We start from the raw sequence: 72,089 nt of genomic DNA on the forward strand, positions 1-72,089 counted from the left end.
CAAAGAAGGCAAATGGCAGGGCTGGAATTAGAACCCAGCTCTCTTCCCTTCCAGATCTATGAGCTTTCCACTAGTTCATCCTCCCTCTCTACCTTCATTTAACATCCAGAAATGCACTGTACTTCTGTCTCATTTTTATTTGTTCCCAAAGATAATTGGGATCCTCATTGAGCTATATTCCCCTAAGGCATTTATTTGCATTGATCCCTTGGTGCTAGTTAAGTATATATTCATACTTATGTATACACAGGTATACCTTCATTCAATCGTATTTATTGAGCACATACAGTTTGTAGAACAATGTAATTAAGAGCTTATAAGTGATGTACATATGTTAGAGAAGCAGTGTGGCTCAATCGAAAAAGCACGGGCTTGGAAGTCAGAAGTCATGGGTTCTAATTCCGACTTCACCAATTGTCAGCTGTGTGACCTTGGGCAAGTCACTTAGCTTCTCTGTGCCTCAGTTGCCTCATCTGTAAAATGGAGATTGACTGTGAGCCCCACGTGGGACAACCTGATTCATTCATTCATTCATTCAATCGTACTTATTGAGTGCTTACTGTGTGCAAAACACTGTACTAAGCGCTTGGGAAGTATAAGTTGGCAACATACCCTGATCACCTTGTACCCTCTCCAGCGTTTAGAACAGTACTTAGCACATAGTAAGTGCTTAACATATGCCATCATCATTATTATTATTATAAGTGATGTAGACACAAACCACCCATAGTTTTTCCTTGCCCTGTGATTTTTCTATCCTCTTTTCTACATGTAGGCTGTAGATTAGGCATTTGTAAATTTTGTGGAAAGTGAGATATATAATATCTAAATGACTGACCAAATTTCTCATTTGGAATTTCATTCGGAGAAAAGGATGATTAGCATTTTAGAGTATTTGCATGTATGTCTCTATATGAAGAGTTTCTTATTCTTATTGATAGCTACTTACCCAAAATCTCAACTGGAATTGAAAGCATGATGTTGTCAATCTGGGCTCCCTGAATTGTTGCTTTATGTTGCACGATGGATAGGATAAGTGGAAAGCGTTTGGAAGCCTGTTTTTCCATGAGTAAAGTTCACTGGAGATAGTTTGGGGAGCATGATGCTTTAGGGCAAATTCAGCAACGGGAGAGATTCTAGATATAAGGGACAAATTCACTGGATAATGGATTGATCTTCTATTTTGCACTGTCGATGAAGACATGGCCATAAAGTCTTGACTCTGAGCACCAAGAATGCTGAGGAGAACTTCATGGATCAAATCAAAATTATCAACAAGAAGATGGCAAAATAACAACAATAATTGTGGTATGTGTTAAATGCATACTTTCTCCCAAGCACTGTTTTAAGCTCTGGGATAGATACAAAGTAATTGGGTTGGACACAGTCCCTGTCCCACATGGGGCTCATGGTCTCAATCCCCATTTTATAGATGAGGTACCTGGGGCTCAGAGAAGTCATCATCATCATCAATCGTATTTATTGAGCGCTTACTATGTGCAGAGCACTGTACTAAGCACTTGGGAAGTACAAATTGGCAACATATAGGGACAGTCCCTACCCAACAGTGGGCTCACAGTCTAAAAGGGGGAGACAGAGAACAAAAACCAAACATACTAACAAAATAAAATAAATAGAATAGATATGTACAAGTAGAATAAATAAATAAATGGAGTAATAAATATGTACAAACATATATACATATATACAGGTGCTGTGGGGAAGGGAAGGAGGTAAGATGGGGGGATGGAGAGGGGGACGAGGGGGAGAGGAAGGAAGGGGCTCAGTCTGGGAAGGCCTCCTGGAGAAGGTGAGCTCTCAGCAGGGCCTTGAAGGGAAGTGAAATGACTTGTGCAAGGTATTCATAAGGACCTTGGTTCTAATCCCAGGTACGTCACCTGTCTACTGTGTGACCTTGGGCAAGTCAACGAGAAGCAGCGTGGCTTAGTGGAAAGACCATGGGCTTGGGAGTCTGAGGTCATGGGTTCTAAACCTGGCTCTGCCACTTGTCAGCTGTGTGACTTTGGCCAAATCATTTAACTTATCTATGCCTTAGTTACCTCATCTGTAAAATGGGGATTAAGAATGTGAGCCCCACGTGGGACAACCTGATTACTTTGTATATACCCCAGTGCTTAGAGCATTGCTTGGCACATAGTAAGTGCTTAACAAATGTCATTATTATTATTATTATTATTTAACTTCCCGGTGACTCAATATCCTCATCTGTAAAATGGTAATTAAGACTGTCAACTTCATGTGGGACATGGACTTGTCCAACATAATTAGAATGTATCTACCCTAGCGCTTAGTACAGGGCCTAGCACATAGTAGGTTCTTAACAAATACCATTAAAAAAAACCCTAAAAAAGGGAATCAGCTCTTTACCATTTTGCCTGGTGCTCTGGGCAGCTGGTTTCTTGCAGTTTGGACATCATTCCAATATATCATTTTAAAAATTATTTTCCTCCAGGTAATCAATGCTGAAATGGTGAGGGACAATCACACTGCAATGACAGGCTTCGTACTTGTGGGATTGACTGAGAACCCATCGCTTTGGGCTGTCCTGTTGGTGCTATTCCTACAGATTTTTGTCTTTATGGGAAACCTGGGGATGGTGTTATTAATCTGAATTGATACCCACCTCCACACTCCAATGTACTTATTTTTCAGCAATTTGTTCTTCTTAAATATTTGCTATTCCACTGTGACCCCACTCAAAATGCTAACAAATCTTTTAGGAGAGAAGACGGTCATTTCTTTTGCTGGATGTGCAGCCCAGATGTATTTCTTTATAGCTCTGGGAACTACTGAATGTTTCCTTCTGGCAGCCATGTCCTACAACTGCTTCGTGGCCACCTGTAATCCATTAATGTATCTAATTATAATGTCCCCAAAAGCGTGTGTATCCTTGGTCATTGGTTCCTACATAGGTGGCTTTCTTCATTCAGCCCTACAGATTTCAACTTTTTCATTTACCTTCTGTGGCTCTAATGAAATCAATCATTTCTTCTGCGACATCACCCCTCTGTTGTCACTGTCTTGTTCAGATACATCCCTTACCAAACTGCTACTTTTCAACTCTATCCTTTTCATTGAGATCATCACAGTGATGGCTGTCCTGACCCCCTACAATATATTGAACCGAGAAAACAGACCTGAACTATTGCCAATATTAATTCAAGGCACTACTGGTAGGGTAATTACACACCATAATTACTTGAATTGCCCCTGGTGCAACTAAAAAATCTTTAATAATGCCTGCTGTTGCACAGAGACTGCTCTTGAGGCACATACAGAGCAAAACAGGTCATTATTGATCACTTCAGCAAAGAGCTATGGGCTGACAATAAAACTGAGAAAAAGCAATATTATGTATCCTCCTACCCTGGAAAATCTTTCACAGCAGCAAAGATTTTGAATGACCACATGAAACCTAATATGGCCACTACATCTTGCTCACCCACGTAGTACTTAATGCAATGATGCACAGCTAGATAAAGAGTTAGAGAACAGAATACAAAACATTGCACAGTTGGGTGGAGAGTGACAGAACTTAGAGGAAGTGGATCATATAGCTTAGAATACTGAAGGTCTCTACGACTGTTGCGATATTCAGTCTTCCATATAACTCTAAGACCTGGACCTACTACAATAGACTTATTCAGCATCTTAGGGAGTTTCATCAGCCCAACCTGTGAGCCACTCATAACAGCAAATGGCAGGACTAGATCACCAACAGTGAGGTCCTTTATTGAAATGAGCTCACACACATTGTAAGCCATCTTAGTGTGAGGAGAGCAAACAATATCAGAAGACCAAAGCAGCTGCTAAATGGAAACTTTAAGTGGGGCACCAATGAGTGGGGTAAGCAGAACAAGAGTTTCACAAACAAGGAAGCAGTCTTGAACAAAATAATACATCTATATCTTAACACTTAAGAACTTTATCCCTATTCGTTGCACTTATATACCTATCATCATATTCATATTTTTATTTGTTTCTATGTGTGTATTCAATTGTGTATTCTGCTATCTCACCCTGATATTGTTGAACTACTTCCGGTTACATCCTCCTATCACAGAACTAGTAAATAAATTCTGTCTGCCTCTTTCAGAGTGTAAAGCTCCTTGAGGGCAGAGACAGTGTATCTTGCTTTAGTTGTATTTCCACAGGTACTTAATATGGCTTCACAATCAGTGGATGCTCAATCCATATCACTGATTGATTAATTAATCTACATGTTCTATCCACAATTTCCATTATTTACATGTTTTATACATTTGGTATTAATAATAATAATGATAATAATAATAATGACATTTGTTAATAGCTTACTATGTGCAGAGCACTTTTCTAAGCGCTGGGGAGGGGAATACAAGGTGATCAAGTTGTCCTACGTGGGGCTCACAGTCTTAATCCCCATTTTCCAGATAAGGTAACTGAGGCTCAGAGAAGTGAAGTGACTTGCTCAAGGTCACACAGCAGACATGTGGCGGGGCTGGGATTCAAACCTATGATCTCTGACTCCAAAGCCCGTGCTCTTTCCACTGAGCCACGCTGCTTCTCTGGGTTCGCTGCTTTCACTGAGAAACGCTGGGTTATTCCAACCCAGCTCCACCACTTGTCGGCTGTGTGACCATGGGCAAGTCACTTCACTTCTCTGGGCCTCAGTGTCCTCATTTGTAAAATGGGGATTGAGACTGTGAGCCCCATGTCAGGGAATGTGTACAACTCTGTTCTGCTTCTATCCACCCCAGTGTTTAGTACAGTGCCTGGAACACAGTAAGTGCTTAATAACTACCAGAATTATTATTATTATCAGACTCCTCACTGATGTTCCAGCCTTCATTATCTCCCCTCCCCCGTTCATACTTTTCTTCACTGTCTTGTTCATTTTTTAAAAACATTGTTTTGGCCCATAGTAAGCACTTAACAAATACTATTACTACTACTACTACTACTACTACTACTACTACTACTACTACTACTACTACTACTACTACTACTACTATTATTTTTATCACACTATAACAGAATAGGTAGACACCTTTCTTGCCTAGAAGGAGCTTATATAGTGTAAAGGTATATACATAAATGCCATGGGAGATGTGATTGCTTCACCGTTTATGTGGAGAGGGTGGATCTGATGAAAGGTGGAGACACTAGAAATTAATCACATCAAACCGCTTGAGGAGATATGATTTCAGAAGGGCTTCCAAGATACGGAGAGCAGTGGTTTGTTAGATGTGAGGGGAAAGAATTACAAACATGAGGAAGGGCCTGAGCAGGAGAAGCAAGAGGGAGGTGCAGAGAGGAGGGTGCTTGATAAAAATGAAGAGTTAGAGTTCCAATGCAGTGAGATAAGAGAGTGAATGAGAAAGATAGAGTTGAGTGAGTGGAAGTTTCTTCTAGGTACAAAGAGAAATGAGCAACGTTTGTGAGGTTTTTGAGAAGAGGGGAGATATGTAATAATAATAATAATAATAATAATAATGGTATTTTTAAGTGCTAACTATGTGTCAAGCACTGTTCTAAACACTGGAGTAGATACAAGATAATCAGGTTGTCCCATGTGGGGCTCATAGTCTTTAATCTCCATTTCACAGGTGAGGTAACTGAGGCGCAGAGAAGTTGTGACTTGCCCAAAGTCACACAGCAGACAAGTGAGGGAGAAGGATTAGAACCCATGACCTCTGGCTCCCAATCCTGTGCTCTTTCCACTAAGACAGGCTGCTTTGCTCCCAAGTATACTCTCCTTAGCACTTAGTACAATTCGCAGCACACAACAGGTGTTTAATAAATATGATTAATTGATTGATAGATATTTTTCTTCTTATATTAATTTTAGTGTCTGTGTTTCTTCTACATTATAAACTCCTTGAGGGCATGGATCATATTTGCTACTCTATTATACTCTCCCAAATGCACAGAGTAGTTCTATGCATGCAGCAGGTGCTCAATAAATACTACTGATTTATTGATTGTTTGCCTCTTTTTGTATCTTTCTATTGAAAATATAAATTAATGAAGAAATACTTTGCAAACGATGCAAAAAATAACTTAACTACACAAAGTAAGCCTAACCCTATATACCAAACTCATGAGTCACAGTTGCCTAGGATGGATTAAAACAAGTTTTGGAGCTACGTACTACTAGTATTGCCTCAGAGTCTGTCTTAAAAACTAGCATGCTAACTCAGAGATTTCACAATGCATTCTCTATTCCAGATCATTTATGAAATGATAGTAATGATAGTAATAATAATAATGCTAACAAAATTTGGTATTTGTTAATTGCTTACTATGTACTAAGCAGTGGAAGGGTATATATCAGTTAATCAGGTTGGACACAGTCCCTGTCCCACATGGGGCTCATAGTCTAAGTAGAAGAGATGTACCATATTTTTCAGATGAAATTGATAAATTGAACAGGTCCTAACCATAATCCCTAGTAACTCTTTGTCTAGGAAAATGATCATTAAGAGCAGCATGGTATAGTGGATAAAGTGCGGGCAAATCGCAAATGTGTGATGTCGGGCAAATCACTTAAATCCTCTAAATCTCAGTTTCCTCATCTGTAAAATGGGGATTGAGACTGTGAGCAACACATGTGACAGAGACTGCATCCACCCCGATTTGCTTGTATCCACCCCATCACTTAGTACAGTGCCTGGCATATAGTAAGCACTTAACAAATACCAGAATTATCATTGTTATTATGAATATTTATCTCCCCTATTCTTTTTTTCCCATCTCTACTAAGTTTCCCATTCATGACAGGTTGTCATCACCAATCCTAGAATCACAATACGTAATAAGATACATGGTCTTCTTCAAGCATGCAGGAGTGACTATATTAATATATATATATATATTGCCATGATAATCGGGGCCTAAAATGACACCTTGAGGTGAATCTTCCAGAGCAAATAAATCCATCCACTCAAAATATCTGAATGTTATAGGGATAATTCAAATCCAAATGCAATTTGAGGTGAGATTTCTTGAGGTAATGTGGGTCTGGATGGACACATACAGAAGACTAGCCCTCAATCAATATAAATATTGAATATTCCTTCCACGCTGGACTAGTAATGTATAGAGTTAGTTCCCAGGACTACCTGGCCCAAACTATATCACACTATTTGTCCAAATTCGTCAAGCAATTCTCCTCACTCAGTTTAAATTTGCATAGGCTGACAATGATAATAATACCTTATTATTAAGCACTTACCATGTGCTAATCACTGTACTAAACACTAAGATAAGATAAAAGAAAATTAGATTGAGCACTTGGGGCTCACAGTCTATGTATCTTGGATATTTGTTTTATTTTGCTCTGGGGACATTTAAGTTACTGAGAGCAATAAATTCCCTGGTTCTCAAAGAGGAAAGTCCTAGAACATTGATTATTTAAGGATTACAGAGTAGGATGCTGTCTAATTAGGAGACAACATCATTCTTCTGCTCCCAGGCACCTGGCATTCCCTTTGTGATTCCACTGTACCCTGGGAACAGGGGGCGAGACTGAGGTCCTTAGAGGGAAGCAGAAACAAATAAGATGCTCCAGCAGCTTCAAGCAAGAACCGAGTGAGGAAAAACAACGCCTTCCACTCAGGTCAGTCAGATTGCCAGGTTTCGTTCTGCATTTTTTTTTAATGTTCAGAACCAAACCAAATGTTTACTTGACAAGATAAGTTATTTAACTCACTTTAAAGAAAATATTTAGGGGTTACTTCATTCAGGACAAAATGCTGCTGTCACTATTGAATTACTTTTCCATTAATTAAGAGAGCTAATTCATGTTTTTCAGAATTGCAAATAGGTGGTGGGCAGGTAAGTTTTCTGTCTTTATGAGCTGACTTGCTGCTGCTGCTGCTGCTGCTGCTGCTGCTGCTGCCATCTTGTCTTCTGCTCCAGTACTTCCTGCTGCAGGAATTTCCTTAAGGGTGAACACAACTAAATTCTCCTTTAAAATAAACATTTAACATAAATGACAACACATAATATCATTATAGCTATATACATTCTTCATACGAATATTTTAAATTAATAATTAATTATTAATGCTTGAGTATCAGCGTGGCTCAGAGAAAAGAGTGCGGGCTTGGGAGTCAGAGGGCACTGATTCTAATACCAGCTCCACCACCAGTCTGCTGTGTGGCCTTGGACAAGTCACATCACTTCTCTGGGCCTCAGTTACCTCATCGGGAAAATGGGGATAAAGACTGTGAGCCCCACGTGGGACAACCTGATTACCTTGTTTCTAACCTAGTGCTTTGAACACTGCTTGGCACATAGTAGGTGCTTAGCAAATACCATTATTATTAATACTTTATATTGCCTTCTTGTTCTAATTGACCTTAACATATGTTGTCTCTCCCAGTCTTATCCTCTAATATTGTCATTAGATCCTCATATTTTCACCACCTTCTTAAGTCCTGATAGGATAATCTTATCTTCCTTTTGTGCAGAGCACTGTTCTAATGACTTGAAAGCACAAAAGAGTTTGAAGACCCAATCCCTGTGGCTTATGGAATTGCTTTTCTGCTTATGGATTTTATTTTATCTATGAATCTCACTGGGTATTTATTGAGATGCTCCCAAAGTCAGTTGGAAACCCCTGATTTTATTTGGGACTGAAATGATGCAAAGGCAAATCAAGATATCTAAGATCAGGGTCAGCTCTAGGGCAGGGAAGTAGCATGGCTTAATGGCAAGAGCACATGGCTGGGAATCAGGAAACCTGGGTTCTAATCCCAGCTCCACCACTTACCGGATTTGTGACAATGGGCTTAACTTCACTTACCTTCTCTGTGTCTCAGTTTCCTCATCTATAAAATGGGAATAAAATGCCTATTTTCCCTCCTCCTTTCATAGACTGTGAGACCCATATGGGAAAGAGATTGTTTATGATCTGACTGTACAGTACCTACCACAATGCTTAGCAAAGTGCTAGAACACAACTGCTTAATAAAACTAATAAGTATTTTTCTTGAGTGACTGCTGTATGCACAACATTTTACTAAGTGCTTGGGAGTGTTCAGTATAACAGAGTCGATAGGCATGTTTCTTATCCAGATATGTATGGGTTGAGGAAAGGTGAACATAGGCCAGCATGAAGGCTATGTTTGCTAGATAATAATAATAATAATAATAATAATAATAATAATTGTGGTATCTGTTAAGTGCTTACAATGTTCCAAGAATTGGTCTAAACACTGGGGTAGATACAAGATACTCAAGTTGGACACGGTCCCTGGCCTACATTCTAAATCCTCATTTTACAGATAAGGTAACTGAGGCACAGAGAAGTTAAGTGACTTGACCAAGGTCATACGCAGGCAAGTGGTGGAGCCAGATATAGAATCCACATTCTCTGACTTCCAGGCCCGTTCTCTTTCCACTAGGGCATGACAATAAAAAGGAACCCTGTTCTTGGGGCTCAACAATCTCTGGCAAGCTTTTCTGGGCAGCCACTGTTGCCCCCTTTCTTGATGCCACCTATTTCTTTAAAGAGGTATGTGGTCACTAACTTCACTCCCCTCCATCCCCCCAAGAATCTCTAAAGGGCAACTCTTGTCTGTATCCCAATGAGGAAACAGATTGCCAAAGAGGCTGGCCAGCACTATGCCTATACCAAACTTCTGTGCTCTCCCCACATATTAACACTAATGCTAGCTAAATGGACTGGCCTATGCATGTGCTTTATATACAATCATCTAAGGATCTAATTCTCTTGAGACTCGAGTTTGTCAGTCAGTCAACCATATTGATAAATGCTTACACTGTGCAGAGCACTGTACTAAGCACTTAGGATAGTACAATGTAATGATAAACCATCACATCCCCTACTCACAGTGAGCCTAGAGTCTAGAGGGGGAGACGGACATTAATACAAGGGAATTAATAACAATAATAATAATAATAATAATAATGGCATTTAAGTGCTTAGTGCAGTGTTCTGCACACAGTAAGAGCTCAATAAATATAATTGAATGAATGTGCCAAGCACTGTTCTAAGCAGTGGGGTAGATACAAGGTAATGAGGTTATCCCATGTGGGTCTCGCATTCTTAATCCCCATTTTACAGATGAAGTAACTGAGGCACAGAGAAGTTAAGTGACTTGCCCGAAGTCACACTGCTGATAGGTGGCAAGCCTAGGATTAGAACCCACAATCTCTGACTCCTGAACCCGTGCTCTTTCCACTGAACCACGGCTGTTTCTCAACTACGGAATTACAGATATGTACATAAGTGTTGTGGGGTTAGGAAGGGCGATGAATAAAGGGAATAAGGGTGATGCAGAAGGGACTGGGAGAAGAGGAAAGGAGGGTTTATTCAGGGAAGGCCCCTTGGAGGAGATATGCCTTCAATAATAATAATAATGTTGGTATTTGTTAAGCGCTTACTATGTGCCAAGCACTGTTCTAAGCGCTGGTGTAAATACGAGGTAATCAGGTTGTCCCTCGCGGGGCTCAGTCTTAATCCCCATTTTACAGATGAGTTAACTGAGGCACAGAGAAGTTAAGTTACTTGCCCAAAATCACACAACAGGCAAGTGGCAGAACTGGGATTAGAACCCACGACCTCTGACTCCAATGCCCGGGCTCTTTCCACTGAGCCACGCTGCTTCTCTGAGGCTTTGAAGCAGGGCAGAGTCACTGTTGGACAGGAGAAGGGAGTTGAATCTCAGCTTCTTGGTGAATTTTCTTCTAAGAACTCACACAAGCATGTTCATTCTGTTATGAACTTCGCATTTATTCAATACCAAGGTCATTACTTAGAGTCTTGATTATCTGATGTGTTGAAGTTTTTCACCAAGAAAGTCTCTGTTTATTTGGAGGACCACCTATTAGGTATATGAAGTAACTGCCCCAATCAAAGTAGAAAGGAAATGCTCTCTTTTGAATAAATTTAAACTGCAGACAAAATTATAAAAAATATTCTGTGCTTATTTTTATATTTTTATGTTTGTTTCCCCCGGTAGGATGTAAGCTTTTTGTGGGCAGGGAACAAGTCACTTTGATAGTCTGTACTTCCCAAGCACTTAGTACACTGAACCACACCAAATGGGTGCTCAATGACTGCTACCACTGATACTTTTTGACCACAGGTCCCTAATCTTTTCTGTATCAAATGCCAGAGTGGGGATAGCTCTTCATTAATTTTTTCTATACTTGTTTTATGTTAACAGTAACCTGCTAAAGAACTGGGAAAATAAAAAGGTGCGGAACCTCTAACTGTTCAAGACCCAAGAAGGACTGTTCAATCTTTCAATCATATTTATTGAGTTCCTACTGTGTGCAAAGCAATCTACTAAGCAGTTGGGAGAGTTCAATACAAAAACAAACGGACACGTTTCCTGTCCACAATGAGCTCACAGTCAATCCCCATTTTTACAGGTGAGGTAATTCATGAGGTAACAGAGAAGTTAAGTGACTTGTCCAAAGTTACACAGCAGACAGGTGGTGGAGCCAGGATTAGAACCCATGATCTCTGACTCTCAAGCCCATGCTCTTTCCACTGAGTCACACTGCTTCTCTGTATCAATAAATGGTACTACTGCTTCTACTACTACTACTACAAATAGATGCTTTTGAGGTTGACTGTCTACAAATATATTGGGAGGGGGAAGTTTACTTTAAACTAAATGCTATTCCCTTATTCCATTATGTTATGCTAAATGTTATCCCGAATGGCCTGAGAGAATCACACACCTCCTTACTCTTGCTTCGTTAATAAAATACCACCTCTTGGGTTAAAGTCTGGGAAATCTGGAGGATCTCATGGGGAAAGGTAATAAAAATAATAATAATAACAATAATAATAATAATAATGGCATTTTTAAGTGCTTACTATGTGCAAAGCTGCAATGCAGTTCATTCCGGTGGGGCTCACAGGTAGCATACAGATGCGGGCCATCCTTTTTGTGCTTTTTCTATTGATCTATGCCTTCAGTGTCATGGTGAATCTAGGACCGATTGGATTAATTGGGCTCAGACCTCGACTTCACACTCCTATGTACTTTTTCCTAAGCCATTTAGCCCTTGTTGACTTCTGTTACGCCTCCTCCATCACTCCCAACATGCTGGTGGATTTGCTTGTAGAGTTGAAAAGCATTTCCTTCGTGGCCTGTGCTATTCAGCTATGTTGCTTCATCACTTTTATAGGTGTAGAACTTTTTCTCCTGGCATGGATGGCATATGACCGTTATGTGGCAATATGCCAAACTCTTCTTTATAGCACTGTGATGTCTTGGAAACTGTGTACCCAACTGGAGGCTGGTACTTACCTATACTGATTTTGGGTTGGATTTTTTCACACATTTCTGACATTTCATTTCTCCTACTGTGACTCCAATGTCATTAATCATTTCTATTGTGATGAGGGTTCCTTGTTGGCATTGTCTTACTCTGTCACCCACATCAAAGAGAGGCTGACTTTTTCATTTGCTGGTTTTAATATGCTCAGCTCACTTCTGATTGTCTTCATCTCTTACATTTTTGTTCTCTTGGCCATCTTAAGGATCCACGCTTCTGAAGGGAGACATAAAACCTTTTCCACCTGCATCTCCCACTTAACATCTGTTACCATATTCTATGGGCCCATCATCTTCATGTATTTACAGCCCAAATCAAATTATTCACTGGAGACTGATAAAATTGCTTCTATGTTCTACACCACTGTGATCCATGCTTATCCCTTGACCTATACATTGAGAAATCAGGAGGTGAAAGGTGACTTAAAGAAGAAAATAGGAATAATAAGTTGTATGACACCACAAGTGCAATTCATTAAATAAGAAGTGTGGCCTAATGGAAAGAGCCTGTGCCTGAAAGTCAGCACACCCAGGTTCTAATGACAGCTCCACCCACTGTCTCTCTTTGGCCTTGGGCAAGTCACTTAACTTCTCGATGCCTCAGTCACCTCATCCATAAATGGGGATTAAATCCTCCTCCTTCCTGTGTCAGACTTGGAGCCCCATGTGGGACAGGAGCTGTGTCCAAACCAATAACCTTGTATCCAGCTTAGTGCTTAGTGCAGTGCCTGCAACATAGTGAGAACTTAGCAAAGTCTCATAAACAATAAAGACTAAGGTGACCATTTGTCCCATGGTAGATGGGATGGTCACACAGTTTTGAGTCCTAGTCTCCTGAGCCCAAAGTGATAGTATGGACTACTTGATACCTCTCTCTGAGCTCAAACTCAGGAGAGGGGGCACGAAAACAACATCAGTGTAGACAGCAACAGTAGCAGGTAAGTAAAGAAGAGACAGCCAATATTATTCACCCACTTCGTCTCCTCCTTCCTACCTTTCCTCTTTCCTTTCATTGTCATGGCATTGCCTTACTCTTCCTTTCCTGTTCCTGCCATAGCTGCCCCAACCAATCAATCAATTGGACTTATTCAATCAATCAATCGTATTTATTGAACGCTTACTGTGTGCAGAGCACTGTACTAAGCGCTTGGGAAGTATAAGTTGGCAACATATAGAGACAGTCCCTACCCAACAGTGGGCTCACAGTCTAGAAGAGTGGGTTTACAGTCTAGAAGAGTGGGCTCACAGTCTAGACTTATTGGGTACTTACTGTGTGCAGAGCGTTGTGCTAGGCACTTGGGAGAGTGCAATATAACGATATAATAGACACTTTATTTGTGCCCCAAGCACATCTATCATGACCACATCTGCCAGCTGTTTTCTAGAAGTTTCTGAACGGCCTTTTCTGTGTGCAAAGCAGCCATGCCTGGGACCTAGAGGGAGCAAGCAGCCCCAGCAACTATCGCCATGACCGATGGGGCAACGGAAATGGAAGACAGCTGATGACAGTAATGGAAGAAGGTTGATGTCAACTATTGAAGAGTGTCTAGATGAGAGTTGGTGACTGTCTATCGCTATGTGTGCTTTTATAGGCAACTTTGTGTATGTATGTGACTGTGCCAGTAATCACTTCACTGTCCTTCTCTGTCCCTCTCTGCTGATTTTTCAATTTCGTTTTCTTCTAGTTCTTTCTCAATTACTGTTTCCAAGTGTTTTTATCTATTCCTGTCTCATTTTAGTTCTTCCTCCCTAACTTTAATATATTCCAGTGACTGTCTCCTCATCTAGACTGTAAGATCCTTGAGAGCAAGAATCATGTCTACTAATTCTATTCTATTCTTCCTTGTGCTGAGAACAGTACTTTGCATGTAATAGGCACTCAATAAATACTTGGATTGATTAATAATAATGATGGTGTTTGTTAAGCGCTTACTATGTGCAAAGCACTGTTCTAAGCACTGGGGGATACAGGGTGATCAGGTTGTCCCACGTGGGGCTCATAATCTTAATCCCCATTTTGCATATTAGGTAATTTAGGCACAGAGAATTTAAGTGACTTGCCCAAAGTCACACAGCCGATAAGTGGCATAGCTGAGATTAGAACACATGACCTCTGACTCCCAAGCCCGGGCCTTTTCCACTGAGCCACACTGCTTCTCAGATTAATAGATTTACTCTGTTCCTTTATCCACCTCTATTTCTTTGGCTTCCTCAATCTCTCTATTTATTGGTTGATTGATTGATTCTCTCCTGATTCTTTCTGTCTTTATAATAATAATGACAATAATAATAATAATGGAATATGTTAAGTGTTTACTATGTGCTAGAAACTATACTAAGCACTGGGGTGGATACAAGCAAATTGTGTTGGACACGTCCCTGTCCCATATGGGGTATTTATGTCTTGTAGTTTCTTGACCTCTCCCTGAGAAGCCCTATTCCCTACCCAGCTTTGAACTCCACAAATATTCACATTAAGACCTGTAAAAAATCAGTATTGCTTCCAATTTCTGTTTCAAATTTACGAGTGCTATAGGTTTTGTAGCAAACTGATTGTAAACTCCCATCAGATTTTGAAAGCTATAAGGCAGTGACCCCTCATTTCGTTTAGATGCCATGCACCATATCATTCACACATTCATTCTTTCAATCATATTTATTGAGCGCTTACTATGTGCTTACTAGTACAGTGCTCTGCATTGAGCGCTTACTATGTGCAGAGCACTGTACTAAGCACTTGGGAAGTACAAGGCGACAACATATAGAGATGGTCCCTGCCATTTCAATTCCTAGTAGGGAAGCAACTAAATTCAACCATATTTACTGAGCACTTACTGTGTGAAGAGCACTGTCTTCTGGAAGGAGTACTATGTGTGAAAGAGGCTTTGATAAAAGTGTTTTCTAGGAAACAAAATAGGTGTGTTGCAGCAATTATTGATTAAATGTTCTCTTGATAGTTAATGCACCTTCCTAAGTCCCCAAAACAGAATCATTAGGCCACAAAATCGTCTTTATCCCATCAAATCTTTGTCCTACCCAAGCTGCTCTATCCTCTAGGGTAACCTCTGCTCCCTCTCCTCTGTAATCCTTTCTTTCTATTGTTCACTATATTACCAGGTTAAGCATAGGCAAGTTTCTGCTGCAAGTTCTTTGACGAGTTTGCAACTAAAAATTATCCCTAAAACAAAGGAAATCAATTGATAAGGAGAGGTAAGTGTGCTTTCTTTTAGGTTCTCTGTCTTATTTTCTGTATATCAGGTATCCTAGTGACATTTTATTTCCTTATTGTAAGACACTGATCATATTTTAATGTTTTTTCCTATCAACATTCAAATCATTTCCTAAGGCTTATTTGCAGATGCAGCAGACTGTAACACCGTCTTTGACAACTCACCAGTGTTCCCCTGTAAAAACAGTCACTTGGGGAATATTTTAAAGTCAAAGTTGGCAAATCAATAAGTGTGTTAATTGAACAACACATAACTATGAAAATCCGTTCCCACGGGAATTATTAAAAGTGGCTCAGGATTGTAATCCCTTTTGTGTACATAGAAAATTATTTTTAAAGACAGTTGAAGTCAGTTATTCCATATGGTTTCTAATGAAAAATCAGTATATTGCCTAACACCTTTATCAGCTATGGACTTGAAGATGGTGACTGGACTCATATTGATGGTCAGGCAATTAATTTACCAATAAGCTATTCCAATTTCAGCCATTTGTTATATGACCTGTAAGGAAAACATGGTCCCAAATGAAAGACAAAGTGATGATTAAGCCATCAAACTATCATTGAAGGTTGAATAGAAGTAGCATTACCTAATTGAAAGAGCATGGTCTTAGCAGTCAGAGGACTTGTGTTCTGATCCCAGCTCCACCACTTGTCTGCTGCATGACCTTGGGAAAGTCACCTCACCTCTCTGTGTCTCAGTTATCTCCACTGTAAAATGGGGATTTAATATCTGTTCTCCTTCCATAGGAACTGTGTCTGACCTGATTACCCTATATCTAACCCAGGGCTTAGAACACTGCTGGACACATAGTAAGCACTTTTTAAAATGCCATAAAAAGAATCTATAAATTGAGAAAAGTCAAATGAAGTTTTACTTGAATGGAGGGGGAGATAAAGTAATCAGTCAATAGCATTTATTGCCTTAGGCTCATGCCTGGAGAGTTTCCAGTACTGTACCAGTCTCGACTATGGGAGGGAGAGTCAAGCAGTAGCATATCCCTTCCATTTCTAGCTTGGGTAGTAGCTCGTGAGTGCAAGACAATCCCCTATGAGTCAAAACTCACCTTTGCTGGGCAACAGCAGCATGGGAGAGAATCAAGTGTGGAGAATCAGATTTACTGCATGGAAGGAAGTAATAGTAAACCACTTCCATATTTTTACCAAGAAAACTCTATGGATAATCTACCAGAACAATTGCAGGTGGAGGTGGGGTGTTCTGTGAGAAATATTCATTCATTAATTCATTCATTCAATTGTATTTATTGAGCTCTTACTGTGTGCAGAGCACTGTACTAAGCACTTGGAGGAAGTACAAGTTGGCAACATATACAGACGGTCCCTACCCAACAGTGGACTCACCGTCTAGAAGGGGGAGACAGAGAACAAAACAAAACATATTAACAAAATAAAATAAATAGAATAAATATGTACAAATAAAATAAATAGAGTAATAAATGCATTCAAACATATATATATATATATATATATATATATACGTATATATATATATATATATACAGGTGCTGTGGGGAGGGGAAGAAGGTAAGGCGGGGGGGATGGAAAAGGGGAGGTGGGGGAGAGGAAGGAGAGGAAGACCTCCTGGAGGAGGTGAGCTCTCAGAAGGGCTTTGAAGGGAGGAAGAGAGCTAGCTTGGCAGATGTGCAGAGGGAGGGCATTCCAGGACAGGGGGATGACATGGGCCGGGGGTCGATGGCGGGACAGGTGAGAACGAGACACAGTGAGAGATTAGCAGCAGAGTGGAGATTGTGGGCTGGGGTGTAGAAGGAGAGAAGGGAGGTGAGGTAGGAGGAGGCGATGGAGAGCCTTGAGGCCGAGGGTGAGGATTCATTCAATCATATTTATTGAGTGCTTACTGTGTGCAGAGCACTGTACTAAGCGCTTGGGAAGTACATGTTGGCAACATATAGAGATGGTCCCTACCCAACAGCGGTCTCACAGTCTAGAAGGGGGGAGACAGACAACAAAACAAAACCTATTAACAAAATAAAATAAATAGAATAAATATGTACAAGTAAAATACATAAATAGAGTAATAAATACGAACAAACATATATATATACAGGTGCTGTGGGGAGGGGAAGGAGGTAAGGCGGGGGGGATGGAAAGGGGGAGGTGGGGGAGAGAAAGGAGGGGAAGGCCTCCTGGAGGAGGTGAGCTCTCAGAAGGGCTTTGAAGGGAGGAAGAGAGGTAGCTTGGCGGATGTACAGAGGGACGGCATTCCAGGCCAGGAGAATGACGTGGGGTGGAGGTCGATGGCGGTACAGGTGAGAACGAGGCACAGTGAGGAGGCTAGTGGCAGGAGTGCAGAGGGTGTGGGCTGGGCTGTAGAAGGAAAGAAGGGAGGTGAGGTAGGCGGGGGCGAGGTGATGGAGAGCCTTGAAGCCGAGGGTGAGGAGTTTTTGCCTGATGCGTAGGTTGATTGGTAACCACTGGAGATATTTGAGGAGGGGAGTAACATGCCCAGAGCGTTTCTGCAAAAAGACGATCCGGGCAGCGGCGTGAAGTATGGATTGAAGTGGGGAGAGACGGGAGGATGGGAGATCGGAGAGGAGGCTGATGCAGTAATCCAGTCGGGATAGGATGAGAGATTGAACGAGCAGGGTAGCGGTTTGGATGGAGAGGAAAGGGCGGATCTTGGCGACGTTGCAGAGGTGAGACCGGCAGGTTTTGGTGACGGATTGGATGTGAGGGGTGAACGAGAGAACGGGGTCAAGGATGACACCAAGTTTCCGGGCTTGTGAGACGGGAAGGATGGTAGTGTCATCAACAGTGATAGGAAAGTTAGGGAGAGGGCAGGGTTTGGGAGGGAAGATAAGGAGTTCAGTCTTGGACATGTTGAGTTTTAGATGGCGGGCAGACATCCAGATGGAGATGTCCTGAAGGCAGGAGGAGATACGAGCCTGGAGGGAGGGAGAGAGAGCTTGGGCAGAGATGTAGATTTGGGTGTCATCAGCATAGAGATGACAGTTGAAGCCGTGGGAGCAAATGAGTTCACCAAGGGAGTGAGTGTAGATAGAGAACAGAAAGGGACCAAGAACTGACCCTTGAGGAACCCCTACATTAAGGGATTCCTCAAGAATCTTACATCTAGCAGGGGATACAAACAGTAAAGTAATTTATAGATAGGAATAAAGAGAGAAGAGAGATTTGTCATGTGTTACTACTCAAGAAATAAGGAATGTAAAATATATGAAGGGAGAGGGAGTTCCAGGCAGATAGGAGAGGGTGCGAGCAATACTACTACTACAACTACCACCACTACTACTACTACTACTTCTACTATTACTACTACTACTAATAATAATAATAATGGTATTTTTAAGTGCTTACTATGTTCTGTTCTAAGCACGGGAGTAGATACAAGGTAACCAGGCTGTCCCACATGGGGTTTGCAATCTTAATCACCATTTTACAGATGAGGAAACTGAGACACTGATAAGTTAAATGACTTGCCCCAGATCACGCAGCAAACCAGTGGCAGAGCCGGGATAAGAACCCATGACCTCTGACTCCCAAGCCCAGGCTCTTTCCACTACACCACACTACTCTCAAGAGGTCAAGAATGAGGCACAGTGAACAGATTGGGTTGCGGGGAATGAAGAGTGTGAAGGGGGGTTATAGTAGGAGAAGTGAGTTAATAAATTAGAAGGAGGGAGTTGACTGAATTAATTGAGTACTTAACCTCAAGTCAGAAGGCTCTGCCACTTGTCTACTGTATGGGCAAGTCACTTAACTTCTCTAGCCTTAGTTACCTCATCTGTAAAATGAGGATGAAAACTGTGAGCCCCATATGGGACAGGTACTGTGTCTTACCTGAGTGGCTTGTAGTTTATATCCATCTAGGTGCTTAATACAGTGCCTGTTACATAGTAAATTCTCGTCAAATATCAAGAAAAAAATGAAGTATTTTATCCCCTTTTTATAGATGAAACTGAGGTGAAGAGGAATTAAGTGAATTGATCAACATGACATAGCAGGGTGTAAGTGGGAAAGAGAAGCAGAAGAGAGGGAGGGAAATGGTTGGGGACATTTGTAGATATCAGGAGATGCTGTATTGGAAAAAGACTCCATAACAGTTTTCTAACTTTGATCAGGGACCAATCACTAAATTCCATAAAACAAGCCTGTTAATAATAGTAATTGATAATTATGTTATTTTTTAAGCACTTACTCTGTTCCAGGCACTGTAACAAGTGCTGGGGTGGATACGAGAATATGGGATTGGACACAGTCCCTGTCTCATATGGGGTTCAGAGTCTCAAATCACCATTTTACAGATGAAGTAAATGAGGCACAAAAAAGCTAAGTGACTTGCCCAAAGTCACATAGCATACGAGTGGCAGAGCTGGAATTAGAACCCATGACTTTTTTACCCCCAGGCCCTTGCTCTATCCATTAGGTCACGCTGCTTTTGTTGTGGCAGGTGCATCTGTCAAATCCAAAGACAAATTAAATTGAATCCAGCCTCACATTTTCAGAAGCAATACGCAGTTCATCTTGACTGAGACACTGACATCCATAATGAAAATTAATAAAGTGTCTGCAGTTCTCATTTCAGTAACACAAAAAGGCACATTTTTTAAAATTTGGAAACCCATTTTCAATACTCTCAGCCAAAGGAAACTATAAATGGGTGTCACTTTGGTCAAGGGAGCATCTGGTTGTGATCCCTGTGACCAGCTGCTCAATTATTCCTATCACTGGTCACTTGTTTCACCCACTCACCCCCCAAAATAAAAAAAAAGCAGAAAGCATGCACAGACACATACACACACGCATGCAAACACACACACACGCATGCAAATGCACACACATACACACACACACACATGCGCGCACGTATGCATGAGCTGTGTCAATCAGATACTGGGTGGCTATCTCACTTGAGGAAAAAAAATTCCTCCCTGAAGGCAACTTTTAGTAGTCATAAAGTTCCGAGTTTACTGCAAGCACTGAGCAAGGGGCAACTGGTATGTTCTGACTGAAGGAAGGTCTTTGAGATCTTTCCAGGCACAATGTCAACAGTACTGCCCTCGTTTTTTGAGTATGGTGACAGCTGTTACCTCATGGGTTGCAAAGACAAATAATAGGAGAATTTCACTGGGCTTTATCATGTCTTTAATAATAATAATGTTGGTATTTGTTAAGCACTTACTATGTGCAAAGCACTGTTCTAAGCGCTGGGGGGAACACAAGGAGATGAGGTTGTCCCATGTGGGGCTCACAGTCTTAATCCCCATTTTACAGATGAGGGAGCTGAGACACCGAGAAGTGAAGTGACTTGCCCAAGGTCACACAGAAGATATGTGGGGGAGGCGGGAGTCGAACCCATGACCTCTAGCTCCCAAGCCCACACTCTTTCCACTGAGCCACGCTGCTTCTGAGCGGGGAAAAGATAGAAGGGGGGAAAAGAAAGAAGGGGGGGAAGAAAGGAGGGGGGGAAAGAAAGAAGGGGGGAAAAGAAAGAAGGGGGGAAGGGGGGGAGGCTCCCGATATGGCCGGGTCCAGTGCCGTACTCACTGCTTTCCAATCAGTAACATTGTTATGAAGGAGAACACTAAGGTTTTAATTAAGATAAATAGCATGAACTCTGGAAACTCCACTAGTTTTTGTCAGGTGGTGTGGAAGCCTGCCATATACACAGTATTTGTTAAGTCCTTTCTATATGCCAGGCACTGTACTAAGCAGTGGGTACAAGAAAATCAGGTTGGACACAGTCCCTGTCCCACCTAGGGCTCACAGTCTTAATCTTCAGAGCAGTGCAATCTAGAGGATAGAGCAGAGGCCTGGGACTCAGAAGGACCTGGGTTTCATCCCAGGACTGTCACTTGTCTGCTGGTGACTTTGAGCAAGTCATTTCACTTCTCTCTTCCTCAGTTACCTCATCTGTAAACTGGGGATTAAGACTATGTGTCCTATGTGGGACATAGACAGTGTCTAACCTGATCAGCTTGTATCTACCCCAGCACTTAATACTGTATCTGGCATTTAGTAAGAACTTCACAAATACTTAAAAAAAAAGTAATAGATGAGGTGACAGTCACAGAGAACTTGTTAAGCAAGTTGGACACAGTCCCTGTTCCACATGGGGCCCACAGTCTTAATCCCCATTTTACAGATGATATAACTGAGGCCTAGATAAATTAACTGACTTGCCCAAGGTCTCAAAGTACTCTTGTGCAGAGCCAGGATTAGAGCATAGAGCAAATAACCTTGTGTATCTTGCAGACGTGAAAATAAATGAAATAAAATCTTTAGGTAAAATATACCCTAAAGAGAAAAAAGTGGTTACATGAAAAATAGGCTTTATTTTATGGCACATCCAAGCATCCTACATTTTTTAAAATGCTAACAAACACATCCAGTTCTCTGTAACATGAGAGATGCATTCTTGCAGAATCCTGCATTTAGGAAATCTTGCGTTGTAGCATTCTCCCTGAGTCTGACATCACCTGCATGTGCACGACTGCTTCTCTGAACACTATACAGTGTTTTCTATTCAAAAGAATGTTCTCCAATCCTGCCACCATGGTCTATCCAAGGTAAATAGTGAAAACAAACTTTACAGTGGAACTGAATGATTCAGTTTCCCAGGCACCACATCCAAACAGGAGCGATAGAAGAGACACATTTTTGTTTTCCATCGGCATCGCAGTGTTTTAAATAGGCTTTGGTGTTTCTATCTCCTCTGTTTTGTTATCTCCTGAGGATATTTTGGTGTGCTTCATGCAGAGATAAACTCTAAAGTCGCTCATTTAGAGGGATGAAATCTACTCCAGCAATTAGCTTGTGAGAAAATCAACTGAACAATAACATTAAGCCTAGAGTGCAGATACTGTCATTTTAATGCATTCAAATGTCTCTTCAATATTCACTGCAGCACATTGTCAAGTCATGCTTTTTTGCACTCTAAAGAATGGATACCATGAGTAGAGATTTAGCTACATGGTTCTTGTTGCAGTTAGAAAGAGTTACAGCTTTTATCTCAAGCAATGCTTTGAAATTAAGGCAGTAAAAAGCATGTGTAGCACATCATTTGGCTAAAAGCATTTTCAACAAGAAGCACAGTACTGTTCTCCTATTTCACAGTAGGTAGCAGTCTTGCATTCCCTTCCTCACTCATTACATGACAACAATCCACTTTGCCTCTCTGTGAATCTCTTCCCACCTCACTTTCTCCAGTGGAGACAAGGAAGTTCAGGATAAAGAGAGGTAAATGCGAACACAAGGATAAGCCCTCGAAGTGACCCATGCATCAACACAGCAGAGGACAATCCGTATATGCATACAATCAACCGTATTTACTGAGCACTTACTGTATGCAGAGCACTGTATGAAGCACTTGGGAGAGTACACTATAAGACAATAATAATAATAATAATGGCATTTGTTAAGCACTTACTACATGCGAAGCACTGTTCTAAGCACAGGGGAGGATACAGGGCGATCGGATTGTCGCACGTAGGGCTCACGGTCTTAATCCCCATTTTACAGATGAGGGAATTGAGGCACAGAGAAGTGAAGTTACTTGCCCAAAGTCAAACAGCCGACAACTGGCAGAGCTGGGATTTGAAAAGCCCATGATCTTTTCACTGAGCCACACTGCTTCTCTAATAACAAACATTCCTTGCCCACAGGAAGCTAACAATCTAGAAAAGGAAACAGACATTAATATAAATAAATAAATTTCAGATACGTTCACAAGTGCTGTGGGCGTGTGGGGGGCATTGTGAATAAAGGAAGCAAGTCAGATCGACAAAGAAAGGAGTGAGAGAAAAGATAATGAATGAAGACCTCTTGGAGTAGATGAAACTTCGATAACGTTTTGAAGATGGGGAGAGAAATTGTTTGTTAGATATGAAGAAGGATGGCATTCCAGATCAGAGGTAGGATGTGGGGAAGAGGTCAATGGTGAGGTAAACGAGATAGAGGTTCAGTGAGTAGGGTGTCATTAGAAGCGTGAAGTATGTGGGCTGGATTGTAGTAGGAGCATAGTAGGATGCGCTAAGAGGGGGCAAGGTGATTGAGTGCTTTAAAGCAGATGGCAAGGAGTTTCTGTTTGATGCAAAGGTGGATAGGAATCCACTGGAGTTTCTTGAGGAGGGGGGAATTATGGACTGAAGGGTTTTGTAAAAATGATCTGGGCAGCAGAGTGAAGTATAATATCTACCTCCCGCTCTAGACTGTATGCTCCTTGTGGGCAGAGAATGTACCTGTTTACTGTTATATTGTATCCCCCCAAGCACTTAGTAAAATGCGAGACACACAGTAAATGATCAATAAATATGATTGAATGAATGAGAGACAGGAGGCAGGGAAATCAGCTAGGTGGTTGACACCGTAATCAAGGCAGGATGGGATAAGTGCTTTGATTAATGGGGTACCATTTTGGATGGAGAGGAAAGGGCAGATTTTAGCAATGTTGTGAAGCTTGAACCAACATAATTTAGGGATAGATTGAATATGTGGGTTGAATGAGAGAGGAGTCAAGGATAAAATTATGGTCTTATGGTACAGAAAGTATGGTGGTGCTCTCTACAGTGATGGGAAAGTCAAGGGGAGGACAGGGTTCTGGTAGGAAGATAGGGAGTTCCGTTTTGGAAATGCTCAGTTTGAGGTTACAGGAGGACATTCAAGTAGAGATGTCTTGAAGGCAGAAGGAAATGTGACACTGCAGAGAGGGAGAGAGATCAGGGCTGGAGATAAAGATTTAGGAATCATTCCCAAATGGGTGATAACTGAAGCCAAGGGATAAATGGGTTCTCCAAGGGAGTGGGTGTAGATGGAGAATAGAAGAGGACCTAGAACTAAGCCTTGAGGGTCTCCCACAGTTAAGCAGAGAAGGAGCCTGTGAAAGAGACTGAGAATGAGCAGCCAGAGAGACAGGAGAAGAAACTGGAGAGGATGGTGTCAATGAAGCTGAAGTTGGATAATGTTTCCAGGAGAAGGGGGTGGTTGGCAGTGATGAAGGCAGCTGAGAGGTCAAGGAGGATTAGTATTGAATAAAGGGCGTAGGAATTGGTAAGAAGAAGACCATTGTTGACCTTCGAGAGGTTGGTTTTTGTGTTGTGGAAAGAGAGAAGCCAGATTGGAAGGGGTCAAGGAGAGAATTGGAGGAGAGGAACTTGAGACAATGTGTGTAGACAACTTTCTCAAGGTGTTTGGAGAGGAATGGTAGGAGAGAGATGGGGCAATAACTGGAGGGAGACACGGGGTCAAGGGTGTTTTATTTTTTAGAATAATGGAGACATGAAAGCAGTGGGGAAAAAGCCATTGGAGAGCAAACAGTTGAAGATGATGGTCAGGGAGGGAAGAAGCGAGTGGGCAAACGTGGAACAGTGTGTGGGCCACACGCAGACCTGCTTAGCCTATGACACACACAGACAGTGTTTCATCAACAGAAATATCCTCTTCCTATGGAAAAAACACACACACGCGTGCTAATAGAGTACTTTGTGTTCCCAATCAGTGGTATTTATTAAGCACTTATTGTGTGAATCCTAGAGTGTAATATACCACAATTTACATTTTCTCATAAATCCTTTGTGAGGAAGGAAACCGTATTATTACATCACTCTTTTCCATTCACAGATTGAGGCCCTCAGTGCCTCCCAAAGCTATCCAACCTGTATGTAACAGAGCAGATTGGCATGGTGGGTTGAAGTGGGTCAAAGTGGTGAGCAGAAACAATAAATAAACAATAGTAAATAACAATAACATAAAATAATAAAAAATCACAAATAATGAAAATGAGAAAACTCAATAAAAGTGATTCATGCTGCCAAGGATTCAACAAACGCTATCACTGCCAATTGAGTGCACACACCCACATGTGCATTGCATCACAAGCCGAGCAGGACAGGAGATGTTGTTGACTGGTTTAAAACTACCTGGAATGGGAATTGCTTCTGGAGAACAATTGCTGAGGAAACCCTTTCTATTCACAGCTGATACCCTTGGACAGTCCCTGGAATGTCCACATCAGACTACTTCAAGAAAGCTTGCTGTGGACTGGGATTGTGTCTACCAAATCTGTTGAAGTGTACTCTCCCAAGTGCTTAGTGGAGCGCTCTGCACACAGTAAGCACTCAATATGATTGATGATGATGAAGTAAGTATTCAAAGAAACAATGAAAAATAATTTTACTGTTAATGAGCCAAGATAATGTCTCCAATAGGAGTAGTACTTGTCAATTTTTGTGAATAGATGAACAGAGTGTGGGATTCCCAGAGATAGGGCTTCTGGAAAGATGACCGGGAAAATAGTGGCAAAGAGTGTTGTGGACAGTGAGAAAGTCAGAGACATTTTAAGGCAGAGACATCTCAGACAGATGGCAGCACAAACATCCATGGAACCAGAGGCACATAAACACCAAGAGAAGAGAGTGGAGAGAGGAGAGAGACCAGGAGCAAAGGGATGAAAGGGATGGCAAAAAGAACAAATAATTCATTCAATTATATTTATTGAGCACTTACTGTGTGCAGAACACTGTACTAAGCACTTGTGAAGTACAAGTCAGCAACGTATAGAGACAGTCTCCACCCGTAAACGGGCTCACAGTCTAGAAGGGGGAGACAGTCAACAAAACACGTAGACAGGTGTCAAAACCATCAGAATAAAAAGAATTATAGCTATATGTACATTATTATTAAAATAGAGTAGTATGTACAAATATATGCAAGTGCTGATCAAGATACAAGATCAAGCCAAAGGTGGAATCATAGGGGGACCCTTTAGTACTGAAACACCAAAGGTATGGAGCAGAAAGAGGTAATGAAAACAGAGAATGAAATCTATGTGGGCATGTCTTTCATTTCTGAGCATGCACAGAGCATATTCAGTGTGGAAAGGATAATTACCCAAACAGGGTAAACTTCCAAATTTACTCTGGCGTTACCTAGGAAGAACTTTCATCTTCAACTCTGAAAGCTCAGATTTAGTAACCCAGAAATGGCTGAACTGACATTTTATTATTATTGTCATTGTCATTATCATTAACATTATGATAATATAGTTTTGAGTGCCAAGTACTGTGTTAAGCCCTGGGGGAGATGCAATGTAATTGTAAGACACATATTTCCTGTAGTCTGGGCAGGACTTTGGACAAAATTCACTTTGAAAAATATTTGCCCAACCCCAAGACAGGCTGCACTTGCCTCCTCTTCTCCCTTAAGGCTTTAGCATCACAGTTCTGTGATAATGATGATGATGATGATGATGGTGGTGACATTTATTAAGAGCTTACTATATTCAAAGCACTGTTCTAAGCTCTGGGGAGGTCGCAAGGTGATGAGGTTGTCCCACGGGGGGCTCACAGTCTTAATCCCCATTCCACAGATGAGGTCACTGAGGCACAGAGAAGTTAATTGACTTTCCCAAAGTCATACAGCTGACAAGCGAAGCAACGTGGCTCTGTGGACAGAGAATGGGCTTTGGAGTCAGTGGTCATTGGTTCAAATCCCGGCTCTGCCAATTGTCAGCTGTGTGACCCTGGGCAAGTCACTCAATTTCTCTGGGCCTCAGTTACCCCATCTGCAAAATGGGGATTGACTGTGAGCCTCCCGTGGGACAATCTGATCACCCTGCAACCTCCCCAGAGCTTAGAACAGTGCGTTGTACATAATAAGCGCTTAATAAATGCCATCACCATTATTATTAGCATTATTATTGTTATAAGTGGCAGAGCCAGGATTTGAACCCATGAATGAACATAATTAACATATTGTTAATGATGACATTTATTAGGCGCTTACTATGTGCAAAACACTGTTCCAAGAGCTGGGGGGGGGGGGTTACAAGGTGATCAGGTTGTCCCACGGGGGTGGGGGGCTCACAGTCTTCATCCCCATGTGATGGACCACGAAGCCTGCTGCGATCACACTCTATACCCCATGCTGGTCTCTCCAATGAATATTTCCAGCCTATCATACCTCCCCTCCAAAAAAAGATACTAACTGGGTAGGTACGTTAAGGGGACCCAAGGATAGAGAGTTCAAAATGAGAAGGGATGGGGCTTAAAATGGAGGACAAAAAGGGTAGCAGGAGAGGAGGGACACTGTGGAAATATAGGAAGAGTGAGAGAGGAGAGAGAGGAAAGGAGAAAACAGAAAAGGTACTACAAAACCAATTCGACTTTATGGATACCGGTTTGGTTAATTCTTTAAAGATTGACCATTTTCAATGTGGCTTTCCAGAGTGACTTCTCTCGGAAGTGGACTAAGACTTAGTTTTGATACTGCTAATGAAGAAGATATGAGGAGGGAGTAGGTGGCCGGGTGAGGCCCCCTCCAAAGCCAGGCTGGGGTCAGGTGGTTGAGGGTTCAGAGTGGTGCACCATAGAGAAGCAGCGTGGCTCAGTGGAAAGAACCCGGGCTTGGGAGTCCGAGGTCATGGGCTCTAATTCTCCTCTGCCGCGTCAGCTGTATGACCTTGGGCAAGTCACTTCACTTCTCTGTGCCTCAGTTACCTCATCTGTAAAATGGGGATTAAGACTGTGAGGCCCACGTGGGATAACCTGATCACTTTGTATCCCCCCAGCGCTTAGAACAGTGCTTTGCACATAGTAAGTGCTTAACAAATGCAATTATTATTATTATTACACATTTCCCTGGGCACTTTATTCTCTTCACATGAGGAGCATCATAGGGGCCCTCAAATGGAGGGAAGACCCCGCCCAAATTTTGGGCCCACTCCTCTCCTCCTCTTGTAGCCCATGGGGCTGGAGACAGAGCTGGTCGAGAAAAGTGGCAGCAAACATAGCATGGATCAGACATCCTCTCGGTCACGTCCAAACTGCTCCTCTGTCCCCCTTCCCACCTCTTGTAGTTTCTGTTCTGATTTCGGGAAAAAGCATGAGACTAGTAATCAGGAAACCTAGGAAAGTGTGTCTGCTGGCTTGAGAAGCAAGATAGGCTATGGTGGATAATATCTCCTACATTCAAAATGATAATAATTATAATGATAATGGTATTTTAAGCACTATGTGCCAGGCACTGTACTAAGTGCTGGGCTGGATACAAGCAAATTGCGTTGGACACAGTCATTTGTCCCACGTGGGGCACAAAATCTCAATCCCCATTTTAACAGATGAGGTGACAGGCACAGAGAATTTAAGTAACTTGCTTAAGTTCACACAGCAGAAAGTGGCAGAGCCAGCATTAGAAACCATGAGCTTCTGACTCTCAGGCCCATGCTCTATCCACTATACCATGCTGCTTCTCTAACCAGAGGGAATTTTACCTCTGGTAATAGGATTCAAGAGGCAGTTTTCCCACCAATCAATTGTGGAGAACATTCAACGGGTATCAATAAAAGGAGGGCATGGAAGGGGAATATCATAACCAATCAATCAATCAATCAATCAATCGTATTTATTGAGCGCTTACTATGTGCAGAGCACTGTACTAAGCGCTTGGGAAGTACAAATTGGCATCACATAGAGACAGTCCCTACCTGATAGTGGGCTCACAGTCTAAAAGGGGGAGACAGAGAACAGAACCAAACATACCAACAAAATAAAATAAGTAGGATAGAAATGCACAAGTAAAATAAATAAATAAATAAATAAACAGAGTAATAAATATGTACAACCATATATACATATATACAGGTGCTGTGGGGAGGGGAAGGCGGTAAGGCGGGGGGATGGAGAGGGGGACGAGGGGGAGAGGAAAGAAGGGGCTCAATCTGGGAAGGCCTCCTGGAGGAGGTGAGCTCTCAGCAGGGCCTTGAAGGGAGGAAGAGAGCTAGCTTGGCGGATGGGCAGAGGGAGGGCATTCCAGGCCCGGGGGATGACGTGGGCCGGGGGTCGATGGCGGGACAGGCGAGAGCGAGGTACAGTGAGGAGATTAGTGGTGGAGGAGCGGAGGGTGCGGGCTGGGCAGTAGAAGGAGAGAAGGGAGGTGAGGTAGGAGGGGGCGAGGTGATGGAGAGCCTTGAAGCCCAGGGTGAGGAGCTTCTGCCTGATGCGCAGATTGATCGGTAGCCATTGGAGGTTTTTGAGGAGGGGAGTGATATGTCCAGAGCGTTTCTGGACAAAGATAATCCGGGCAGCAGCATGAAGTATGGATTGAAGTGGAGAGAGACACGAGGATGGGAGATCAGAGAGAAGGCTAGTGCAGTAGTCCAGACGGGATAGGATGAGAGCTTGAATTAGCAGGGTAGCGGTTTGGATGGAGAGGAAAGGGCGGATCTTGGCAATGTTGCGGAGCTGAGACCGGCAGGTTTTGGTGACGGCTTGGATGTGAGGGGTGAATGAGAGAGCGGATTATTTTATTATTATTTATTTATTTATTTATTATTTTATTATTATTCCAATTATTTAATTGGAAAAATTAGCACAACAGAAATTTCCTAGAAGCATTTCATTTGTCAGAGGAGTCACAGATTGACAAGCTGCAAACCCATCTTGTATCAAGAGAAAGTGGGGAAAGGAAGAGTAAGAAGTAAAAAGAGAAAACCAAAGAGCCTCTACCATTGCCACTTATATCCAACCTCTGCCTCCCAATGATCCCTGCCGCTACTGGCGATATTTAGAGAAGCAGCATGGCTCAGTGGAAAGAGCATGGGCTTGGGAGTCAGAGGTCATGGGTTCTAATCCCGGCTCCGCCATTTGTCAGATGTGTGATTTTGGGAAACTCAATTAATTTCTCTGTGCCTCAGTTACCTCATCTGTAAAATGAGGATTGACTGAGTCCTACGTAGGACAACCTGATCACCTTGTATCCACCCCAGAGCTTAGAGCAGTGCTTCACACATAACACTTAATAAATGCTATTATTAATATTATTATTATTTACAGCAGAAGCAGCAGCATGTTCTAGTGGAAAGAGCATAGGCCTGGGATCAGTAGACCTGAGTTTTAATCCTGACTTCTACCTTTCCTGTTGTGAGACCTTGGGCAAGTCATTTGTCATTTAACTAATTTGTGCCTCAGTTTCCTCATTTGTAAAATGGGGATCCAATACCTGTTTTCCCTCCCCTTTAGATGATGAGATGACAAGCCCCAGGTGGGACAGAGACTATGTCTGACCTAATTGTATTGAACTTACTTCAGTACTTAGCCCATAGCAAACACCACAGTTAGTAGCAGTGATAGCCAGTGAGGCACAGTAGGAAGCATCTGGCCACCCAGCCTCCAGCTTGAGCCAAAGCTGGTCCTTAGGACCAGGAATCCCCATGCTGGCAGAAATACCTCTATCCAACTGTTTCAAAAAGGCCTTTTCCCAGATGCAAGAATTGGTCCAGTGGCAGCAGCAAGGGCAGCGGTAACAGTGGTGGTGGTTGCTACAACAGCTACTGGAAAAGAACTCTTCCTCTTCCTTTTCTTCATTGGAAACAACAATCTCTGCTGCGGCTGCCATCATCTCCTTGGGAGCCAAACTTTTCTGTCCCACCTCCCCATCCTTAGGCTGATCAGGTGGAGGGACAGGACCCCGACAAGTGTGATCATGCTCCTCAAATCATCCTGCAATTATCAGCACTGGCTCTGCATCTCCAGATCCCTCTTTCTTGTAACATCTGCCCCTTGCCGTGAGGCTGTGGAGAAGGACATCCTGAGGATTGATGAGACTGTTTGTAAAAAGGCTCTAAGGTTCTTATAAGGAGAGATTTATGAAATAGGTAAGCATTCTAATCTCTGTCACCTGCCTGTCAGTGTGCTAGCTAAACCCCTGTGCCATCTAATTAGTTTAATTTCAGTACTTTTAAGAAAAGGAGACTAGAAGCTTTATCTCTTCTTCTGCCATAGTTGTCAGTGCTTGGATAATGATGCATGTTTAGGATTCAATACTTCTCTTGGACTAGAATTACATATTTCAGAAGAATAAATATTCAGACTCTCATATAACAGGTTGAAGAGGGATAATGCTACTTTGTGCTGATACAGGGTCTCTCTCTCTCTCTTTGAAAAATAGGGTAGGCTGAGGCTAATTCATCCTGTCTAACGGGGTAGCCTAAGGCCTGTTTAAATGGCTTGTCCTGAGGAACATTATTAATGCATTGGCATGTGCTACAGTCCCAGAGGTGATGTTACATAAAAATCATTCCTCAATAAATTTTTAAAATAAGGTAAAGCATCCATCCACCTAGAAAAGCTAGATAGCCCTGATAGAGGCAAGCGAGGGGCCTCAGTCATTTTGGGGGATTAATCCTGTTTCGCCATTACTCTAATAAGTGTTGAACACCGTCTATGGTAATGCACCTTTGATAACACTTTGAAGTGGGGAAAGAATTTTCTGTAAGTTATGATGTGGGAGGACATTCTAGAACAGAGGCAGGATGTGGGTGAGATATCAATGGTGAAATAAGCATGGCTTAGTGGCAACAGCTTTGGAGTCAGAGGTCATGGGTTTGAGACAGAGTCAGGACTCTACTGCTTATCAGCTGTGTGACTTTAGGCAAGTGACTTAACTTCCCTGGGCCTCAGTTACCTCCTCTCTAAAATGGGGATGAAGACTGTGAACCCCATGTGGGACAATATGATTACCTCGCATCTACTCCAGCCCTTAGAACAGTTCCTGGCACATAGTAAGCACTTAAATACCAACATTATTATAAACAAGATCAAGGTTCAGTGAGAAGGTTAGCATTAGAGGAGTGAATTGTGTGGGCTGGGTTGTAGTAGGGTGGATTCTAGCAAGGTGAGGTAGGAGAGAGCAAGGTGATTGAGTGTTTTAAAGCAAATGGTGAGAATTCATTTGATACAAAAATGGATGGGCAATCACTGGAGTTTCTTGAGGAGAGGAAACACGGACTGAACTTTTTTGAGAAAAATGATCCAGGCAACAGAGTGAAGTATACACCGGAGTGGCAAGAGACAAGAGGCAAGGAGGTCAGCATGGCGGCTGATAGAGTAATCAAAGTGGAAGTAGTGTGGCTCAGTGGAAAGAGCACAGGCTTGGGAGGCAGAGATCATGGGTTCTAATACCCACTCTGCCACTTATCGGCTGTGTGACTTTGGGCAAGTCACTTAACTTCTCTGTTCCTCGGTTACCTCATCTGTAAAAGGGGGATTAAGATTGTGAGCCCCACGTAGGAAAATCTGATCACCTTGTATCCCCCCCAGCGCTTAGAACAGTGGTTGGCACATAGTAAGTGCTTAACAAATACCATTATTATTATTATTATAAGTGATTGGTTTAACATGGTAGCAGCTTGGATGGAAAGTAAAGGGTGGATTTTAGTGGTGTTGTGAAGGTTGAACCGACAGAATTTACTGATGGATTTAATATGTGGGTTGAATATGTGGATGATCTTGATGCAAACAACAGCAGGTACTTTGGGGAAAAATATGCAGCCCACAAAGCAATCCTTTCACATACAAGATGCAGAAAGGATGGTCAGTCACACTTTGAATAAATTCATTCATTCAATCGTATTTACTGAGTGCTTACTGTGTGCAGAGCACTGTACTAAGTGCTTGGGAAGTACATATCGGGAACATAGAGACAGTCCCTACCCAACAATGGGCTCACAGTCTAGAAGGGGGAGAGACAGCACAACAAGTAGACATGTGTCAATACCATCGGAATAAATAGAATTACAGCTATACACACACACACACACACACACACACACACCATTAATAAAATGAATAGAGTAATAAATATGTACAAATATACACAAGTGCTGTGGGGAGGGAAGGGGGTAGGGCAGGAGGAGGAGAGGAAAAGAGGGGGGCTCAGTCTGGGAAGGCCTCCTGGAGGAGGTAAGATCTCAGTAAGGCTTTGAAGGGAGTTTGTATATATAGTATAGTGTATGTATATGTATATAGTACACCCAAACACATTAACTAGATCTCACCATTAGAAACATCATCTTCTAGCCCAAAGTATATATAACACACACACACACGCACACACACACACACACACACACGTTAACGTTTGGATGGATAGGAAGGAAGGACTGTGGTTCCATTTTGTTGCAGTCATCGACCGACTTGTGACCTTGGGAAAGTCACTTATTTGATTCTTTTTAGTCACTAGTAAAATAGATAATGATCCTTTCCTTCCTTATGGAGATGTAGTGAGGTTTTATTTAGAAATTTGGCATGAAGAGATGAAAAGGTCCTGTAAGCCTGACGTTACAGGACAACAGTAGTACAACAATAAAAAAAATGTTTAAAAGAATCCAAACAGATGTAAGATATACTTGCAGGGATTAGTTCTGGCTTGAGAAGATATAAAAGTTACAAAGAAAGCAGATACAAACAGCACAAAATAAGGACTGGAGTTCTTGAGAGTATCTGCCTGATTTTTCATTAGAATTCCTATTTCTAGAGTTGTTTCATGGTGTTATGTTGCATTAAACCAAGGTTCTGTTTTCACCTTAGAGGCAAATAGAAAGCCATCAGCTCAACATGTATATCCTTCACACAAAAAACAGAAGAGTATTTCTTTCCAGCGTTAGAATAGCCCTGCAGAGAATGTCAGAAGTATCTGTCACACAACAAAAATCTTCACGAACGTTTTACATTTCCATTCATCCTTCCTCTTCTCAAAAGTTGTTGAGACATAATACACTGGTAATAGTTGCTTGGTAGTGCACAGAATTAAATACTCTCAGTAAATTGTCCCTTTTTAATATAAAATGTCTTTGGTTTATAGTTTCATAAAGAGTTCTTCTGAAAAGGCAGCAAATGTAATGATAGCCATAGGTGCATAGCAGGAAGGAAATGAAAAGGACTGAAACCTCTGGTCATCACCTTGAGGGCTTTCTCTCTATAAATTAAAGGGAATTCTCAGTGATTAATTGGCAGATTGATTGAATTCAGGGTTGCCTAGTTTTTTAGTCTGAATTCCTCTCTCAAGTTAGCTTCAGGATTTCCCTTTTGACAAGTGAAAACTTCCTCAGTTTACAGAAAAGACCAAGGCTAAGGGGTGGAACTGGGGGATCATCCAATAATGAGGGAAGAATGGGAGTACTTGTGTCATAGGGAGGTTGTATGGGGTTCCTACTCTGGAACTCTGAGGATGTGTTTTTGTTGTGGCTAGGGCAGCATGGCATAGTGAATAGAGCATGGAGCTGGGAGTCAGAAGGACCTGGGTTCTAATCCCAGCTTTACCACTTGTCTGCTGTGTGATCTTGGACAGGTCACTTAACTTCCCTGGGCCTCAGTTACCTCATCTGTAAAATGGGGATTAAGACTGTGAGCCCATCGCAGGACAAGGACTGTATCCAACCCGATTAACTTGTCTCTACCCCAGCACTTAGTAAGGTGTCTGGCACATAGTAATCCCTTAAATGCCATAATTATTATCAGTATTTGGGCCAAGGAGAGGGAAGGAGAAAATGCAGAAAGCCAGCCCAGCTGATTGTGCAGAAACAGTAAGATACAACACTGGGCCAGTTGCATTTAAGGCCAGCTGAATTTGTCAGGCACTGTGATATGGGGCCCATGTTCATATGAACAGCTACGCCAAGCCAAGCACAAAAGCTACTTTTATATTGCGATGTTTGTGAGAAAAGTAACTGCTCTGTCTTCAAGACCTTGTCAAAGGCCAGGAAAGAAATGTTCTCAGAGAAAAAGAAGAAGCCACGCTGGTAATGGAGTCTCACAACAGGAACAACAAATAAGCCTCAGTTCTGAGACTTCAAGAGGAAGAATCTGTGCAGAGGAATTGATGATAGTACTAGTGACTTGATCAGTGTTTCTTGCACTCTCTCCTCCTAAGCAGGCATGATCCCCCTGGGGCCTGGAGTATAATAACCAAGAAGGTAGACAGGGGTGAGTCATGTTAAAAAGTACATGTGTAGTCTTCACTCATCAGCCAGGTACAGGCATTAAACTAGACCCAAATCTCCTGATTCTCAGGGCATTGTCTTATGTCCTGAACTAACTCCAGGGCTAAATAAGGACTGGCTAGTTACACTGTCTGTCCTTCTCATCCCTCAAGGAATTTCCATGAAAATTTATTTTTGTGCAGAACATCCAGAACTCCCCCCATAGACTGTGAACTCCTTGTGAGCTGGGAATGTAACTCCCAACTCTGTAATACTGTACTCTCCCAAGTGTTTGATATAGTACTCTGCACACAGTAAGCACTCAATAAATACATTGATTGATCCAAATCCTGAATTTACCCATATGGCCCAGCATAAGGCAGTAAATTCAGTAGTAAGAATATCTTTTGAATTAAAAAAAAAGTCAGGGTGGTGCCTGTCACAAACCCCGCCCCCCCCCCAGACAAAGCTCATACCAACCATCAGGCAGAAACTCCTCAACCTGGGCTTCAAGGCTCTCCATCACCTCGCCCCCTCCTACCTCACCTCCCTTCTCTCCTTCTACAGCCTAGCTCGCACCCTCCACTCCTCTGACGCTAATCTCCTCACCGTGCCTCATTCTCACCTGTCCCGCTGTCGACCCCCGGCCCACGTCATCCCCCTGGAATGCCCTCCCTCTGTACATCTGTCAAGCCAGCTCTCTTCCTCCCTTCAAGGCCCTACTGAGAGCACACCTCCTCCAGGAGGCCTTTCCAGACTGAGCCCCCTAATTCCTCTCCCCCTCCTCCCCCTCCCCATCCCCCGTGCCTTACCTCCTACCCCCAAATATTTGTACATATTTATTCTATTTTATTTTGTTAATATGTTTTGCTTTTTTCTCTGTCTCCCCCTTCTAGACTGTGAGCTCACTGCTGGGTAGGGACCGTCTCTATATGTTGCCAACTTGTACTTCCCAAGCGCTCAGTACAGTGTTCTGCACACAGTAAGCGCTCAATAAATACGATTGAATGAATCAATGAACCAGGACCTTCCTGGACCAGGGAAGCCTCGGTGACACAGAGCCAAACCACACCTCTGAACACCTGGAAAGTTTTTTTACTTAGTTTTTACCAATGTGCAAGGGAATGATACACATACACTCATTCACTTCACCAAGGGTCCAATACCAGTCTGCTGGTCAAAGGAGCCAGTTTTGCCAATGTTTCTTCTTTCTGCTTCTAAGTGCTGTTGCTTTCTCCTGCTTTTGAGTCCTTCCTTCCTGCTTCTCTCTTGCATGCGTCTGTTCCAGGTGTTTCCCTCTGTGCGTCTGCATCCCTCTTATATGTTCTTGCTTCTGCTATCCTTCCCGTTTGTCTGTTCTATGCCTTTTATCTGTCTTAGACGTCACAGCTATGGTTCTACATGCAGTAATTGATTGGATCAGGCCTGTTACTGGGTAGAAAGGGAGAGAAAGCCACACCTCCTTGCATGTTCCGCCCCGACGGGCCAGCAATCATCTGCCCACAAGTAGAGCTCATCAGTCTACTAACTACAGTCACTAACAAGGCAGCTTGTTGTGGGCTCCTTACAGTGCCCTACCAAAAGGATCAAGGGGACTACTGCAGAACTGGAAAATCTTAGCCTTATGCTCTTAGTGGGTGTAGAAGGACAATGGAAGAGGACCCAGAACTGAGCCTTGAGGTACTCCCCCAGTTAAAGGGAGAGAGAGGAGGAGCCTGTGAGAGCCACTGAGAATGAACAGCCAGAGAGATAGGAGGAGAAACAGGAGAGGATGGTGTCAGTGAAGACTAGGTTAGATATTGTTTTCAGGAGAAGGGGGTGGTCAGTAGTGACGAAGGCAGCTGAGAGGTTGAGGAGGATTAACACTGAGTAGAAAGTGTTGGATTTGGCAAGAAGGAGATCATTGTTGACCTTTAAGAGGGCAGTGTGTTGTGCGGAGGGAGCAGAAGAAAGATTAGACTTGCTCCACCCCACCTCACCCACTCACCAACTTGGTCATACCCTCTACCTCATCATCTCCTACCGCTGCACTGTGTCCACCCTCACCAACTCTGAAATCCCTCTCTCTGATCATAATCTTCTCACTTGCCTCCTCACTCACACTCCCTTACCCTGTAAATCCAAATTATTCCCTCACAAAGATCTCCGCTCTCTTGACCCCATCCATCTTTCTGAGCGCCACACACCCCACCTCGCCTCCCTCTCCTCTCTACCCAATTCTAGATGATCAGATTACGGCTCTCAACTGTACCCTTTCTACTCAGCTAGACTCACTTGCTTCCCTTTCCCTTCACTGCTCTCGTACCACTAACCCACAGCCCTGGATCACTGCCACTCTCTGCCTCCTTCGCTCTTATGCTCGAGCTGCTGAACGCTGCTGGCGAAAGTCTAAACACCATGCCAACCTCGTTCACTTCAAGTTTATCCTTTCCTGCCTTAACTCAGCCCTGTCCTCTGCCAGACAAAACTATTTCTCCTCCCTTATTGACACCCAAGCTCATCATCCCCGTCAGCTCATCCGTACTTTCAACTCCCTTCTCAGGCCCCCGGTCCCTCCCCCTCCTCCTTCCCTCACACCCAACGATCTGACCTCCTACTTCATTAATAAAATTAAATCCATCAGGTCCGACCTCCCCAAAGTCACTCCCCCCCGCTTCTCCAACCCCCCGGCTCTCAACATTCTCTACTACTCTTCCATCCTTCCCAGCAGTATCCTCAGAGGAGCTCTCCTCCCTCCTCTCAAGTGCTACTCCGGCCACCTGTGCTTCTGGCCCCATTCCCTCTCACCTCATGAAATCTCTTGCTCCGTCCCTTCTCCCCTCCTTAACTTCCATCTTCAACCGCTCACTCTCCACTGGTTCCTTCCCTTCTGCCTTCAAACATGCCCATGTCTCTCCAATCCTAAAAAAAAACCCCTCTCTTGACCCCACCTCACCTTCTAGTTATCGCCACATCTCCCTCCTACCATTCCTTTCCAAACTCCTTGAACGAGTTGTCTACACGTGCTGCCTCGAATTCCTCAACAACAACTCTCTCCAAGACCCTCTCCAGTCTGGCTTCCGAACACTACATTCCACGGAAACTGCCCTCTCAAAGGTCACCAGTGACCTCCTGCTTGACAAATCCAACGGCTCATTATCTTAATCGTTCTCGACCTCTTAGCTGCCTTCGACACTGTGGTCCACCACCTTCTCCTCAACACGTTATCGAACCTTGGCTTCACAGACGCTGTCCTCTCCTGGTTCTCCTCTTATCTCTCCGGTCGTTCATTCTCAGTCTCTTTTGCAGGCTCCTCCTCCCCCTCTCATCCCCTTACTGTGGGGGTACCCCAAGGTTCAGTTTTTGGTCCCCTTCTGTTCTCGATCTACACTCACTCCCTTGGTGACCTCATTCACTCCCACGGCTTCAACTATCATCTCTACGCTGATGACACCCAGATCTACATCTCTACCCCCGCTCTCTCCCCCTCCCTCCAGGCTCGCATCTCATCCTGCCTTCAGGACATCTCCATCTGGATGTCTGCCCGCTACCTAGAACTCAACATGTCCAAGACTAAACTCCTTGTCTTCCCTCCCAAACCCTGCCCTCTCCCTGACTTTCCCATCACTGTTGACGGCACTACCATCCTTCCTGTCTCACAAGCCCGCAACCCTGGTGTCATCCTCGACTCCGGTCTCTCATTCACCCCTCACATCCAAGCTGTCACCAAAACCTGCCGGTCTCAGCTCCGCAAAATTGCCAGGATCCGCCCTCTCCTCTCCATCCAAATCGCTACCCTGCTTGTTCAAACTCTCATCATATCCCGTCTGGACTACTGCATCAGCCTTCTCTCTGATCTCCCATCCTCGTGTCTCTCCCAGCTTCAATCCATACTTCATGCTGCTGCCTGGATTGTCTTTGTCCAGAAACGCTCTGGTCATGTTACTCCCCTCCTCAAAAATCTCCACTGGCTACCAATCAATCTGCGCATCAGGCAGAAACTCCTCACCCTGGGCTTCAAGGCTCTCCATCACCTGGCTCCCTCCTACCTCACTTCCCTTCTCTCCTTCTACAGCTCAGCCCGCACCCTCCACTCCTCTGCCGCTAATCACCTCACCGTGCCTCGTTCTCGCCTGTCCCGCTGTCGACCCCCGGCCCACGTCATCCCCCTGGCCAGGAATGCCCTCCCTCCCAACATCCGCCAAGATAGCTCTCTTCCTCCCTTCAAGGCCCTACTGAGAGCTCACCTCCTCCAGGAGGCCTTCCCAGACTGAGCCACCTCCTTCCTCTCCCCCTCATCTCCCTCTCCGTCCCCCATCTTACCTCCTTCCCTTCCCCACAGCACCTGTATATATGTATATGTTTCTACATATTTATTACTCTATTTATTTATTTTACTTGTACATATCTATTCTATTTATTTTATTTTGTTAATATGTTTGGATTTGTTCTCTGTCTCCCCTTCTAGACTGTGAGCCCACTGTTGGGTAGGGACTGTTTCTATATGTTGCCAACTTGTACTTCCCAAGTGCTTAGCAGTGTGTGCTTAGCACAGTGCTCTGCACACAGTAAGTGCTCAATAAATATGATTGATTGATTGATTGATTAGAGGGGGGTCAAAGGGAGAATGGTAGGAGAGAAACTTGAGACAGCAGTGTGTCGTAGACAACTTGCTCAAGAATTTTGGAGGGGAATGGTAGGAGGGAGATGGTGTGATTACTGGAGGGAGACATAAGGTCAAGGAGGATAGGGGAGATGTGAGAATGTTTGATAGCAGTTGGGAAAAAGCCCCTGGAGGGTGAACATTTAAAGGTGGTGGTCAGGGAAGAAATGAGAGAGGGGAAATCACTTTGATAACTGCAGAGGAATGGGGTCGAAGGTGGAGGGGGTAGATTTTTAGAGGAAGCAGGTAATATTATTTGGGAAGGAGAAGAGTTGAAGAGGGAGCAGGTGAAGGGAGGGACTGGAGAGGAGCAGGGGAGATTTTAAGGAGATCATGCCTGATAGTTTTACTTTTCTCAATGAAGTCTGAGGCCAGGTCATTAGGGACAAAACTGGGGGAGCTGAGAGAGCAGGTCCTTTGAGGAGAAAGTTAAACATCTGAAACAACTAGTGAGGGCAATGGGCATGGGAGTCGATAGGGATGGAGAAATAATGTTTCCAGGCAGAGGAGAGGGTGGAGCTAAAGGAGGGAAGGATGAACTTGTAGTGGACGAGGTCAGCCTAATACCTGGATTTCTACCAGCAGTGCTCTGCAGCTTATGCACAAGAACAAAGGAAGCAAACTGTGGAAGTGATCCAGGGCTGTGGGTTAGTGGTATGAGAATGATGAAGGAACCGGGGAGCATATGAGTAGAGTTCAGAAGAATGGGTGGCTTTGCGGGCATAAATTTAGTCCTCAAGGGAAGAGGACATAATGACTTGAGAAAATTGCATGGGGTCAAAAGACTGGTGGTCTCTGTGGGGTTAGCCTCATTCCCAGCAGCAGGCCCTGGAGGTGTAGAGCTAGGGAAATTGAACAGTAGCCTTCTGAAAATATGTTCACATCTTTATTTCTGCCTGTCCCATATTTGGCCGTCCTAAATTCAGTCTGGAACACCCTCATCCACACCAATCCACAAGGTGGCAGCTGTCCTTGTCTTCAAAGTCCTCCTCAACCCCCCCACCCCACTTTCCCCAATTAGTTTACAACATCAATGCAATGGCCACCCTCAACAATTCTGTATTTCATTTTCTGTCTATACTCTGCACATATGTATATTACATATCTATATACATATATGAATATACCTATTCTGATCAATCAATCAGTGCTATGTATGAAGTGCTTGCTTACTGTGTGTAAACCATTGTACTCCATGTTTGAGAAAGTGCAACATAGTAGAGTGGGTAAACATGATATCTTCCCACAAGGAGCTTAGAGTGTACGGGGGAGAATAATGTATTCATTCATAATTCAATTACTTATTCGCTATTTCCTCCTAATAAACTTGAACTATTTCCTGTCATGATCTCCTACACATGCAATTTGTAAAACAAGTTGCCTGTCTGTCTTCCCAATTAGATTGTGGCTTCTTGAGGATAAGGAATATAATAACAACAATAATAATAATAATAATAGCATTTGTTAAGCGCTTACTATGTGCAAAGCACTGTTCTAAGCGCTGGGGAGGATACAAGGTTATCAAGTTGTCCCACGTGAGGCTCACAGTCTTAATCCCCATTTTACAGGTGAGGTAACTGAGGCACAGAGAAGTTAAGTGAATTGCCCAAAGTTACACAGCTGATAAGTGGCAGAGTTGGGATTAGAACCCATGACCTCTCCCAAACTCATGCTCTTTCCACTGAGCCACACTGCTTGTCTATGTGTCTTGCTTCTGCTGTACTCCCTCAAGTACTCTCCCAGGGGAAGCAGCATGGCCCAGTGGAATGCACACAGATCTGGGAGTTAAAGGACCTGAATTCTAATCCAAACTGCCGCTGCTTGCAGCGTGACCTTGGGGTAAGTCACTTAACTTCTCTGGGCCTCAGCTTCCTCAGCTGTAAAATGGGAATTCAATAGTAGTTCGCCCTCCTCCTTTTTCCTTTTTTTTGTTATTTTTTAAGCTCTTACTATGTGGCAGGCACTGTGCTAAACTCTAGGGTTGATGCAAGGATGCAAGCTAATCAGGTTGGACCCAGTCCATGTCCCTCGTGGGGCTCCCAGTCTTAATCTCCATTTTACAGAAGAGGTAATTGAGGCACAGAGGAATTAAGTGACTTGCCCAAGGTCACCCAGAAGACAAGTGGTGGGCTATAGAAATTGCCATATGCATTTGATTGTGCTCTTGAGGCCCAAGCATAAAAATGCATGCTGATGATTATAATCATTTCACAGAGCCAGCAAATAAATATGGACTGTAAACCTTAGGAAAAGCAGTTATAGAACAGCATACACCAGCAACGTAGCAACTTATTATTGTCACTGAATTCTGCTCCCTAAGTGAGTGCAATGTGGTATGGACAGACCAAGAATTAGAACACAAAACTACAGCCAGCGTAATTTTTAGGAGATTGAAGATAGACTTTGGCAACAATAAGGCATCAAGATTCACACCAAATTGAAGGACTGTAAGGCTGCAGGGCTTGTCTCCAAAGTTCTTCATTACTGTGAGTACGAGAGCTACCGCAGAAGATATATTTAGCCACTAGTGCAATTTCACATGGCTACCTAGGAACCATAATCACCATTAAATGGTGGAACAGGATCACCAACAATGAGATTGGTTCTGGAATGCAGCCAGCTCGCCAGCATAGAAGTAAGGCCCACTCATCACAACACCAGTTTACTGGGTACACTGTAGAAAGAGAAAGGATTGAGGGCAGGATTCCCAAGTGGTTACTCTAGTGTGAACTGAAAGAGGGCCACACAGGTCCAGGGAGGGCAAATGAAAAGATTTAAAGATTTAAAGAAATCACACATCATTGTTTTCCAACAAATTTACACACATAGATGAGAGCTCAACTGCCAGGACTGTCATCTTCAAAAAGGAAGAGGGTATATAAGCATATATTCATCATAATGTTGGCATTTATTAAGCACTACATTCATTCATTCATTTATTTAATTGTATTTATTGAGCACTTATTGTGTGCAATAAGAAATTGTGTGCAATAAGGCAACAACAAGCTGTTGCCAACTTGTACTTCCCTAGCGCTTAGTACAGTGCTGGGAACACAGTAAGCACTCGATAAATACGATTGAATGAATGAATGAATGTGCAAAGCCCTCTACTAAGCGCTTGGGAGAGTACAATATAACAATAAACAGACACTTCTCTTTCCACAACGAGCTATGTGCTACCTCCGGGGGTCAATTCAAGATAATCCAAATGGACACAGTCCCTATCCCACAGAAGGCCCACAAGCTAAGAGACAGGGAGAGTAGGTATTTTATCTGTTGTGAGGCACAGAGTAGCTAAGTGACTTGCTCGTGGTCACAGAGCTGGCCTAGCCAGGAGTAGAACCCAAGTCTTCTCAGTCCCAGGCTCTTTCCACAAGGCCAGATAGAGAATAGTTGTGAATGGTTGCCTCATTTTAACTTGCCATACAGGAATGTATCTGATACATGTGTCATTATTCCCACTACCAACCTAGTAAAGTTGGGTTATGTCGGAAATTTCTGCAATCCTTAAGACCTCATTGTTCATTTCATTCATTCAATCGTATTTATTGAGTGCTTACTGTGGGCAGAGCACTGTACTAAGCACTTGGAAACTACAATTTGAGGTATGTACTCAACCTCATAGATGAGGGGTACCTGATCAGATGAACCAAGTGGCTTTAATGAGCATGGTGCTAATGGAAAAAGCAGGTGCCTGAAAGTCTGAGTACCTAGGGTCTCATCCAAGCTGTGCCGCTTGCTTGCTGTGTGGCCTTGGGCAAGTCACTTAACTTCTTTGAACTTCAATTTCCTCATCTGTAAAATGGTTATTGAATACCTGTTCTCCCTCCTACTTAGATTGTGAAGCCCATGTGGGACATGGACCGTGTTTGACTTGCTTAGCTTGTATCTACCCCAGTGCTTAGAGCAGTGCTTGACACATAGTAAGCGCTTATAATACCATATAGAAAAAAATATCCTTTACAAATCATTACAGAATAGGGGTAGGGAGGGGTTGACTAATAAGAACAATTTCATGCTATTGAAACTCGCTCACTTCTGGCTCTGTGTGAAGTCTGATTAGACCTAAGTAGTAATAAACTGTCTATATATTTGCTCACTGATAGTTAAATTAGGATTAGGAAACAAATTGGTTTTATTACTTTATAAAGCATTAATGATTACTACTGATAAATACTAACTTTTTATGTAAGGAGATTTTGAAAGGGTTTACAAGAATTCCCTCACAAGCAGCTAGAAAATAGATCCACAAGCAGCTAGAAAATAGACCCTGTCATCTACATCAACATTACCTTTCCTCTAGGACTGATGTAATATGGGATTGTTGCTTTTGCTGACTTGATGCAGCAGTAATTTTCCTACAGATGGCCCAGTTCTCTTCCTCATACAAATAGGGCAAACTGAAGGGCTAGAAAGTTGGCCATTGGCTGAGGTATCCCAACCGTCAGACTAAAGTCTTCATTGACTCTCCAGCAGAAGATTATAAATCTAGAGGCAGCTGTGGGTCCAGCTACTCTTGGAAGGCATTTAGAGGAGAACCATAAAGATAATTAATAGATCATAAAAATGGGACCTACAAGGAAAGAGAGAAAGATTTGGGATTATTTATTGTGGAGAAGTGAAGCCTGAGGACTGAGTTTATAATAACTTTCAAATACTGGAAGGAGTATCAAATGTGGTATTATAACGAGATGCTCAACACCACAGAGCAAGAGGAAATGGGTCTGGATGGTAAGTTGAAGCATTTAGGATAGATATAAGAAAGAACATCCTGGTAGGGCAGCTTTTTTGAAACCTGCAATAGGCTACTAAAGGAATCTTACATATGGAGAAACAGGAGTCAGGAGCCAGAGAAAGCAGGCTGTGGTGAAAAACTGACTATAGAAAACTGTGGAGAAACATTACTGAAAGGTGAAGGTTGGGATAGGGTTAAGGTAAGTGCCAAAATTATGCTTTGCAGGTGTTTTCGTGTTCAAGGATCGATAATTCTGATTTAGGATCTGCCAATTCTTGAATTTCCCTGGTTTTGAAACGTGGCATTTTGTCACATTAGCGGAAATCTTTAAAGGTATAATCAATAGCCATCTATCTGACATGCAGTCCTACCATCAAACAAGAATTTAATAAGAGGTATACTTTGAAGGTCTTTAGGTCAACCACGGTTTAATTGAAAATTTTCATGTGATCTTAGATCAAGCATTTCTTGGTGTAATTTGGAGGGGTTGAAAAAGAGAGAAGGGGATGAAGATAATGTATTTTATGATAAAGAACATAAAAAGTAGGCATGAATCTCTTCTTCCTCTAGGGCAGCTTTTCCTCCTGAACCATTTGCTTACAGATTAGGTGTGATGTACAGTGGGTAATTAAAATTGGGAGGGGTGCCTGGAACTTCCTCATCTCCAAGAAACTTTCTTCTTTCACTAGGAAGGAGCCTTTGGCTCTGCACTCCCGGATTTTCATTTCTAGATGATCTATAATGGCTTCAGGCAAAAAGCCACTCTGAGGGCAAATCTGACATTCCCCATATTCCATATGATAATGATGATGATTATTATTAACTAATCACTGTAGAATCAATTAAGTACTTGCTATCAAACATTGGGGTAGATGCAAGATAATAGGCCAGACACAGTCCCTGCCCTACATGTTGTTCACAGTCTAATTGGAGACAGAACATGTGTTGAATCTCCACTTCACAAGAGAGGAAACTGAGGTATAGTTAAGACTAGAACACAGGTCCTCTGACTCCCAGGGTCCGTGCTTTTTCCACTAGGTCATAGAACGTCTGAAATGGAAGGCAGTGTTTGCATACAAAGCAACATAATAATGCCATGAGTAACGTTATGGGAAAGACCTTTTTCAGCCATTACTGCTGTGTCACCATTATCAGGCAGACCTTCATCTTACAATGGCAGCACCTTCACAGTTAATTCCTTGGGGAAAGCACAGCAATAAATCTGGAGCATGACTCACTGCACCCCAAATTGTCCCAGGCCACTCCAGGAGGCCTTCCCAGACTGAGCCCCTTCCTTCCTCTCCCCCTCGTCCCCCTCTCCATCCCCCCCATCTTACCTCCTTCCCTTCCCCACAGCACCTGTATATATGTATATATGTTTATACATATTTTTTTACTCTATTTCATTTGTACATATCTATTCTATTTATTTTATTTTGTTAGTATGTTTGGTTTTGTTCTCTGTCTCCCCCTTTTAGACTGTGAGCCCACTGTTGGGTAGGGACTGTCTCTATATGTTGCCAATTCGTACTTCCCAAGCGCTTAGTACAGTGCTCTGCGCATAGTAAGCGCTCAATAAATACGATTGATGATGATGATGAATGTGGCAGTGGCAAAGTGGGGACATGACTACTCCCCATGGAGCTCCAGTGGGGAAAGAGGATCCCTGCTTATGCCCAGAACCCCACACAATAACAGAACAGGAATGCAGCTACAGGAATGCCAGCAGGGGAGAAAAAATTGACACCCCACCCCCACCCCTTTTTTTCTCCTGGAAAAATATCCCACCTTGGCTTCACTGACCCTGTCGTCTCCTGGTTCTCCTCCTATCTCTCTGGCTTCTCAGTCTCAGTCTCACAACCTCCTTCTTTGCCTCCCATTCCCTAATTTTGGAAGTCCATCTGCACCCACTCCCTACACCCACTCCACACCCACTCATTTGTCCCCATAGCTTCAACTACAACTCTGTGGTAATGAGTCCCAAATCTACATCTTCAGCCCTGATCTTTCTCCTTCTCTGCAGTCTAATATTTCCTCTTGCCTTCAGGACATTCCTACTTCATGTCTCACTGGCCACTCAAATATAGCATGTCTGAAACACAACTCTCTATCTTCCCACCCAAACCCTGTCCTCCCCTTGACTTTTCCATCACTGTAAAGAGCACCACCACCCTTCCTGTCTCATAAGCCTGTAACCTTGGCGTTATCCTTGACTCATCTCTCTCATTCGACCCACATATTCAATCTGTCACTAAATCCTGTCAGTTTAACCTTCACAACATCACAAATCTAACTTTTATTTCCCATCCAAATTTCTACCATGTTAATAATAATAATGATGATGGTATTTTGTTAAGTGCTTACTATGTGCCAAGCACTGTTCTAAACGCCGGGATAGATACACGGTAATCAGTTTGTCCCACGTGGGGCTCACAGTCTTAATCCCCCTTTTACAGATGAGGGAATTTAAGCACAGAGAAGTCAAGTGACTTGCCCAAAGTCACACAGCTGATAAGTGGCGGAGCTGGGATTTGCACCCACGACCTTTGACTCCCAAGCCCTTGGTCTTTCCACTAAGCCATGCCAAGCACTTATCCTATCATGCCTTAACTACTGCATCAGCTTTCTTTGTTGACCTCCCTACCTCCTGTCCCTGCTCACTCCAGTCCATATTTCACACTGCTGCCTGGATCATTTTTCTACAAAAACGTTCAGTCCATGTTTCCCCACTCCTCAAGAACCTCCAGTGGTTGCCCATCCACCTCCACATCAAACAGAAACTCCTTAATATCAACCTTAAAGCATTAAATCATCTTGACCCCTCTTACCTTACCTCACTACTTTCTTACTACAACCCAGCTCACACACTTCACTCCTCTACTGCCAACCTACTCCCCATACCTCTATATCATATAATCTAACCACTGACCTCTTGCCCCTATTTTATCTCTGGTCTGGAAGGCTCTCCCTCTTCATAGCGAACTGATGGCCACCCTCCCCACCTTTGAAGCCTTACTGAAGGCATACCTGCTCTAAGAGGGTTTCCCTGACCAAGCCCTCATTTCCTCTTCTTCCACTCCATTCTGCACCACCCCACACCTGGATTTTCACCGTTTATTCACCCCTCCCTCAGCCTCACAGCACTTATATACATATCCATAATTTATTTGTTTATATTAATACTTGTCCCCCCTCTAAACTGTAAGCTCATGGGAGGGAATATATCTGCCAATTAAGTTATACTGTACCCTCCCAGGGGCTTGGTACATACTCTGCATGCAGTAAGTGTCAAACATATGCAATTGATTGATTGATTGAATTGTTTATCATCTTGCCTCCTCTGGTAGTCCTCTTCCAAATTCCAGGGGCAAAGCATGTGAGCACTGACTGCCCACTCTGTCAGCAAAAGCTGTGGGGATGAAGCTAATGGCATCATTACTGTGGTTCCAAGCTATGAAATGGGTATTCATTCCACTATTGCAGCCACCCTTTGGCCATGCATGCCACACGAAGATTGGATCTGAGACTCTGGCTTGCGCCCTGATAACATATGACTTCCGTTCCACCACAAGCCTTAGGAAAGGCAGCATGGGGAAGTTTTTTTTGACCAGTTAGGCAAGTACTTGGTGATACTTCTGAGAAAAAAATAACAATACATTTTTACCATCCCAGTGACATGAGTATTCCCCAAGAGAGAAGGAAGAAAGCAAAACGTATATTGCAAAGGAAACAACTTCAATTGTTGGCAATTAAATTGCATGAGTGAATAACATCAGAAGTAGTCATTAAAATTTGCAAGTAAATTAGAAACTAATCGAAATTTGCTTTTTGATCATTAGAATGAAGATAAAAGGGGAGATATTATTCCCTGGCAATCGAGTTTACATTTTTTTTAAAAGAAACAGCCTTTTCTGATGATGATTTTAATCCTCACCCCAGGGCTGGTTGGCTCCTGGGTGTTGCCTGGATTGTCTAGGGGAGGCCCTCTTGGATGCCAGCCATTTCTGGCTCACAGTATGACTTGATTCAGCGTAATCTTTGTTCAAGAGCACTGTTTGTCATGATCACAAACATTGGGGGGGGGACTGGGAGCAGGTGGAGGAACTGGGGAATTCTGAACCTTGTCTGTACAAACTCAAGCCAACTCCTCCACTCCAGCTTGCAATGAACATCACATACCTGTTTGTATTTTTCAAGTGACACCTGCAGGGAATGGTGGGTCATTTCTTGGGTGTTGCTGGCCTTAATACAGGAAATTGAAGAAAAAAGTGGTAACTTTTTGACATGAAACAATTTCCCTACAGAAGATTTACCCGGTAAGCTGGAAGTTTACTATATGCTTTCCCCTCAGAGACAATTAATATGCAATTCACATCCTGAAAAACATGTAGATTAAGCCTTAATAATATAATGTTGGTAATCTTTAAGTGCTTACTATGTGCCAAGCACTGTTCTAAGCGTTGAGGTAGATACAACGGTTCACAGTCTTCATCCCCATTTTACAGATGAGGTAACTGAGGCACAGAGAAGTTAAGTGATTTGACCAAGGTCACACAGCTGACAAGCAGCAGAGCCAGGATTAGAACACATGACCTCTGATTCCCAAACCCGTGCTCTTTCCACTAAGCCATGCTGCTTCTCCAAACATAGTCACAACAAAAAAAAAGAAAAAACCATTTTTCTATCTCATGGTTGCAGTTAACTTCTCTCTTCCCACTGATATAGATATGTGTGGACAGGACTGCTCAGCCTCTTTGTCACCATCTCTCCCCAGAGAATATTGCCCATCTCCTTTCAGAGGGAATTTTTCATGGAATCCTTGTCTGTCTTGTCTAATTCAGGTTTCAGCTCAAGGGTCCGGAACCAGATTGGATTGGATTCTGTTCAGAGTTCTTTCCAATGACCTCGTCACCTGGTATTTATGACACTGTGCAACACATCATGAACAAATCTTGTTAATTGTTCAGAATATTCTCCTAAATTAGCAAACAGTTGCCAAGTCACCCAATTTCCTCCTATTTTATCTTGTACAAGTATCTCATATCAGTCCTCTTATTCTGACCCTAACACCCCAAAACTGCTCTCCCCTTCCACCATTCCTGGACCAAAGCTCACAGTGAGCTTGTTATGGGCAGGGAACATGTCTGCTTATTTTGTTGTATTGTACTCTCCCATGCAATTAGTACAGTGCTCTGCACATAGTAAGTGCTCAATACAGTTGATGGATTGATTGAATGGCCAAGTCAAGTGGGAACCAGAGCAGGACAAGAAGAGACTTGAATGAAAATGTGTATGTGTGTGTGAGCACGTGCGTGAAAATGTGTGTGAATGTACATTTCTGTACATGTGTGTGAGCATAATGAGAGACAGTATTTTCATAACACAGTGTGCATGAAACCTGTATGATAGAGGGTATGTTCGTGGCCTAGTGGAAAGAGCCTGGGCCTGGGAGTCAGAGGACCGTGGCTCTAATCCCCCCTCTGCCACTTGTCTGTGGTGTGACCTTAGGTAAGTCACTTAACTTCAATTTCTTCATTTGTAAAATGTGGATTTAATACCTGTTCTCCCTCCTACTTGGACTGTGAGCCCCATGTGGGACAAGAACTGTGTCCATCCTGTGTATCTACCAGAGTGCTTGATTCATAGTAAGCACATAATAGATATTATTATCATTATCATCATTATTATTGGGAGAATTTGCCATTTGCGTTGCCACTCTCACTCCGGATGCTATTTACTGTATCAGCCTCCTCTCCGATCTCCCATCCTCTTGTCTCTCCCACTTCAATCCATAGTTCACGCTACTGCCCAGATTTTCTTTGTCCAGAAATGCTCTGGGAATGTTACTCCTCTCCTCAAAAATCTCCAGTGGCTACCAATCAACCTACGCATCAGGCAGAAACTCCTCACCCTCGGTTTCAAGGCTCCATCACCTCGCCCCCTCCTACCTTACCTCCCTTGTCACCTTCTACAGCCCAGCCCGCAACTTCCGCTCCTCTGCCGCAAATCTCCTCACCGTGCCTCATTCTCGCCTGTCCCGCCGTCGACCCCCGGCCCACGTCATCCCCCTGGCCTGGAAAACACTCCCTCCCCACATCCGCCAATCTAGCTCTCTTCCTCCCTTCAAGGCTCTACTGAGAGCTCACCTCCTCCAGGAGGCCTTCCCAGACTGAGTCCCCTCCTTCCTCTCCCCTTCCTCCCCCTCTCCATCTCCCCCGCCTTACCTACTTCCCTTCCCCACAGCACCTGTATATATGTATATATGTTTTTCACGTATTTATTACTCTATTTATTTATTTATTTTACTTGTACATATCTATTCTATTTATTTTATTTTGTTAATTTTTTTTGTTCTCTGTCTCCCCATTCTAGACTGTGAGCCCACTGTTGGGTAGGGACCGTCTCTATATGTTGCCAACTTGTACTGCCCAAGTGCTTAGTACAGTACTCTGCACACAGTAAGCGCTCAATAAATTCGATTGATTGATTGATTGATTGATTGATTGGGAGCAGGAAACACTGCCACTGGGGGAGCAGACAGTCCATGAGGGCCAATCCCAGCAGCATGGAAGAAGTTTGGGAGACATGGCTGGAATCCAACACTGTTGCTGTGCTTCCTCACTAAAAAAAAAAACCCATCTTCAAAAAACTTTACAAAGAATATAAGCGAAATAGGGGCACAAGTGGATCCACATCCCCTGGAAATGCCTGGCTTCTGGCTTTAATGACACACAGGGAACCGACATCAGGTGCTGGAACTGAATGATAAGCAGGGAAGCGATCCAAACCTGAACACCCATACACCGCGAGACAGAACAGATTTGGGATAGGAATCCCTGAGGAATACTGAGTATTCTAGGATCCAGACTTCATTAGGAAATGAATAAAGTTTCCTCCCTTTCAAGCAATGAATATGGCAATGCAACCCAATTCTCTCTTGCCTGGTTGAGTCTGAAGTCAGACAGCATGGAGCAATGGCACCTGAGAGACCGTCCTGGGCCATCTCAATTGGGTGCATGAAATACAAAGCCTAGTAATTGCCTCTTAAAAGCTGACACTATTCACTGCTTCACTGCAGAACTACCTACCAGATGTGTAACAGCCATTTAGCTGGACTATTACTATTACTTGTTGTTTTCCTAGGTTCTTACCCCATATATGAGTGTAAAAATGTGTTACAGATTCAGGTTGTAGGGCCTAATTATTCACCCAATAGGTGCTTGATGAATATTCAAAAGGAAGAGGAATATGGGGTCAAACCACAAGGCTCAATCATTTTTAATTAAACCACAGTAGGAAAAACAATTATTCTGTTGTTCCAGGAATATTTTAGGTTTCTACTGGGAAAGAGGGGAACCATACTCTGCATGTTTTTATCACCAGGAAATAGGACACTGTCTTGTCTTTTTTTCTCGATGAAACCCTGTGCCCTTCTGCTGGTACAAGATCTAGAGAAGCAGTGTGGCTCAGTGGAAAGAGCGCAGGCTTGAGAGTCAGAGGTCATGGGTAATAATCCCGGCCCCACCCCTTGTCAGCTGTATGACTTTAGGCAAGTCATTTAACTTCTCTGTGCCTCAGTTACCTCATTTGTAAAATGGGGATTAAGACTGTGAGCCCCACATGGGACAACCTAATGACCTTGTATTCAAGGTCCCCCCCAACCCCAGCACTTAGAACAGTGCTTGACACATAGTAAGCGCTTAACAAATATCAAAAGTATTATTATTATTACTCACCATGATGATTCTCAGTATATAGACTTTGAAGACGCCACTAAATACATTCTCAATGTGAGGGGGTCCACGGAGTACATTCTCAATCTACTCATTGTGGGCAGGGAACAGGTCTACCAACTCTGTTGTATTGTACTCTCCCAAGTACTTAGCAGTAGTCTGCATACCATAAGTGCTCAGTAAATATCACTGATTTACTGACTGATAGGGCAGCACATCTCTGAAGATCTGGTCTTAGCCCTGACTCTCAGGAGGTGTTCACTGTAGGGTGGTGGCTCGTCGGGGGGGCAAAGGAAGGCTATAAGCTGGCTGTTGAGAAGGAACATGCCAACCAACTCTGTTCTATCATCCTCTTCCAAATGCTCAGTACAGTGCTCCGCACACAGTAAGCACTCAGTAAATATCATTGATTGATTTAAAGGTTCCTGACCATTCTGAGGCGGCTGGGCAGTTTGTGCAGGCAGTGGACAAGAAGGGAAGCAATGAAGGGAGGAGGAAATTAGGCATATCAAACTGTGGTGGTGGTACCATGAAAGGCTCTGGGCCAGGCCAGAGGCTGCAGCCTGCTGGCCCACAGAACAGGAGCAGCAGGAAAACCGGCAGGCTTACTTCTCTCCCCACCCTAGGGCACACTCTCAACCTCCTGCTTTGCCCATGGCGGCTCACTGAGTGTTGGCTGGCTGGCTGGCTGCTGAAGTACTGCTGCCTGGGCTCCACCCCATGGCCTCTGGGCGTTTTGCTTTACTTCTCTATTCCTGCCACTGATGACAATAGGGAATCCTGGATGCCTCTTTGCCCACATGGAAGCGACAGACATGTATTTCCTAGCATAAGGGCCGGCAAAATGTTCTTGGCCAGAAATCTGCAGAATTTAGAGTATGTTGCCAATGATTTGGGGATGGGAGGTGGTGGGGTAGCAGACTCTGAACCTCTCCCTTGTTTGGGGGCTGTGGAAGCATAATTTGCCCCTTCCCTTCTCTCCTAACCATTTCAGCTGCAGACCTGCCTCTGGTTACCAAGGTAATCAGGTTCACAACACATCTTCATTTTGTTTCTATAGAATACCTGAAAACAAGATGAAACTACTCCTTTAGTTTAGTTGAATGTGTTTAATCACCTTGAGAACAAGATAAAAAAACCCGACCCAAGGGGTGTTGCTGCCCATCTTAATATATTTACCCTGTATTGTACTTTATTTAAAATTAGATGTTGTACTGTACAAAAGAAGCTCCAATTTACTCAAAATTGAGCTGGACTTGACTAACAGAGGGATTCCATACTGCTCAACCGCCACTCCCTACTAGTGCTGGATGAAGCTCTAGTAGTAATAAACCTGTCAATGACATACCTTTTAAACACAATGCCGAGTTCGTGAAATTTTTATTCCACAGGACTATGGCATTCCCCTCCTCGGGCACTATAAACACCGGCTCTGCTTCCAAGCCACAGAGCTTGGCTATAGAAGCCCATAAGGAGAGATGTTGACTGTTTAAAATAAAAATATCAAATTTAAAGAGAACTCTACCAGTACCAGGCAGGGTAGCCCATTGCTGGGTAGGAATTGTCTCTATTTGTTGCCGAATTATACTTTCCAAGCGTTTAGCTCAGTGCTCAGCACAATGTAAGCACTCACTAAATAAAATTGAATAAATGAAAACTGGGCTCTCTGGAATAAAATCCGACCAACCTAGTTAACTGTGGGGGCCCCTGGGGTGGATGAGAAGTAAAGAATCCCCCACAAAATGGAAACTGCTGAAGCAAGTAGTGATGCTCTTTACTTTGAATACAGGTGCCAATTTATCCCCATTTCTAAGCAGTTGCCAGGAAGATAGATCGAGAAGCAGCGCGACTTAGTGGAAAGAGCCCAGACACGGGAGTCAGAGGATGTGGGCTCTAATCCTGACTCTGCCACTGGTCTGCTATGTGACCTTGGACAAGTCACTTAACTTCTTGGTGCCTCAGTAACCTCATCTGTAAAATGGGGATTAAGACTGTGAGCTATGTTTGGTTATTTTGTTAATAAGTTTGGTTTTGTTCTCTGTCTATCCCTTCTAGATTGTGAGCCCACTGTTGGGTAGGGAATGTCTCTATATGTTGCCAACTTGTACTTCCCAAGCGCTTAGTACAGTGTGCTGCACACAGTAAGCGCTCAATAAATACGATTGATTGATTGACAACCTGATTACCTTGTATCTACCCCAGCACACAGCACAGTGCTTGGCACATAGTAAACACTTAACAAATACCGTAATTATTATTATTATATGAGCTAAGATGTTGCCTCCTGTAGGCCTATGAGTTACTCTTTAGAACACAGTCCTACAGGTTCATGCCATGAGGAAACTGAACCCCATGGCAGTTGAGTAATTGATCCAAAATCCTTCACTCATTTGGATCACAGAAAAACAGAAAAGGAGTCAGGACACCCTCAGTATCATGGCTAAAGCTTTGATATTAGGCAAGAACAGGCCTCTACTATGAACAGACAGGAGGGAGATTTAGTGGTTGCTGTGCTTCTTGGGTCCAGAGCTTATTTACACTGGACAAACTCCAGAAACAAACGAGGATACCAGAGTGGCAGACCTTGTGCTTTAGATGTTGACCCTGGCAACTGAACTGATGACTTTGAATCATACCATCATGTGGGAGATCCAGGCCAGCTTGTGTATGGAGATTGGGAGAGTTTTAGCAGGCTGCCACCCTGGTGTTCTCTGACATGCCGAATCTCCTTCATGAGGCCCTGATCACCCCTGGGGCAGGTGACTGGCAAGGCTGATGTGCTATCCCAGTCCAGGAGCTCCCAGATTCACCTATAAATGACTTAGTTACAAAACACATGATGGCCTCCACACCCTCCTTTGTCCAGGTCTAAAAATATAACAGTAAGAATTCTGCCCCCTTGTTGATTCCCCTGCCCACCCTGCTTTCTGTGAGCTGCTTGTGGACATGGATCATGTTTTCCTACTCTACTATATTGTACTCTCACAAGTAAAATCAATCAATCAATCGTATTTACTGAGCTCTTATTGTGTATAGAGCACTGTACTAAGTGCTTGTGAGAGCACAATATAACACAATATAACAATGTAACGTGGTAGACACGTTCCCCCCTGTATTCAGAGTATAGAGCTCTGCATATAGTAAACCTTGATGATTCACTGATTGATTGATAGATGGGTGGAACCTATGTGCCCGGTTGGAATTGGATTATGCCAGAGGCCTATGGGGTTTAGGCCCCTGGCTCCAGAGGGCCTGTTGGAATTCGGAAGCCCCACTCATTTAAAAAAAATGAATAATGGCATTTATTAATCTCTTACTATGTGCAAAGCACCGTTCTACATGCTGGAGAGGTTACAAGGTGATCAGGTTGTCCCACAGAGGGCTCACAGTCTTCGTCCTCAATTTAAAGATGAGGGAACTGAGTCCCAGAGATGTTAAGTGACTTGCACAAAGTCACATAGCTGACAATTGACAGAGCTGGGATTTGAACCCATCAATCAATCAATCAATCAATCGTATTTACTGAGCACTTATTTTGTGCAGAGCACTGTACTAAGCCCTTGGGAAGTACAGGTCGGCAACACATAGAGACAGTCCCTACGCAACAGTGGGTTCACAGTCTAGAAGGGGGAGACAGAGAACAAAATCAAACATACTGAAAAAATAAAATAAATAGAATAGATATGTATAAGTAAGATAAATAAATAAAAATAGTAATAAACATGTACAAACATATATACATATATACAGGTGTGGTGGGGAAGGGAAGGAGGTAAGAGGGGGGATGGAGAGGGGGACGAGGAGGAGAGGAAGGAAGGGGCTCAGTCTGGGAAGATCTCCTGGAGGAGGTGAGCTCTCAGTAGGGCCTTGAAGGGAGGAAGAGAGCTAGCTTGGCGGATGGGCAGAGGGAGGGCATTCCAGGCCCGGGGGATGACGTGGGCCGGCGGTCGATGGCGGGACAGGTAAGAGCGAGGGATGGTGAGGAGATTAGTGGCAGAGGAGCGGAGGGTGCGGACTGGGCTGTAGAAGGAGAGAAGGGAGGTGAGGTAGGAGGGGGCGAGGTGATGGAGAGCCTTGAAGCCCAGGGTGAGAAGTTTCTGCCTGATGCGCAGATTGAGTGGTAGCCACTGGAGATTTTTGAGGAGGGGAGTAACATGCCCAGAGCGTTTCTGGACAAAGACAATCCGGGCAGCAGCATGAAGTATGGATTGAAGTGGGGAGAGACACGAGGATGGGAGATCAGAGAGAAGGCTGATGCAGTAGTCCAAACGGGATAGGATGAGAGCTTGAGCGAGCAGGGTAGCAGTTTGGATGGAAAGGAAAGGGCGGATCTTGGCAATGTTGCAGGGGTGAGAACGGCAGGTTTTGGTGACGGCTGGGATGTGAGGGGTGAATGAGAGAGTGGAGTCGAGCATGACACCAAGGTTGCGGGCTTGTGAGATGGGAAGGATGGTAGTGCCGTCAACAGACATGGGAAAGTCAGGGAGAGGGCAGGGTTTGGGAGGGAAGACAAGGAGTTCAGTATTGGACATGTTGAGTTTTAGGTGGCGGGCAGACATCCAGATGAAGATGTCCTGAAGGCAGGAGGAGATGCGAGCCTGGAGAGAGGGGGAGAGAGCAGGGGCAGAGATATAGACCTGGGTGTCATCAGCGTAGAGATGATTTTTGAAGCCGTGGGAGCGAATGAGGTCACCAAGGGAGTGAGTGTAGATCCAGAACAGAAGGGGACCAAGAACTGAACCTTGGGGAACCCCCACAGTAAGGGTATGGGAGGAGGAGGAAGAGCCTGCAAAAGAGACTGAGAATGAACGACCGGAGAGATAAGAGGAGAACCAGGAGAGGACGGAGTCTGTGAAGCCAAGGTCAGATAGTGTGTTGAGGAGAAGGGAGTGGTCCACAGAGTCGAAGGCAGCTGAGAGGTCGACGAGGATTAGGATAGAGTAGGGGCCGTTGGATTTGGAAAGCAGGAGGTCACTGGTGACCTTTGAGAGGGCAGTTTCCGTGGACTGTAGGGGACGGAAGCCAGACTGGAGGGGGTCGAGGAGAGAGTTGGTGTTGAGGAATTCGAGGCAGCCCGTGTAGACAACTCGTTCAAGGAGTTTGGAAAGGAATGGTAGGAGTGAGATAGGGCAATAACTAGAAGGTGAGGTGGGGTTAAGAGAGGGTTTTTTTAGGATGGGAGAGACATGGGCATGTTTGAATGCAGAGGGGAAGGAACCAGTGGAGAGTGAGCGGTTGAAGATGGAAGTTAAGGAGGGGAGAAGGGACGGAGTGAGAGATTTCATGAGATGAGAGGGAATGGGGTCAGAAGCACAGGTGGCCGGAGTAGCACTTGAGAGGAGTGAGGAGAGCTCCTCTGAGGATACTGCTGGGAAGGATGGTAGAGTAGCAGAGAGTGTTGAGAGCCGGGTTGTTGGATAAGTGGGGAGAGTGACTTTGGGGAGGTCGGACCTGATGGTTTTAATTTTGTTAATGAAGTAAGAGGCCAGATCGTTGGGGTTGAGGGAAGGAAGAGGGGGATGAACAGGGGGCCTGAGAAGGGAGTTGAATGTACGGAAGAGCTGGTGGGGATGATGGGCATGAGTGTAAATAAGGGAGAAGAAATAGTTTTGTCTGGCAGAGGAGAGGGCTGAGTTAAGGCGGGAAAGGATAAACCTGAAGTGAACGAGGTTGGCATGGTGTTTAGACTTCCACCAGCAGCGTTCGGCAGCTAGAGCATAAGAGAGAAGGAGGCAGACAATGACAGTGATCCAGGGCTGTGGGTTAGTGGTACGAGAGCAGCGAAGGGATAGGGGAGCGAGTGAGTCTAGCTGAGTAGAAAGGGTAGAGTTGAGAGCAGTAATCTGATCATCAAGACTTGGCAGAGAGGAGAGGGAGGTGAGGTGGGGTGAGAGGCACTCAGAAAGATGGATGGGGTCGAGAGAGCGGGGATCTCTGTGAGGGAGTAATATGGAATTACAGGGGAAAGGAGTGTGAGTGAGGAGGCAGTTGAGAAGATTATGATCAGAGAGAGGGATTTCATAGTTGGTGAGGGTGTACACAGTGCAGTGATAGGAGATGATGAGGTCGAAGGTATGACCAGGTTGGTGAGTGGGTGAGGTGGGGTGGAGCAAGAGGTTGGCAGTGTCGAGGAGAGATAGAAGGTGGGCGGCAGAGGAGTCATCAGGGAAATCCATGTGGATGTTGAACTCTCCGAGGATCAGAGTGGGAATGGAAAAGGAGAGAAGGAAGGTGAGGAAGGGGTCAAAATCGTTAAAGAAGTTGGAGGAGGGGCCGGGGGTGCAGTAACTGATGGCTACAAGAATCTGGAGGGGGTGGTAAAGGCGAATAATGTGGGCTTCAAAGGAAGGGAAGGAAAGGGAAGGGGGAGGAGGGATAGTGCGAAAGCGAAATTGGGGAGCGAGAGGGAAACCGACACCTCCTCCTTTTCCGGTGAGTCTGGAGGAGTGGGAGAAGAAGAGGCCTCCACTGGAGAGAGCAGCAGAAGAGACCGTGTCGTCCGGAGACAACCATGTTTCAGTTAGGGAGAGGAGGAGTAGAGAGCTAGAAAGGAATAGGTCCAGGATGAAAGGGATCTTACTTAAAACGGAGCGCGGGGTCCAGAGGCCACACTTGACAGCAGCTGTCGAGGGAGGGGAGGGAGGGGGAAGGGTGTGAGGGGTGGGGAGGGTTTGGATTGGGATGAGTTGGCGGGGGCCTAGGCGGGGAGAGTGGAAAGAGAGGTGGCAATGGGAAAGGAGAACTGGGATGGGGTGGGGGCCGGGAGAAGGGGAGGGAGGGGGCTGGGAGGGAGGAGCGGAGGACTGGCACTGGTACAGAGGGATCCTTGGTAGGGGGTGAGGGGGAGTGGTCTTGGTGGGGGAGAGGGAGGGAAAAGCTGGGTGGGAGTGGGGAAGGGGTAGGTGAGGAATGCGAATGGCGGTTGGGAGCAAGGGAATTGAAAGTTCATGGTTAGGTCAGCAGGAAGAGTGACAGTACAACGGGAGGTTAACAACTGAGATGCAGAAGCGATAAAACAGTAGCAATGTTATAAGTAGACAATGGCATCACAGGGGGTAGTTAAACAATTAACAGGCTATGGCAATAATAAAATTGGCAGATAATGATGTCATAAATAGCAGATACAAAATATTATGTGATAGAGTAGGGTGGGCCTGTTAAGGGGGTCAGGGAGCAGAGATACCTGGGGGGAGGAGTGAACAGCCAACTAGCATGGGAGGGCTGAGTAGGTGCGAATGAGGTTGTCGTTAATGTTACTTGGTGATCACAAGGGCCTTTTTCCTGGGGTCGGGGAGGGGGGGAGAGTCAGTCAGTACCGGATCGGGAAGGGGGGGGCACTTTAAGGAAGGTCGCTTAAATCGGGGGGGGGGGGGAGGGGTGGAAGCAGGGGGCGTCTATAGGGGCGCTCTGAGGAGAGGATCCTTCCGGGAGCAGCGGGGGCCACGCGGTGTGATGGCGGGCAGATGGGCCTCTCGGGAACGGATCCCGGGCGTCTAAGGCGGCGCTCTGAGGAGAGGATCCTTCCGGGAGCAGCAAGGCCGCGCGGTGTGATGGCGGGCGGGACTCTCAGGAACGGAGTCCCGGGCGTCTATGGCGTCCATGACCTCTGCCTCCAAAGCCCATGCCCTTTCCACTGGGCCACGTTGAATTCTCATTGTGGATAGTGCCACTACCACATATACCTCCTCCTCCCACCTACACTTCCCACCATCTATCATTATTTAACATGCCCTTGGTGCTGCTACCACCACCATTACCTTCCACCTTCATGTTGCCTTGTAACAGCCTCTTCCAGACCCCAGCTATGGGGGCATGGAGTGCCCAGGCAGTTACTTACCCCACTCCCCCCCAACTAATACCACCATTAAAATATGTGCAGCCACAGAGAAGGAGCTTGTGTGTGGTTTTCTTTAATTGAATCATTTTGCAGATAGGGCCTGAGAGGGCTGTGATCTGGGTTATTTGAGGAAAGAAAGAGTTACAGTTCATTCATTCATTCAATCGTATTTATTGAGCACTTACTGTGTGCAGAGCACTGTACTAAGCACTTACAATCACAGGTCATGGTGAGCGATGGCTTGGGAAATGGGAGAAGCAGTGTTGCCTAGTGGCACATAACAAATACCATCATTATTATTATTATAAAGCACAGGCATGGGAGTCAGAAGGACCTGTGTTCTAATCGTGCTCTGACACTTTTTTATGGTATTCGTTAAGCGCTTACTATATTTCTAGCACTATTCTAAGAAATAAGGTAGATACAAATCAATGAGGTCATACACAGTTCCAAATGGAGCATGGCCTAGTGGACAGAGCACAGGCCTGGGAGTCAGAAGGGCTTGGGTTCCAGACCCTGTTCCATGACTTTTCTGCTATGTGACCTTAGGCAAGTCAGTTAACTTATCTGTACCTCAGTTGCCTCACCTGTAAAATGGGGATTAAGACTGTGATCCCCATGTGGGATCATCCTTAGAAACTATAAGCTAGTTGTGGGAAGGGAATGTGTCTATTGCTGTACTCTCCCAAGCGCTTAGTATAGTGCTCTGCACAGGGTAAGCACTCCATAAATGAGATTGAATGAATGAATGAATGTGGGACATGGACTGTGTCCAACCTGATTAGCTTTTATCTACCCCAGCACTTAGAACCGAGCCTGGCACATAGTAAGTGCTTAACAAATACCATTTTTAAAAGTACAGAATAACTGAATATTGGCTCAGTTCTGCTACTGTGTGGCAATACATAAACTTGAAGCAAGAGCTAAGGGTTAAATAATTATATCTTGAAAATATTGTTTTCTGGAGCTGGAGAATTTGAGTCAAGATTGTGTCTCATACCTTTTCTTTCAACCTTCTTCACTATTTTTTGTTTGTTTAAAATATATAACTTCTTTCCCTTAATATGGTCTCTCAAATAAATTCATGCTTCCCCTTCCTTCTTTTGGTACTTGCATCCCTTTCATAACCCTCTTATTTGCAGAAACAAACTAAGAACTTTATGTTTAATAGCCCTAATTGGGAAAGGGAAGCAAGTCACATAAACATATTTTACCATTTACAGTAAGTAGGTAAACCCTGAAAATTAGCTCACAACTACATAGCTGGAAAGAAATTAAAGTGGGACTGAAAGAACCAGGCTGTAGGCAGAGAAAAATATTGAAGTAAAACTGAAAATACAAAACCCAGATCTAATAATCCATGTTACTTTGCCCCCTTCTGATCAGATGCATGATTCCAATGGGATTAACAGAGTGGGGGGAAAGGGGCACCTGGCCTGGGGAAGTTGAGAGGAGCAAGGCTTGTGAGCAGCCCTCCCTTGAGAAGGTAGCAAGAGGTAGATGCAAAGCAAAGATCATGGGGAGCTTTTGGGGTCAGTCCAGTCTCCTTCCTATGCCCTTCTCTACAATGGGGCACAATCTGCAAAAAGCTTCTTAAAGCCAGGACATTATTTCATCAGAATGACCTATGCCCAGCATAATGCTCTGCACACAGTGGGACATCATAAATTCTGCTTAATGACAGGGAATGACAGTGTTCAATAAGGGTTGAACAGAGATTTTTTTTGTGAGTTTAGAGATTTCTTTAACCTTATCTACAAGATTGAATTAGATGCATGAGATGCATGTAGTACCTTGACTAAGGTCTTTTCCATATAAATTGATCAATAAAACTCCAGAAATCTTTTTTTAAAAATGTACCATTTAATATTCAAAAGAAAAGAGCACTTAGTATACTTAAACTAATTTCTAGTACTGAGAATCATCAGAGACAAATGGACAGGATAACAGAGACATATAGGAATACGAAAGGACATAGAAACAGCCTGTCATTTATTGGATGCTTGCCTTCACTTTTCCCCTTCTTCCTACTCAGGATGAAGTTGGAGTCCTTGAAAACTGCTGAACGTTTATTAGTGTCCAGGTAGCTATTTGTGGAAAGCCAAAAAGTAAATTTCCAGAGACTGGGAACATTAATCACATCACAAACAGAAATGCCACAGCTAAAAATAAGGTACTAGGTTGATCCCCAAATCAGAAATCATAGAATCTAATAAAAAAAATGATATATCTTGATCGGTACCACTTTATCATGTCTGTTTCCTCTTTTGCTAACAAATTAATCAATGAATAAATTTATCTCCCCATCTAGACTGCAAGCTCCCTGTGGGCAGAGAACATTTCTACCAATTCTAATGTTTTGTACTATCCCAAATGCTTATTACAGTGGCCTGAACACAGTAAGAGCTCACTAAATGTGACTGATTGATTAACTGATTGTTTGAGGGCCTACCGTACACTAAATATTATACAAAGTGCTTGGGAGAATATTGTTCAAGAATACAGGATCTCTGCCTCCAAGAGATTGCAATCTAGAAGAGGACACAGACACTAATAGACACAGATAGAAAGAAGAGTATAAAAAAGTGTGCATAAGTCCCATAGGAGGTTGTGAGTATTTAAATTATAAGGTGCTGTGGAAGTTCTTTAAGTGGCATGTTGGAGAATATCAAGTAAGGAGATTAGAAGTCAACCAGGGAAGGCCTCCCAGATTTGATTTCATAAAGGGCTTCGAGGATTGGAAGATGGGTAAACTAACTGAATAGCAGGGGAAAGTGTTCAAACAGGGGGGTAGGCAAGAGCAGTAAGTATGTGGCAAGAAATATGAGACCAGGGCACTGATAATAGGTTACTTGGAGAGGATCAAAGAGTGCCAACTGGAGTGAAATGGGAGGAGAGAGTGGATAATTGGATTGATTGATTAATAAGTAGGAAGGAGTGAGCTGATGAAATGTTTTAAGGCTAAAAATACCCACGAACATTAAAAAGGAAAGCTTATCCAGTGAAAATAATTTGATTTAATTTACTTTACTCTCTGTATACCCAGGTAAGGAAGCCAGGTTAAACAAAAGAGTCATTAGCTTGTAAATGTGGGTACCTTTCTACAGAGCTGCCATATAGGCACGTCTAGGAGGGAGGCTACCATGGTTACTCCCATTTTACAGGGGAGAACCAGGTTCAAAAATACAAAGCAATGTTCCTACCCACTAAGAGCTAAAGTCTGCTGATATATATCTACTTATATGTTCCAGGCATCAGCGCATTGCCTGGAGAAGAGAGCGGGAAAGAGAAATATAATAACTTGAGCCCAGAGAACAGGGACTTAGACCCCAAAGAATCATCCCACAGCACACTCAATGAGTCCTACCTAACATTCCTGTTTGCCCTTTGTATCAGTCCAAGCTTAACGGGGGCTAATTCATCCCCATTTTTCAGGTGGAGAAATTAAAGTACAGAAGTTGAGTCACTTGCTCGGAAAACTCGGAAGTCAGGTTGAACTAAAGTCATAGCTTGGATCTCTAGTCTTCTCTGACTACATTTCACTTCCGCCAAAAGAAGGGCTGGAATCCTACTTCCCAATGGGCTTAAAGAGATTCCCAGAGGTACATGCTATTCTGTTCTCTGCCGGAGTTAAAGTTCAAAGAGACTCTTGCTATTGGAAAAAACAGACAATAAGCATGAGCATTCACACTGTTACCATATGACCTCTAGACTGTGACAGAAGATCCTGTCTTTGGTCAGACCTTGCACTTTAAATTATACCAAACACCAGAAGAGGGAAGAGAACGGCATATTCTTTAATGAAAATGGAGAGGAGGTTTGCATCTTAATTTTATAACCAACACTGGGACTCTGACATCAGCCCTGGACACTCTCTGGAGCTAAATTTCCTGAGCTAGTTTTGTGTGGGATTTAGGGTTAAACCTTAAATATTTGATGGAAATCTTCAATCAATCATTTTACCAGTGGAAAAAGAATATTAAATTTGAGTTATCAAATTTTTGCCAATATCAACATTGACCCAAATAGTAACATTCAATAAACTCTTGGGCCACCTTACGTATCTTAGAAAACTGAGTAAATTTCAAAGGCAGAAATGCATTCATCTTATCAAAAGATATTCCACACCTCTCATGGGTTTGTCCCTAAGACTATCACTGTAAGGTAGTTTGAAAGCTAAGGCCGTAGGTCACCAGGTAACCTTCATTATAGACATATACCTTGTGGTCTTGGGGGTTGTAGTTGATACCTGTCAGTTTCTCTAATTTTTTTCATAAGTATACTCATTCTTCCCTCTTGCCCAGTGTTGGTGTCATAGGTATAAAAAATTTCATCTTGTCTGGTGTTGACTGCACGAGTAGCATACAGGACCCCACATACAATGAAGGCATTGGAAACAGATGGCTTATACTGCTTAGTTTGCCAGGTGTTCAGTACCTCAAGTGTGGTGTTATTGAGCTTACTAATCACAATATTACCAGTGCTGGCTTCAGTGGCATAAATCACCCACAATCCACTTTCGTCCTCTGCAAGGTCTATATCTTCCCAACTGTCACCAGCATACTAAAAACGGTTGTTATAGGCAGCATCTGGGAGAGTCTTCCGGACAACTACAGCGTTGGTGGTCAAGTTGACCTTGGCGATATCCCTTGAACTGTAATAGTGGATATACATGGAATTCTTGTACACTGCTGTGCTGCTGCCTTCTCCATGGGTGATTCGGTTATCTCGGGGATTTTTAAACAACAATAAATCATCCTTGGAGTCGTGAAGCCTCTAATACTCCAAGTACCTCGCATTCGCGTTCAAAGGGGCAATCCAATAGACAGTTTTCTCTGGAGTAAGTGGAGAGTAATCTTTGCCCCAGGCACCGTACCTGTAGGAAACACCTTTCCAGTTCAACTGAATTATTGAAGGTTTGCTGATGTTTACCAAGCCGCTATGATTACAGCTACCTGTAAGTAAGGGAAAAATAAGGAAAGCATTTTCAAAATGTGCCAATGTTATAAGGTTCTAAGAAGAAATACGAACCACAGAAGTGTTTCCCAGAAAGAAAAGTATTAATAACAATGATGGTCTAGGGCAGCATTATTTGGAGACCTGGGATCAAGTTCTGGTTCTGCCAGGCTTATGTGAGTGAAAACTGCCCATGTCCTTCACACTGTGTTGTATCCCTGCCTGCCTACTCCCTCATTGTACTCTGGGTCCCAGTGGGAACTGGACTGTCCAGGATGAGATGAGAGAGTGCCAGTAGCAGAAGCAGCAGGGCTTACTGGAAAGGGCACGGGCCTGGGAGTCAGAAGTCATGGGTTCTAATCCCGGTTCCCCCGTTTGTCAGATGTGTGATTTTGGGCAAGTCACTCAACTTCTCTGCACCTCAGTCACCTCATCTGTAAAATGGAGATTAAGACTGTGAGCCCTATGTGGGACAACTTGATTACCCTGTATCTACCCCAGAGCTTAGAATAGTGTTTGGCACATAGTAAGTGATTAGCAAATACCATCATCATCTTCAGTAGCACCAAGAAAGCCATTAGCGCTATAATTTCTGTGCAGGTTCTTAGTTCCAAAGTCTCAGCGCCAAGCCTCACCCTATTATTCTAATGGGAGATGCTGTCGTACAAATAGTGGTTCTCAATTATTGACACTTCAAAGCCCAGCAAAGCCTCTTTGAGAAATACCGGTATTGTCTGCTTTACTAAGAGAGGATGAAAATGATCTATTTGCTCATTTGTTGCCTTTCAATATCCGTTGAGCCTTATTAATAATGTAAAGGGACTATTTTCAATGTTAAAGTTTTCTAGAATATTTTAAGTGTTGTTTTAGTTCACTGTTTTAACTCACTATTTCTCTGCTCTTCCCTTCCAGTCTTCCAACTGCCACAGTCGATCTATTGCCAAATCCTGTCAGGTCTTCCTACACAACAACTCCCAGATCCCTCACTTTCAGTTAGCCCAAACAGCTACTACCCTGGTAGAAGCCCTGGTCATAATCACAGCTAGGCTATTGTATTGACCGCCTCGTTGTTCTTCCTGCCTCCAGCCTCTTCCCCCTCAATTGCTATATTAATCATCTTATTGAAGCAACTTTCAACCACATGTCTCTCCACTCATCAAACTCTCCACTGTCTCCCCGAGTCCTTCTACATCTAACACAAACTCACAATTGACATCAAGGCTCTCTACTAATTTACCCCCATCTTATCTCTCTGCTCTCTATGCCCGCTATTCTCTAATTCAGTTTTTGTCCTTCCAAGCCAAGCTTCTAGCCAGACTTCACATTCTGCCACCATTTCCATTGGTATTTTACTGATTTGAGAGCTAGAACCCATTCCAGGGCCTACCAAATCTTAAATTTCCAAAAAAAGAGTATGGTGAGTTCTCCTCATAGCATGTGTTTTCCCAAGGTAGAACATGACATGAAATCTTTAGGGAGCATTCTTCCAACAACACATGTCTGTCTGATTAGAACTAGATGAGATGTTGGATGAAATGGTTTGGCTCTTCTACATGGCATCAGTCGATTGTGGTTATTATAACATGAGTTTCCCTCAATCGAGAACCCTGAAGAACATGACCCCTGTGTTATAGGAGAGCTGACTGTATTATTATGTACAAAAGCATTCTGCTCTGCTCCATGAAATGCTCAACCTAGTCTATCTAAATAATACAAAAGCAGATTATCCATATGATATAAAAGCCCATTTACTTGAAATCGTCTGAAACATTGAGGTCAAAGTGAATTTAGGGACATAATATATAGGTGTAGACGGTGGAATTCAGGTCGAATTCCAGAAAATCTGTAGAGAAGAGCCAATATACTGGAGAAGGACCATAGTCCATGCGCATTAGTGCTACAGCGTGACTTGGGTTCTGCATATGACCTTCAAAGTTCTGTTCACAATTGAATCTCTTCCACTTCTTAGAGACCATGATCTTCAGCAAAAGGAATTCAGCCATTTTTCCTATAACTACATAGCCCATTTACTAACCATTTTCTGTCCAAGACCTATTTCAGTCTTTCTCTTAGTACACGGTAGAGGAAACCTAATTAGCAAAACATTTGTGATCTTCATCACATGAAGCAAACTGGAAAGAGAGAAAGTGCTGCCCTAGTCACACTGTACATTAGCTGTTAAGTACATGAGAAGCAGCATGGCTTACTGGAAAGAGCACGGGCTTGGGAGTCAGAGGTTGTGGGTTCTAATCCCAATTCCGGCACTTGTCAGCTGTGTGATTTTGGGCAAGTCACTTTACTTCTCTGGGCCTAAATTCCCTCATCTGTAAAATAGGGATTAAGACTGTGAGCCCCCTCATGGGGCAACCTGAGCACCTTGTAACCTCCCCAGTGTTTAGAACAGTGCTTTGCACATAGTAAGCGCTTAATAAATGCCATTGTTATTATTACTATTATTCTCTGTGCCTCAGTTTCCTCATCAGTAAAATGGGGATTAAGACTGTGAGCCCCAAGTGGGACAACCTGATAACCTCGTATCTATTCTAGCACTTAGAACAGTGTTTTGCATATAGTAAGCGCTTAACAAATACCATCATTATTATACTGAAGTGTACTTTCCAAGCACTTAGTGCAGTGCTCTGCACACAGTAAGCACTCAATAAGTACGACTGAATGAATGAACTGTACTTTGCATCTTGAAGATCATGATTCAGTCCATCAATACATCAATCAGTAGTATTTATTCAGCACGTACTCTGTGCAAATCATTGTACTAAATTTTCCAGAGAGTACAAATGGAGGCATAAAACACAATCACTTCTCACCTGATTAACAATCTAACTGGGAAGATAGACACAAAATAATTTGCAGATAGGCAAGAAAAGAGAAAAGGAAAGATGAGTAGATGCATGAAGAAAAGAGAAGCCAAGAGCAAAGACCACGAACATTATCTTCACTTCATCCCCCGGGCTTGGAATACCCTCCCTCTGCCCAACCGCCAAGCTAGCTCTCTTCCTCCCTTCAAGGCCCTATGGAGAGCTCACCTCCTCCAGGAGGCCTTCCCAGACTGAGCCCCTTCCTTCCTCTCCCCCTCGTCCCCACTCCATCCCCCCATCTTACCTCCTTCCCTTCCCCACAGCACCTATATATATGTATATATGTTTGTACATATTTATTACTCTATTTATTTATTTATTTATTTATTTATTTATTTATTTTACTTGTACATATCTATTCTATTTATTTTATTTTGTTAGCATGTTTGGTTTTTTTCTCTGTCTCCCCCTTTTAGACTGTGAGACCACTGTTGGGTAGGGACTGTCTCTATATGTTGCCAATTTGTACTTCCCAAGCGCTTAGTACAGTGCTCTGCACACAGTAAGCGCTCAATAAATACGATTGATAATGATGATGATTATCTTCTTGAAATGCTCTCCCTATTCTAAATCTGTAAATAACACAAAAATAATTTGCCTTCTCTAAAAATCCCATTTACCTGAAATAGCCTGAAAGATTGAGACCAAAGTTAATTTGGGAACACAATATGCAAGTGTTGATGCAAATGGTGAACCCTACTCCTCCAGACTGTAAGATCATTTTGGATTGGGAATGTACCTGTTAATTGCTATATTGTACTCTCCCAAGCACTTGGTACAGTGAGTGATTTGTACACAGTAAGCACTCCCCGCACCCACCCCATCCCAGTTCTCCTTTCCCATCGCCTCCCCCCTTCCCACTCTCCCCGCCCAGGCCCCCGCCAACTCATCCCAATCCAAACCCTTCCCACCCCTCCCACCCTTCCCCCTCCCTCCCCACCCTCGACAGCTGCTGCCAAGTGTCGCCTCTGGAAACCCCGCTCCGTTTTAAGTAAGATCCCTTTCATCCTGGACCTTTTCCTTTCCAGTTCTCTACTCCTCCTTGCCCTAACTGAAACACGGCTGTCTCCGGACGACACGGTCTCTTCTGCTGCTCTCTGCAGTACAGGCCTCTTCTTCTCCCACTCCCCTAGACTCACCGGAAAAGGAGGAGGTGTCGGTTTCCTTCTCGCCCCCCAATGTCGCTTTCGCACTATCCCTCCTCCCCCTTCCCTTTCCTTTCCTTCCTTTGAAGCCCACACTATTTGCCTCTACCACCCCCTCGAGATTCTTGTAGCTGGTTCCTTCCCCTCTGCCTTCAAACACGCCCATGTCTCTCCCATCCTAAAAATACCCTCTCTTGACCCCACCTCACCTTCTAGTTATCGTCCCATATCCCTCCAACCATTCCTTTCCAAACTCCTTGAACGAGTTGTCTACACGCGCTGCCTCGAATTCCTCAACAACAACTCTCTCCTCGACCCCCTCCAGTCTGGCTTCCGTCCCCTTCATTCCACGGAAACTGCCCTCTCAAAGGTCACCAATGATCTCCTGCTTGCCAAATCCAATGGCTCACACTCTGTCCTAATCCTCCTCGACCTCTAAGCTGCCTTTGACACTGTGGACCACCCCCTTCTCCTCAACACGCTATCTGACCTTGGCTTCACAGACTCCGTCCTCTCCTGGTTCTCCTCTTATCTCTCTGGCCGTTCTTTCTCAGTCTCTTTTGCAGGCTCCTCCTCCCCCTCCCATCCTCTTACTGTGGGGGTTCCCCAAGGTTCAGTGCTTGGTCCCCTTCTGTTCTCAATCTACACTCACTCCCTTGGTGACCTCATTCGCTCCCACGGCTTCAACTATCATCTCTACGCTGATGACACCCAGATCTACATCTCCGCCCCTGCTCTCTCCCCCTCCCTCCAGGCTCGCATTTCCTCCTGCCTTCAGGACATCTCCATTTGGATGTCTGCCCGCCACCTAAAGCTCAACATGTCGAAGACTGAACTCCTTGTCTTCCCTCCCAAACCTTGCCCTCTCCCTGACTTTCCCATCTCTGTTGACGGCACTACCATCCTTCTTGTCTCACAAGCCCCCAACCTTGGTGTCATCCTCGACTCCGCTCTCTCATTCACCCCTCACATCCAAGCCGTGACCAAAACCTGCCGGTCTCAGCTCCGCAATATTGCCAAGATCCGCCCTTTCCTCTCCATCCAAACCGCTACCCTGCTCATTCAAGCTCTCATCCTATCCCGTCTGGACTACTGCACCAGCCTTCTCTCTGATCTCCCATCCTCGTGTCTCTCTCCACTTCAATCCATACTTCATGCTGCTGCCCGGATTATCTTTGTCCAGAAATGCTGTGGGCATATTACTCCCCTCCTCAAAAACCTCCAATGGCTACCAATCAATCTGCGCATCAGGCAGAAACTCCTCACCGTCGGCTTCAAGGCTCTCCATCACCTCGCCCCCTCCTACCTCACCTCCCTTCTCTCCTTCTACTGCCCAGCCCGCACCCTCCGCTCCTCCACCGCTAATCTCCTCACTGTACCTCGTTCTCGCCTGTCCCGCCATCGACCCCCGGCCCACGTCATCCCCCGGGCCTGGAATGCCCTCCCTCTGCCCCTCCGCCAAGCTAGCTCTCTTCCTCCTTTCAAGGCCCTGCTGAGAGCTCACCTCCTCCAGGAGGCCTTCCCAGACTGAGCCTCTTCCTTCCTCTCCCCCTCGTCCCCCTCTCCATCCCCCCATCTTACCTCCTTCTCTTCCCCACAGCACCTGTATATATGTATATATGGTTGCACATATTTATTACTCTATTAATTTATTTATTTATTTATTTTACTTGTACATTTCTATCCTATTCATTTTGTTTTGTTGGTATGTTTGGTTTTGTTCTCTGTCTCCCCCTTTTAGACTGTGAGCCCACTGTTGGGTAGGGACTGTCTCTATGTGTTGCCAATTTGTACTTCCCAAGCGCTTAGTATATTGTTCTGCACATAGTAAACGCTCAATAAATACGATTGATTGATTGATTGACCTGGGTCAGGGTGCTAAGGGGTACCTGGGCTGAGAGATGGGGGAACAGGAGGTCTGGGAGGCAGAGGGAGATCAGGGCCGATAGGCAGGGGGTACCAGGGTATGCAGGCAGAGACAGAAAAGGGACGTGAGGCAGATGGGCACCAGAGCCAGAAGGCAGAGGTGGATCAGGGCAGGGAGGCAGAGGGGGACCTGGGTCCGGAGACAGGGGACCAGACCTGGGAGGGAGAGAATGGCCAGCGCCAGGAGGTAGAGAGAGATGAGTGCTGGCAGGCAAGGGGGACCAGGGCCGGGAGGTACAAGGCGACGAGGTCTGGGAAGAACCGCGGCACCATGCCAGTAATAATAATAATAATAATAATAATAATAATGGCATTTATTAACCACTTACTATGTGCAAAGCACTGTTCTAAACACTGGGGAGGTTGCAAGGTAATCAGGTTGTCCCACGTGGGTCTCACAGTCTTAATCCCCATTTTACAGATGAGGTAACTAAGTAACAGAGAAGTTAAGTGACTTGCCCTAAGTCACACAGCTGACAATTGGCAGAGCCGGGATTCAAACCCATGACCTCTGACTCCAAAGCCCATGCTGTTTCCACGGAGCCACGAGAGGGACCGGGTCTAGGAGGAAGATGGCGACCAATGCAAAGAGGTAGAGGGGAAATAGGGCCAGAGGGAGAGGGGAACCAGGGCCGGAAGTTCTGGGGGGACCAATGCCACAAAGTAAAGTGGGACCAGGGCTGAAAGGCAGAGGGGGTCAAATTCCGGGAGGGAGAGGGGGACCAGGGCCGGGAGGCAGAGGAATACCTGCACCGGGATACAGGGGGACCAGGGCCGGGAGGTAGAGGGAACCCAGAGCCGGGAACAAGAGAGTCACCAGGGCCTGGAGGTATAGTGAGACAGGGGCAGAAAAGCAGGGGTCAACCAAGGTCGGGAGGCAGAGGTGGACCAGTGAGGGGAGGCAGAACAGGACCTGGGCCAGGAGGTAGAGGGG

The 72,089-nt window shown here is 44.0% G+C and overlaps 2 pseudogenes; one reads left to right on the forward strand and one right to left on the reverse strand.

Moving 5' to 3' along the window:
• The first annotated feature begins 11,879 nt into the window (after positions 1–11,879).
• On the forward strand, positions 11,880–49,585 carry LOC119921348 (annotated as a pseudogene).
• A 10,083-nt stretch (positions 49,586–59,668) lies between these two features.
• The window catches only part of LOC119921349, a 19,167-nt pseudogene continuing 6,746 nt past the window's right edge, over positions 59,669–72,089 (reverse strand).

The sequence above is a fragment of the Tachyglossus aculeatus genome (assembly GCF_015852505.1).
Source record: "Tachyglossus aculeatus isolate mTacAcu1 chromosome 12 unlocalized genomic scaffold, mTacAcu1.pri SUPER_6_unloc_2, whole genome shotgun sequence".
Classification (NCBI taxonomy): Eukaryota; Metazoa; Chordata; class Mammalia; order Monotremata; family Tachyglossidae; genus Tachyglossus; species Tachyglossus aculeatus.